The sequence below is a fragment of the Rhinolophus hipposideros genome (assembly GCF_964194185.1).
Source record: "Rhinolophus hipposideros genome assembly, chromosome: 9".
Taxonomy (NCBI): Eukaryota; Metazoa; Chordata; class Mammalia; order Chiroptera; family Rhinolophidae; genus Rhinolophus; species Rhinolophus hipposideros.
The window spans coordinates 51260995-51330307 of record NC_138055.1 but is presented as its reverse complement, the minus strand read 5'-3'; the positions used below and the strand labels follow the sequence as shown (position 1 = coordinate 51330307).

The 69313-nt window shown below is 48.7% G+C and overlaps 5 protein-coding genes across 9 annotated transcripts in view; 2 read left to right on the top strand and 3 right to left on the bottom strand.

Moving 5' to 3' along the window:
* Nucleotides 1–722, top strand: part of LOC308501686 (uncharacterized protein) — a 37091-nt gene extending 36369 nt beyond the window's left edge. Inside the window, exon 5 of the transcript XR_013993944.1 lies at nt 1–722. This exon is cut by the window's left edge and continues 917 nt beyond it. The gene's annotated coding sequence lies outside the window, so the exon portion shown is untranslated.
* Nucleotides 723–19516: 18794 nt separating this feature from the next.
* On the top strand, nt 19517–37687 carry RACGAP1 (Rac GTPase activating protein 1; the record flags this gene model as incomplete). Its single annotated transcript, XM_081060286.1, has 16 exons — nt 19517–19601; nt 24750–24952; nt 25969–26105; nt 27066–27135; nt 28792–28845; nt 29526–29606; nt 30014–30131; nt 30480–30610; nt 31267–31431; nt 32634–32729; nt 32817–33015; nt 34472–34577; nt 34753–34885; nt 34995–35130; nt 35807–35915; nt 36230–37687. The coding sequence occupies 16 exons, from the start codon at nt 19517–19519 to the stop codon at nt 36303–36305; spliced, it is 1899 nt and encodes a 632-aa protein (XP_080916412.1). The 3' UTR covers nt 36306–37687.
* Nucleotides 37688–45497: 7810 nt separating this feature from the next.
* AQP6 (aquaporin 6) lies at nt 45498–51017 on the bottom strand. Of its 5 annotated transcripts, none has more exons than XM_081058885.1 (5): nt 48858–49437; nt 47992–48058; nt 47651–47731; nt 46781–46923; nt 45712–46280 (listed from the first exon to the last, which is right to left on the bottom strand). In XM_081058885.1, exons 1-4 carry the CDS (start codon nt 49416–49418, stop codon nt 46823–46825), a joined length of 810 nt encoding a protein of 269 aa, XP_080915011.1. In that variant the 5' UTR covers nt 49419–49437; the 3' UTR covers nt 45712–46280; nt 46781–46822. The 5 variants fall into 5 exon arrangements, with proteins under 5 accessions (XP_080915007.1, XP_080915011.1, XP_080915010.1 ...); XM_081058883.1 differs by having other exon boundaries at nt 45713–46280; nt 46781–46954; nt 47992–48150; nt 48858–49461; XM_081058882.1 differs by having other exon boundaries at nt 45713–46280; nt 46781–47032; nt 47992–48150; nt 48858–49441.
* A 4490-nt stretch (nt 51018–55507) lies between these two features.
* AQP5 (aquaporin 5) lies at nt 55508–60726 on the bottom strand. The gene is made up of 4 exons (XM_081060719.1): nt 59795–60726; nt 58594–58758; nt 58146–58229; nt 55508–57335 (listed from the first exon to the last, which is right to left on the bottom strand). Exons 1-4 carry the CDS (start codon nt 60155–60157, stop codon nt 57150–57152), a joined length of 798 nt encoding a protein of 265 aa, XP_080916845.1. The 5' UTR covers nt 60158–60726; the 3' UTR covers nt 55508–57149.
* Nucleotides 60727–67058: 6332 nt separating this feature from the next.
* AQP2 (aquaporin 2) overlaps nt 67059–69313 on the bottom strand; it is a 5769-nt gene continuing 3514 nt past the window's right edge. The window contains exons 2-4 of the mRNA XM_081060718.1: nt 69197–69313; nt 68734–68814; nt 67059–67891 (exon numbers count right to left, since the gene is read on the bottom strand). The exon at nt 69197–69313 is cut by the window's right edge and continues 48 nt beyond it. Coding sequence (XP_080916844.1) covers nt 67682–67891; nt 68734–68814; nt 69197–69313 — 408 coding nt within the window. The 3' untranslated portion in view covers nt 67059–67681. The remainder of the gene's footprint in view (nt 67892–68733; nt 68815–69196) is intronic.

The following is a 69313-nucleotide window of genomic DNA, read 5'->3' as shown; positions in this document are numbered from 1 at the left end:
ACATTAGAGACAGAAATGGCAGATGGCAACGTGCTGCCTGCATGACTGATGAGGGGCAGGAGGGGACGCTGGCGATTCTAAGGTCATGCATTTGGGGGTGGGGAGCCTGGGCAGATTCAGGCAAGGAAGATTGGAGTGGCCCTGGGTTCCTACAAGGCATAGAACGAAGGCTCCCCACCGTGACCAGGTTTGACACTCCTTTGCAAATATCAACTATTGTTTCTCAGCCATGTGGCCCTCAGCCTTCTAGCGTAGCTATCACCCTCCACTCTACCTCCACTCTTCTCCTGGAATCAGAATCAGAGAAGTTTAGAGCTTGCAGAGTCTTTAGACATCATCTAATCCACCCTCCACCTTCAACTACCACCACTGAACAGATGAGGCCATCGAGCAGAAATGGCATGATGAGTGACAAAGCTGGGATTAGAATCCTGGTCTCCTGACTCCCAATCTAGTATATTTTACCCCTGTCACTCAACCTGGTGATCCTACTGCAAGAGGACTTGGCCCCGTGACACCCAATATCACCTGGCTGCCTAAAGAGACCTTTCCAGAAAAGTAGGTTGTGTTTTGGCTTGTAAAACCTAAAAGTCCTTACATTAGGGTAGAATTAGGAGTCTCGGCGATAGTCGTGGAAGGTATGAGGCCTCAGAAAAGATGAATCCCTCACTACGCTGTACACCTGAAACTAACAAAATAATATTGAATGTCAACTGTAATTGAAAAAAAATAATGTAAAAAAGGAAAAGATGATTCCCTCCCGTGCTTATCAAAGAACGGGATGATGTTGGGGGTATTTTAAGGACTAGCAGCTGGTAGTCAGAAGTGGGGAGAGAGGAGACGCAGGAGATGGAGGCAGGGGGATTCCAGACGATAGGCTCCCCTGGCCTCAATGAAGGTCTGGCTTAAAGCTTATGTGAAGGGCTGGGAGAGGGAGGAAAGATGAAGTGGTGGGCTGTGTCCTCTGGGGGTGTGGAGCTGGACACCCAGGATGCGAGGACTCAGTGTGGGATAGGATGGATGGTTTTGTCCACCTTAAAAGAACCACAGCCCAGCCCCCAAACTGGCAGCACCTCTGTCTCCCCTGGGCCCCTGACCACTCTCTTCTCCCTCCTCCCTTTGATTGCTGTTGGTAATTGCTCTCCATTTGGCAATTACTTAGTTCATTAATTGCCTACAGGAGAGTATCAGCCTAGGGTGGGGGTGACTGGCAAAGCACGTAACGGGGAGGGAGGACTCTAGGGAATGTGGACCTGGACCTGGCATGGGACTGGAGTGTGGTGCAGGAGGGTGAGCCTGACAGCTGGCTCTGCTCAGCTCTACTCTGCAGGAACCACTTCTCAACTCGAATGTAGACACCAGTACTTTCACTCTCAGATACCCTACCATCCCTGATCCAGTCACACTCCCCGACTGTCCTCCTCTGCCATCATCAGTACTACCACTCTCCAACTTTCCTCCTTCAACATCATCATCACCACTGTCACCCTGGTGGTAGGTGGCCTCTAAGGTGACTCCCAGTGATTCCTGCCCCCCAGAATTCATATCCTTGTGTAACCCTATCCCCTCAAGTGGGGGCTGTATTTAATGACTCACCTCTAGTGAATAGAATTCCAAAGAGGTGATGGGAAGTTATTTCAAGATTAGGCTATAAAAAGACTGTGGCTTTCATCTTGGGTACTCTGTCATTTGCACTGAGGAAAGCCAGTTGTCAGCTACCCTATGGAGAAGCCCACATGGCAAGGAACTGAGAGAGGCCTCAGGCCAACACCCAGTGAGGACCAAGAGCCCAGGAGGAACTGAGTCCTGCCAACAACCATGAGCCTGGAAGCAGATCCTCCTCCTGCGGAAACTACCGGTGCGATTGCAGCCCCCGCTGACTCCTTCGTTGCCGTCTTGTGAGAGACTTAGAGCCAGAGGCACCCAGCTAAGCCTTGCCCAGATCCCTGGCCCACAGAAACAATGAGATTTTAAAAAAGTGTGTTGTTTTGCACCATTAAGTTTTGGGGGTAATTCGTTATGCAGCAATAGATAATTAGTGCAGCCACCGCCATCATCATGACCATCATTACCACCGTTACCACCAGCACCATCATGCTCTCAAACCCTCCACCATAGCTGCCATCACAGCCATCACCACTGTCACCACCATCCCCATCTCTACTTTAAACTCAAATATGATTCTTTCATGAGCACCAGCATCACAATCATCCTCTCCAGCTGCAAAAGCCTTTCTAACACCCAATCTGTACTGGGCTCTATGCGAGATTACAAAGTCTGTGCCCTCAGAGAATCAGGTGGGGACTCTTTTGGGGAATCAGGACACGTTTGTGAAAAGTGAATAGCAAGTCCAGGATGTCTGTGCTTCCTGCCACTTTGGGTTGTAGGGAAGGCTTCGTGGAAAAGGGGTCTAATCTAGGCCTCAAAGGCTCAGTGAGATTTGAATAGGCAGAGGGGAAGGGGCAGACATACGTCAGCTTCATGTGTCAGGTAGAAAATGAAGTGAGGAGACCTGGCCAGAGGGGAGGTCCATTCAGGGGAGCAGAGGGAAATGAGGCTGGAACCAGAAAAGAAGCCCATGGAGGTCTAATGCATTTGTTCAGGGCTCTCCACTTTCCAAGCATTGTCTGTGCTAAGTTGGTTAAGTAGGGCCATCCTCTTAAGGACATGCCCAGTTTCCTAGCTTAGCCAGAGGGAGCCAGGTCTGGGACTGAAGCCTTGAGCCTTCTGTTCCAGGGAGAGACAGTGTGGAGTGTCGGGATCCAGGCAGCCCGAGTCACAACTCCTTCCAGCTGATAACAATAGGCAAGTTATTCAAACACCCTGTCAGTTGTACCTACCTCTCAGGCTGCTGTATTGTCCAGACATCATATGAGAAACATTGTATGTGTTTCCAGCCACATGGCAGCTTGGAAACCAATGTTCATTCTATCCCCAGCCTCCCTGCACCCTCTCCTGCCCAGCGCCTTGTCCATGCACTTTGAGGCTGGGCACAAGTCCATCCAGGCAGACAGACCTGCCACATTGCACAACTTCTGAAGGCACCATTGACATATGGACACGAGGGGAGGAGGAGTTAGGAAAGAGATACTATTGACCAGCTGCTTCTCACTCCGGAACGTCTTTCAGGATGGGTCCAGGAGAGTTGACTCCTCCATTCAGGCCTGTGTGACCAAGAAATGACCACATCTGCCTTTTCCAGAGACTAAGTCTTCTACCTCCTGGAGAGGGCAGGACCCAGAGCCAGGGTCCCAGAGCTGGAAGGAGCCCTCTGGAACTTCTGGATGGAACTCAGCCCGTCCTTCATCCAGGGCACATGCCACGAGTCCCATGTAACAAGACAATGCCATCCTCACAACTGTGTACAGCTTTCATATCCACAGCTTCATTGGTACTAACCACCACCCTAGGACAGAGGCCTCAGTATTGTTTCACCCCTACTTTATAGATGAATAAGTGGGAACTTGGAGAGATTATGTGATGTTGCCCCAGACCACTGAGGCGGTGAGTGGCTGAGCTGACCCCAGGTCCCAGGATGCTGAATGCCGTGCTGTCCTCCAAGCCTACACTGTCCCAAGGCTCCAAGAGGCTCAGTGACATGCATGAAGTCCCTCGGCTTAGATGCAAGGGGAGGGGGGTTAGAACCCAGACCTCTTCCGCAGCCCCTAGAGCAGTGTTCTTTCTGCTCCATCACCCTGCACTGGGTAGAAAAACTGCTGCGGGGAAACAAGTTTGGCAATGGAAAGGGAGAAATGATGGCAGGAGAGGGAGGAGGGAGCTGGAGCCCTGCGGGTGACTGCAGAGGATGGGGTCGATATGGAGATGGGAGGGCTGGGACACCAGGGTCCCCAGCTGGCTGGGGCTGGGACCAGCCCTCCCCCTTCCATCAGGCCTGGGGCTGCAGGCTGCCAGTGCTCCTCCATCAAGAACCTCCCCCCAAGAGCCCGAAATCAAATATTCCTTCTCCCCTGCTCAGGCAGGCTTATTGCCTCTGACAGCAAATGTATTGCTCTAATCTTTTCTCATTTTGCCGAGATGGGCTCCATTCTGACCTCCCTGCCAGCCTTGAAGCCTTCGCAGAAGTGGGAGGGACACACCAAGGTGGGAGGGAAATGCAGGGGCTGGGCTATAAATGGGGCAGCGGCATGATCCTGGGTTTGACATGGCCTGTCTCTAGAAGGCGGAAAGAGACTGGAGAATCTGGAGATCTCTGGGGGAACCCATGATTGAGGGTTCCTTGGTGAGAGCAGATAGGAAAGGCTTGGTGGGCAATGAAGGAGCAGGCTCCAAGGCCCCAGGGAAACAGACTTCTACAGAGCAGACAAACCTGGTGTGCATGTGCGTGTGTGTCTGTGTGTGTCTGTGTGTGTGTGTGTGTTGGAGCCAAAATTCTAAGCTTGGGAGATGGGCCTCCTGAGATGGGGGAAAGCAGGGTGTGCTCTCCCTCTCCAGAGGATCTGGCCTGCCACGCCTATCCTTCTGTACCCTCTGCTGCCCAGAAGCCTTGCCAGAAGGCCCCTGCTCCTCTGGCTGCCTCTCCTGGTCTTCCCTGCTTAGGTTTGGCAAACCTCAGAAAGGCATCATGGAAGGGCCAGAGGTTGGATGGGTGGGAGGAACAGGGTTTCGGAGATGCTCAGCCTGGGGGTCAGGCCTGGCACCCAGAGCCCAGGCAGAGGGGGGCAGGGCTGGGTAGAGCAGAGTGATTGTGGGAAGGAATTCGCTGCTCAGAACCAGCTGGGGTCCATGAGAAGGGGACAGAAGACAATGGAGTTTGGCCAGGGAGGAAAAGTGGGTGACATGTCTAGGCAGGCGGGGGAGGGAGCTAGTGCTCTGGCCTGAGTGTGTGTGTGTGTGTGTGTGTGTGTGTGTGTGTGGTGTGTGTGTTTGTGTGTGTCCCAAGGTAGAGGTGGGGGAGAGTCCTTGTGCCCCATCATGGTGAGCGTCTGTCTGTCTGTCTGGGTTCACCTTCAGTTTGGGCTGGTAAGTTTTCAGTATCCTGACAGTTTATGAGTGTGAGAGGCTGTCAGCCTCTGGGGTATGTATGTGGGGCCTGCTTCTCTCTTTGAGGTCCTCTGGCCCTCGCCAGGGAGAAACTCATGATTGGAGAGGCTGAGCTGGGTCCGAGCTCTGCTCAGGGTTCAGCAGGGTTAGGGTAGAGTGGGTGAGGGGGTCAGAGATTAGAGGGAGGGTGGTTTCTCCTGAACTCCCCTCTGGCCGGGAGCTGCTGCCTCCTCTTGTAGGGCAAGGCAGGCCCACATCTCAGCAAAGATCTCATAATGATTCTCCTTTTAGAGTGAACCCCCTGCCTGGACTGCCTTTCCTGTTCCCCTCTGATTGTTGCCAACTCCACCTGCAGAAAGGCTTCCCTGCTTCCACAGGTCTCCATCTGTTCCCTGCATTCCTGAGGTTCGTGCCAAGGCCACTCACTGGGGAAGACCATCGTGCCTTGTGCTTTGTTCGGTAACTTTTCTTTCCTCAGTCCCTTCCCCTTGTCTGAGGATAGCTGAGGTGAACTGCGAGAAACTTTCTATGTGGCAAGGCAGGAACTGGAGCTCAAGGCCCTACCTGATGGGAGTTACCACTCACCACCACGTGTTTATAGGTGCACAATGCTGAGTGACCCAGGACAGCTCCCTGTCCCTTACTTTCCCCAGCTCTGGAGATACGTCTCCCTTGCAGAACCTCTCTGTAGTAGGCCTCAGTTATGGCCAACAGACCCAGGAATGGGAACCTTGGCCCACCTCCGCCCAGGGTGCAGCAGCCTTCTTGCTCAAGGCTGCAGCGCCCCTCTAGTGGCCTAACGTCCTGTCGCTGGTGTAGCTGTGTAGGATGGGAGCCGTAAGGACCCTCAGGGGATATTCAGACCAGAGATTTCCAATCTTTTTCACTCCAAAAAACTTCCACGACACTGACATGGTAGTTGTTGTGTTTTTGATAGCTGTTGATTGAGAAAATACATAATGACTGTGTTCTGGATTACATCATTAAAATTCATTTGTATTTTATTCATCCCCCCAGCAATCACAGTTACACATAGTCAATCAGTTACACAGATGGGTTACTCAGTCTTTTTTGAAGCCAGGGGCTGAGTCTCCTGTGATCACTCCAAGGCTGCTACCGTTTGGGAACCATAGATTGAAACCACTCCTCATGTCACAGATGAGGAGACAGACCTAGAGAGGAAGAGACTGGCTTAAATTCACACAGCTAGTGAGGGAGTTGCACCAGAATTTGAATTCGGGATGGATATTTGCCGCAAGGACTGCCAATCAATCCTACGGGGGGCTAAATAAGGAGGAAGTTGCAGGCAGGGTAGGACAGGACCGCCCCTGAGAGGTGCAGGGAGCCCCCATCCTGTCTTCTTACCATCCTCATTCAGGTAAAACATGCCTAGAAGAGCTGCAAAGGGGACCTAAAGGAGGAGGTGGCCAAATAACAAACAGAGGGATGAGTGGAGAGGAGAAGCCAGCTGCTTTGAGCCCTTTACCCTCAATACCCAGACTGCACAGACTCTAGGCAAGTCATTTAACTTCTCCAAGACTCAGTTTTCTCCTCTGTAAAATGGGAGGGAATAACAGTTGAACATTTCCCTCCCTGTGTGAATAATGCCTTTCTTACCCCACAGGACTATTAGAGAATCTAATGAAATGTGTGTGGAAGTTCTGGGTATATTGCAAAGTGATTAGAGAAGGGAATTTTGCTTCCATAATCTCCTTTTTAACCCTCGAATCAACCCTGTGAAGTAGGTTGCATTATTCTCATTTAACACTGGAGGTAACAGAAGTTTAACAGAGAGGGAGAGAGCCCAGATTTGACTTCAGATTTGACTCCTATGAGAACTGGCTCTTGGCTTGACTTTTAGGATTTACAGTGAGTAGAAGTGATACTTGTTACAATTTACGTAAATCTCTGGTCTCTTTAGAACCAGCTACTTTCCTCTCCCTCCTCTCAGCCTGTCTCCCCACAATTCCAGCCACCTTGAGCCCAGAGTAGCTCAGTGTCCTCTGAGCAAAGGGCAGACAAGCAATGGCTCTTGCTTGGGGCATAGGTTAGCTGAGACGGGCACAGTGAGAGGGGAATACAGGACTGCAGGCGAGAGAGAGGACAGGAGAAGGCCCATGGGTCCCAAACCTGTTTGTACCTCAGAATCGCCTGGAAGTTTTTAGAAAGTCTCTGAGTCTCACTCTTCATGAATCTAGGTCTTGGATCCACATTTTAGATGCACATGACCAGCCGGGCTTGGAAAGGGGATGGCAAGAAGTATGTTACCTTCTCGGATGTAGTTTTTCAACAGCTATTATAGAGCAGTGGTTCTTGAAGTGTGGTGCCCAGATCGGTGGCATGAGCGTCCCCTGGAAATGTGTTAGAAATGCAAATTCTCAGGCCCCACTGAGACCTACTGAATCAGAAACTCTAATGGTGGGGGCAAGCAATTTGTGTTTTAACAAAGAGCCCTAGAGGAGATTCTTGAGCAAGCTACCATGTGAGAACTGCTGGTACAGCACACGGAACGGCTGAAGGCCAGGCATGTTGACAGAGATGGGACAAGGTGGGGTGAATGAGCTGTGGCCTCTGTTTTCAAAGAGGCTGGAATCTGGTGGAGATGAGTTCAGTACCTCAGTAACTACACCACCTCCCCCGAGGAAAGGCTCCTTGGAGCCTGGGCACCTGTGCTTCTGAAGGGGACTTGGTTCTGTTAGAGTCTGATTTACTTCAACACTTTATTCATTGTGAGAGTAAGATTCCTAGGCATGAAGTGGGGAAACCACAGATTTGGGAAGTTTTTTGTGTTTTTGGTTTTTTGAAGAGAGGGAGAGGGGTCATCAGAAGAAAGGGAGGAAAGGAACAGAGAGGAAGGCAGGGAGGTACAAAATAAGAGTTCCTCCTTATGGAGTGCTTACAGTGCCAGATATTGTGCTAAGATTTTGTAAACACTATCTCGTTTTATCTTCCTATAAGCCCTTTACACTATAATTATCATCTCCATTCAACAGATAGGGAAATAGAGGCACAGAAGTGAAGGAGCCCGTCACATAGGTCATAAGTGACCTTGAACCAGGACCAGTATTAACTCCACAGAGCCCACGCATTTAACCACTATGCTTTGCTGCTTCTCTTAGAGAAATTGGAAGAAGTACACGTCTGTCATTTGCTCGAAAACCTTCAATGGCTCACTAGTGCCTCAAGAATTAAATTCAAGAACCCTGACACGGGTAATCTCAAAATCCCGCCCAGTTTTACCCATCCCCCTTAATCAAGATCCTAGCCAGGCCACTCTGGATGACTTCTCCATTTTATTTCCTGACTACTTCACTTCCCACTCCCCTCCCCATTGGATCCAACACATCCTGAAGAAGAGACTCAGCTTAAATGCCTCTTCTTCCAGGGAGACTTTCCTGATTCCCAAACAGAAGTGGGATCGCTGTCCTCGAACCTCCAAGCGCCATCCCCACCTCCGCACTCTAAGCTGTTTGTGCCTCCACCCCTCGTACGTACTCAGCGCTCGGCGTGGAACGCAGAAGTGCTCAAAACATCTTCCTTTAATTGACAGAGGAAACAATAATTCTCCAATGGAGGTAGGCAGTGAGATCTCTGGAAATGGAGATACATGAGAAGGAGCTGGGAGGCAGAAACCTAGGGAGGGGAGAAAATGAAGACAAACCCTGGGCGGTGACGAGACAGACAGCAGCCAGGGACCGCGTGTCCCCCCCTCCCCGCCAGGCCTCCCCTAACGCTCAGGGACCGACGGTGAATCTGTCTCGACTTGTGGGGAGAAGGCCGGTCCCGGGAGAGGTGGGGCGCGGGGGCGGCGCGCTCCGGCGGTCACCCGCGTCCCTCGCATTAGCATAAATCCCCTTAGCGGCGCCCGGCGCCCGCAGCCACGCCGACGCCCGCTGGAAGCCGGGTGGGGACGGCCCTCCCCGCGCTGGCTGCGAGGGCGGCGCGTAAAGGGCCTGCCGCACCCCCCGACGGCGCGTTCCAGTGGAGAAAAACCCTTTTACAGCCAGTACTTCGTTGGCACCTCAGAACCACCCGGCGGGAGGGGCCCTACAGACGCGGGAGATTAAATATCCAGGCCAAGAGCGCGCATCTAATAAGTGGCAGAGCCGGGAATGGAATCCGTGCTTTCTGGCTCCAGATCTCCTGCCTTTCCCGTTACAGGTGCAGCCCTAGGATGCCTCCCTACCCAGAGAACTGTAGTTTGGGAAGAAAGGATGTTAGGACCCCTTCCCCCACCCCCACAATCTCGCCTTTCTTGTATTTGTTTCTCACCAGGCTAGTGCAGCAGCGAAGAGGGTTGAGTGGAATAGGAGGGTTGTGGTGACGGGAAGCGTGGGGGAACGGTGTTTCTAACCCCCATCAATTCGGGCCGCAGGGATTGAGTGGTGGGGTGGAACGCTACTACCATCTCGTTGAACTCACTTCTGCTCCCTCAAATGACTATTTTTTGGAGCTGCAAAAGAGCAAGAGAACATAGCAGTAAATGAGAGGAAGTGCTCTCGTTCTCTGGAAGTTTATAGTCCTGTAGGGACAATGAGGACTGTTTTTTTACTGAGCACTTACTGTGTGCCAGAAACTGTACTGAGTACTTTACATGGATATTTCATTTCTTCCTCTCAACAATTCTGTGAAGTAGGTCTTATTATGCTTTCCTCTTACAGACGAGCGAGCAAAGGCACAGATGACTTGTGAAAGGCCATATAACGTAACTGGAAGAACCAAGAAGACTAAACAAATGAGGTAACATGTGTGATAAGGGAGGAACAGCAGCATGCTAGGGGAGCTTACAGCAAAGGCGTAGCTCCAGGCCTCAGCGAACTCCCTGGCCAAGGCAGAAAACATTTACTGCCTAGAAGGCAGAGTAGAACGTGTTGGGAAGAGGAACTGCACATGCTAGAGGGTCAGGAAGTGCAGCTCAAGGGCCAAGCAAGGGCCTGGTTAGGGAAGCCTTGTTAAGGATTTTGGTCTTTATTGAGGAGGAAGTTGGAGTCAATGGTTTTAAACAAGAGAGAGGCAGGATTAGAATTGCATTTTAAAAAGATCACTCAAGGCATAAATGCAAGTGAGGGGTAAACAGTTTCACTGGTGGCTTGGACTACTGAATTAGATTTGGGTGGTGCCGCTAGGAAGGAGAAAAGCAGGAACATCCAAGAAATACTTAGAAGCTGAGCTCAGTAATTGGATAAGGGGTGAAAGGGAGAGGGAGAAAGCTGAGTCATTTTACACCCCCTTCTCTCCCTCACCCCCAGGTTCAATCATTTAATAGGTCCATTTAATTTCATGAATATCTTCTCCGTCTGTCCCCTCCTTTTCATCCCCGACTGCCACTGGCCTAATTCAGCTTGAATCCTCTCTCCCTAATTATAAAGCAAGAGTCTTTTTACCGTTATGTTTTTTGCTCTCCAGATTGTCCTCCCTGCCCTCTGAGCATATGAGTATGATCTAAGTAAAATGCAGACCTAGCCAAACTCAGTCTAAGCCCCATTGTCTTGTCATTGTGTCTATTACAGAATATAAAGTCCAATCCTTTCCTAGTCCGATCCCAACATACTTTGCTAGCTTCTCCTTCCCCTCCTCAGACCAAAGCTGCCCAAGGGGCATCACATCCGCAGGAGCCCCCAATGTCACCTGCATGTTGAGGTAAATGTTCCTTCACAGCCCTAAACCTTCATAAATGTAAATGATTTGCTTGTGTATTTATTAAATATACATGTGACTCATTCCTGAGAGGTCACTTGATCCTTTCATTGCCAGGAATTTGCCACCTCTTTCTATCTGGTAAATTCCTAGTCACACATCAAGTTCCAGCTCAGATATCAAGTCTCTGTAGGCTTTTCTAACACTCTGACTCCTCAGATAGGATCAAATGCTTCCTCATCTGTGCTTCTAAAGCACTTTACACAATTCAGTCTTAGTACTTATTCCATTGTATTGCTATAAGCATCTAAGGAGGCACAGGCTAATGCAATCAACGAGCGCTTCTGACCACCTGGAAGCATTGCTGGGAGGTTTAAATGGGATAATATATGTACAGTTAATAGTTCCTTTTTTCATCTTTTCCCTAATAATAGTAATAAAATCTCTATTACAATTTACAAAGCATAAATTGGATTGTGTTCCATATAATCTCTTGTTTTATCTGGGAACAAACCTATGAGATAGGAATGGTACTATTCTTTCTGTTTTATAGTTGCAGAAAGTGAAGTACAGAAGGGGAAAAAAGTAATAATGCAGATGGTTTAGTGGTATGCTTACCACACAAAAGTGCTCCATTGGTATTTGTTTAAATAGAATCAAGTTTTCTGGTTATAAAACCTGTGATCCTTCTATTAAACTACACTGCTTCTTCTAAGCTGTAGACAGTATTTTTTCAAGTGGCGGGTAGCCAATCATTATTGAGTAATAAATTGAATGAAATAGGAACAACCAACATGGGAGGGAAAAAGAGAAAAGTTCAGAGTACCTTAGTAAGGATAAGCAGAGTTCTGTGATACGTGATTGTAATGTAAAATGTATTTCTCACCGTGGGTCTGGGTGAAAGGAAAGTATGAAAGCCAAAGCCCTGAGCTAGCACAACACCAAGTTCTAAACGAACGTTTATTAAATGAAATTATAGCACATATTTTGTATTGTTTTTATTTACCCTAGCTGTCTCCTCCATTGGTGGCTACCGGAGAGTAGAGACCATCTTTATTTTCCCGATTCTTAGTAGAGTGCACTTAATAAGTGAGTGTCAAATTAAAACCTGGATGAATTCATCAATGAAGGCATTATATAGTTCAGTAAGTATGGCTGCAAATGACTGCTGTTCTATCTCTTTCCAGATTTCTTCCTATTCAATAGTGAGACCTGGCACTAAATTGATAGTTTCTAAAAGCCCTATCTCCTTGCCTGGGGCAAACAGTGAGGCCAAGAATTTGTACTCAAGAAGCATCACTTGTCCTTAGTTAACATGGTATCCTGAATGGCTTCAAAAAAGGGCTCAGAGGATGGGGCAAGGGGTGGGGCAGGAAAGAGATCTATTGACCTTAGTCAAAATGGCTGCCGTTGGCCTCGCTCTATGGGAATGCGCATGCTTAGTATTATCCCCGCCCCTCCCCCGTGGCCCTGGTGCGCGTGCGTCGCAGTGTAGCGGGACAGCGCGGGAGGAATAAATTTCTCCGTGATTGGTTGGTGAAGGATTTCAAACTCGAGCTGGCGGCGCGGTGCTCCTCTGCCGTTGGGTGCAGCCCGGAGGCCAGCGGAGGGCTTCCCAGGTGGAGCCAGGAGGACTCGGCTGAGTGGGCTGCTGGAAGAGGTTCGTCTGGCGCGGAGTTTGGTAGGAGGGAGAGTGTCGGAATTGGTGAGCCGTGGCCACGGCGGGGCTCGGGGAGAAGGCAGCACCTACTGCCCCTCCACTGGAGCTCCCTCCGGGCCGGGAGCTGGAGCGGCCTGAATAGCTGGTGGCTGGGAGGGTGGGGGACATGTTTCTTGGCGCCGTGTTTTCTGCAAAGCCCGGGCGTCTTTTTGAGGTAGTGGCTTGAACAGGGCAGGCTCCACCCCAAAGAAGTGACTCTCAGCTGGATACAGAGTTTGGAAGTTTTGGGGGTAAAACTCCCATCCTTTTCGGAGGAACAGGGCTTTTTCGAAGGGGAAAGCCCTGGTATTTGAGAGGCCGCTGAGGCTGGAAGTGGAGTCCTTTTCCCTTGTGGGCTCTGTGTTCTGTGCTGGCCTGGCCATGACGTGTGGTACTTCCCAGCCCGGTTCTTAGCCTTAGCAACAACAAGGCCTTACTTTTACACTTGCACATACATTTCTCTTCACAGGATCATTCGTGGGCGTGGGGTGTGTATAGATAGGAACGTGGGGTGGGTGGGAAGATAAGCCTTTTTTTTTTTTTTTTTTTAAAGAAATGTCATCATTTCTTTTGATGTGTGGGTTGAGCTTTCTGAGTTACTGAAAGTATTGAGAGAAGGCGCCTTTCCTATAGCTTAATCATTCAACAAGTATTTAAGTCCAAGACAATCTTATTTGGCTTTAAAGGAACTTGCAGTTTATGTGGGGGTGATGATAGAACTTAAAAAGATAACTGATTGGTGAACCTAGTAGGCCTTTACACTGTTGAGACCACTGTACATTAGTACAGCCCTTTTAGAAAATATTTTGGCAATATTTATCAAGAGTCATAAGTGGTTTTTACCCTCTGATACCGTAATCCCAGCCTTGGGAATCTATTCCAAGAAACATAGCCACCTGAAGAAAAACATCGCCCACATTGATGTTCATTCATTCAATGAATATTTATTAATCCTTTGCCAAGTGTTGGGCACTGTTCTGGGTGCCAGGGGCTCAGCAATGAACAAAACAGACAAAAAGCTCTGCGTTCTTAGAACTTACACTATTGGGGAGACAGACAATAAACAAAATAAGTTAATATATAAGTATGTTAGATGGAGATAAGTGCTTTGGAGCACAATAAAGCAGAGGAGTGTTGAGGGGAAAGGCTGCAGTTTAAAATAGGGTGGCTAGGAAAGACCTTACTGAGAAAAATGATGTTTGAATAAATACTTGAAGCAGATGAGGGAGTGACCATAAAAGAGGTTCCAGGCAGATGTAACTAAAAAACTGGAAATTACCTAAATGTCCAAAGAAGAGAACAGTTAAATCATTGTTCATCAACTTTGGAACTTAATGGAAACATGACAGAAAAAAAAGCAAAACAGAATTATATATAGTCTATGAAATAAATGAGTGCATAATGGGCAAAGATAGATAAGGAGGTGTGCATATAGTTGTTTCAGGTGGTGAGGTTTTCCTATGAAAAGTGTCACTATTAAAACATTACTTTTTTTGAACATTGAAAATTAACAGGATGAGGCAGTGTTTTATATTTGCCAAATAAATAGGTAGGTAATAAAGGAGAGATCATTTTGGACTGAAATGGTTAGGATATGCTTCAGTGAATTGGTAAGACTTTATACTAGATGTTGAAAAATGGAACACTTCAGAATGGGAATTCACAGAAAGTCAAAAAAAAAAAGGAGAACTTAGTATACTGAACTGGTAATAATTTTCTGAAAAATAATCATTCAACTCATCCTTTATTTTAGTCTTCATGTTGGACTGAGGATGGTCTATTTACTCTTTCTGCAATTGGATTGCTCATAAGAACATTTGGTTTCAAGATATTCCTTCTGCCTGCCAGTTGTATCGAGGCTTTTGATATAGTGAAACAGCAGCTGGACATTTGGGATGAAGAATTGTTCTGAAATGCTTTCATAAAAGAATCCTATAGTATTAGGACTGTCTTAGGGAATGGTTTTCCTTAGCAGCAGAGAACCTGTATTGTTGATTTCTTGGGGGATCTCCGCATTTAGTGTTTGTGAAAATGTTTTTCATTAAAACTCTTCCTGAAAAAAATCAAGCAACTTTCCATTGCTTTGTCTTACAATATTTAACACCCTTGACACATCTAAAAAATATGATGTATACATCTCTTAATAACGTTGTTTGTGGTGGGAGGAAGAAGATAGAGACTTCCCCCAGGATACTCTGCAGTGAAGATCTGTAGTAGTCTGTTATTCTGAAGGACGATGTCTGTCTCTTGGCTGGGTGATTGAAATTAAATTGGGGACTCAAAGCAATCACATCGAGCTGAGACTCTTTCCTGGTGATGCACAATTGCTCCCTTAGGGATACTCACAGATTGGGAATCTGTAACATAGTGACTTCTCCACCTCTGGGGCTTCTCATCAATAACAGCTGAGATTTTGTAGCACCTTTTTGTTTCAAGTGCTCCACAAACTGATTTCTTTGCTCCACACAGGGATCATTTCAGCTTTCCCGAAAGGCAGCTGCCTCTGTAGTGAAAAGTGACAGCTGTTTTACAGCTCCAAAGCAATGTACTACAATATGACTTTGTTTTTGTTTCCTTTCACATTAGTGTGTCTCCTAGCTATGGAGCTAAATAATAAAGGGGGAGAAATAAAGAAGTATTCATGAGGTGAAAATGTGACCCAGCAGAAAAATTAAGACCATTTTCAGTTGACATTGAATAGCGTAACTTTTAACATTTCGAGTTACAATTTGGCTGAGATATCACGGTTAGTACTGATGCAGAGAGCTATTTTTGTCATCTATAAATAATTCCTGAGCGTCAATTCTATAGAACATTCATAAAAATGCATGATGGTCCCCCAGCGTATAAAGAGAAGAGGATTACTGGTGCCTTTTTCGGATTACCTTAGGTCAACCTATGTTAGAAAGAAAAGTAACTCTTCTCGGATGCTACAAGTCTCGTGTAGAACAACTTGTCAAAGAACCTAGACCTGGTCAAATTTTGCTGTCTCCCCCGTTCTTTTTGGTCTGGGTTCCAGCTATGATTTGGTAATCCTTATTCTAGGCTGTAACTAACTATCAGAGCAAAGCAAAAACAAAAATTTCCTACCTACTATAATAATACCCTATATTTTATAGTGAGGTTCAATTTATACATTATAAAACTTTTAAACTACATTAATTGGTAATATCCTGTGAGGTAAATAGGACCAGTACTACTGTTCCCATTTATAGATGAGTCTCAGAAATTAAGTGACTTACCAGAGGTTGTATTACTGGTAAATAGAAGAACTAAATCTGTATCCCAGCGCTTCTTTTAGACCCCACCTGCCCCCCTTTTTTTAACTGTTCTTTTTGTTTGTATCTGTATCACACATGAATGTTCAGGTAGGATGGAAATTCTTTTGACAATAGAATCATGGGTGTGTGTGTGTGTTCTCTGGCTTTTATAAACTATTTTTAAATACTTAGTGTGTGTATGTGTAATACATCAGTGCCAAATAAATGTAAGGTGTTTCCTCTCACATTTACATGGTCAAGTTGGTGCAAGGAGTGTGTGTCTGAGTGCCAGCTGAGCAAAGCAGTGGGGAGAAGGTGAGTTGAAGGGAGAGGATGTCCTGCGAGTGATGAGGGTTTGGTAAGAGCACGTGAGAGAAGAGTCCACGAGGTCTGGTGATTACACCCGTGGGAAAGGGACTGACTTAAGGTGATTCTGAGATTTGGAACTGAGTGACTGGGAGAGTGATAAAAATAAGGAAATCAAAATTGGGAGTCCGGAGGGTAAGGTCAGTGGGTAGGAGAGTTGACGCTGGACAGTATGTATTGCTTCGTGACGGGATACATTGTATAGGCTGTTATTTTGAGAAACGCGTTGGGTGATTGATTCTATCACTGTGTGAACATCATAGAGTGAGTGCGCTTACACACGCCGAGGTATCGTCTACTCACACGGCCTATTGCTCCTGGGCTACAAGCCTGCACAGTACGTTACTGTACTGAATACTGTAGGCAACTGTAACACAATGGTTAGTATTTGTATGTCTAAACATAGTAAAGATACAGTCAAAACGCCATGTAAAAGATTAAAAATGGCACACCTGTATAGGGCACTTACCATAAATGGAGCTTGCAGGACTGGAAGTTCCTCTGGGTGAGTCAGAGAGCGAGTGGGGAGTGAGTGCAGGCCTAGGACGTGCCTGTCCACTGCTGCAGGCTTTATGACGCTGCACACTTAGGCTGCGCTACGTTTATACATTTCCTTCTTCAATAATAACTTAACCTTAGCCGACTGTAACTTTTACCTTACGTATATGACGGCAAAAGATAGAACAATGTCTTAAAATCAAGCTTAAAATCTCGGGGATGCAAATTGAGAGCTCCAGGATTGGCATTAGCGAGGCTAGGGCTGGAGAGATAAATGGGTGATTGTCCGTAGAGATGTGATGATTAAAGTGGGATCGTTTGACCTGTTCTTCAGGAGGTTGGAGAGTTGAACTTTAGGAATGTCTGGTGTTGAGAGAGAAGAACAGAAAAATCCATAATCAAATTATTTGTGAAGCTCTACATCTGGAGACTCGGACAGTCTGGACAGTTAGGGTTACCCCTGCTGTTCACAGTACAGCGCTGGGAGCTGAGTGAAACAACGGTCTCCTAGCTACTAGGTAGGCGTCAGGTCAGGGGAACAGTGCAGATCCAGGCAGTTCTGTGAGAGAACAGTTACTATGAGGAGATGTTCCCAGGTAGGTTCTCAGTGTGTCTTTAGAGTTTTCAGAATCAGGTTGTGTTTTCCAGAGAGGACCACCCCCAACCCTGAGGAGGGAGTAGTATGCGCAAAGCAAAACATCAGGAAAGAATAATGGACTAGAGGAACTTGAGAAAATAGGAGGATTTCTTTTAAAGGGGCAAAGGATCAGGTTGTTATATTGTCATTGAAAACAAAAACTTTCTGATTTTTTTTTTAAACAGCTAGTTTTTAGTTGGACTGTGAAATTTTCCTTTTCCACATTCTTGGAGAGAGAAGTTTTCCTATGTACTGAGCTCATTGCCAAGTTTTCCTATGTACTGAGCTCATCTCAGAATATACAGATGAATGCTGAGATGATAGAAATCAATACCCCATATTAAAAGTGTCTTCCATTTTTCCTGGGAGCCCAAGGAAATCATCATTTGAAGAAGCTATGAATGTGCTGCTCCTGCGTCTGCCCTATAGCATTTGAGTATATTTGCCTGTTTTGTCATGTTGTTAAATCCACGGGCATCTCCATGACTTCCAGATCTCTTGCTGCTAGTTGTTTTGTTTTTTTAAAGATTTTATTGGGGAAGGGGAACAGGAGTTTACTGGGGAACAGTGTGTATTTCCAGGACTTTATTGGAGAACAGTGTGTTTTTCCCGGACCCATCAGCTCCAAGTCAAGTTGTTGTCCTTTCAATCTTAGTTCGTGAGGGCACAGCTCAGCTCCAAGTCCAGCTGCCATTTTCAATCTAGTTGCGCGGGGGGGGGGGGGGGGGGGGGGAGGTGTGTGTAGGGGGGCAGCCCACCATCCATGGAGGGAGTCGAACCGGCAACCTTATTGTTGAGAGCACGCGCCCTAACCAACTGAGCCATCCGGCCGCCCCGGGAGCTCAGCGGCAGCTCAGCTCAAGGTGCCTATTCAATCTTAGTTGCAGGGGGCGCAGCCCACCATCCCTTGCTGTGCTGAGAGCAAGCGCTCTAACCAACTGAGCTATCCAGCCGCCCCTCTTGCTGCCAGTTTTAATCTATTATTTTAGTTTTCTTCTTAGTTTAGAGGAAGATCTTTGTAATACATTTGTTGGTCTGGTTGCTTAGCAGCTTGTTGTGATTATGTAGCTTGGAACAGACACATTGCCATTTGAAAATCTTGGTTTCCGGCCCTGATTCAGGTATATATTGCATCCAACGTTGGAATTGAAAGCTTTTTTGCTGTTAGAACAATCATCATACAAGTACAGATGAATAATTCTGTAGCATTTAATAGAAAATATCTTTATGTTTATATATTCCTTTGTCCTTTGCAGTTTTTTTTCCTTGCTTGCCCTCACAGCATATGGTACAATCTTACAAACATTGTAAAATCACTAAACCTTCATAAAAGAGTTCTTCAAATCTTATTTAGAGATGAAATAAGAACCTGGACTAGAATGTTGAAGGGGTGATTAGGCGAAACCTGAGAAGAATCCTTGAATGGTATTTCTGAGGACATTCAGTTTTTAAATGAAATTTGATTTTTTATTTCATTTCCTTGATAGTTTTTATAACATCTAGTTGATGTCTTTCTTTCTTGACTGTTAAATGAAGGTCTTATTTTCTCAAGGTGTTCCCATTTAAAGTCCATTCGGAACTGCTAGTAAGGATACCATTTTTTAATGTAATATCAGCAGGTCTTTGGAGGGGGAAATATGAAGCCTGAAATTCACTATACTGAACACAATAGCAAATGATTTTTCCTTTGCCCTTCTAACTGTGAAGGTGGCGTATTGTCTCCTTGATGCCAGAATGTGGCACAACATAAGCCTTTGCCTATACTTAGTGTAAATTTATTAGACATAGTCCCTGCACACAGTCCAGCAAAGAGCCGTGCACTACAGAAATAATTCTTGTGCTGCTGAGCTGGCGGTTTCCCCACTTAATCACTTGTGTGACGTCATCTGTGGTGTTGGTAGGAAATGTGCTGACCATGTCCTGCGTTTTAAAAGACAGATACAACAGGGGTACTAGCTAAAAATGAAATTTAAAAAATAAACCTTTTAGGTTATGTTGAAGGTCTTCAAAGTCCAGAAGGATTCAAGTGGCAGAAGTGTTATTAATCAATAAGCTTGCCTAAGAACCACATTTTGTAGTTGGTCACTCAGTAATCCACTGACCTGCTTATCCCTAATTGCTTTCCTCTCAGCTCCATGGTGATTGTAGAAAGGAAGAAAAGAAGTAGGCAGCAAAGGGGTTATATTCAGAGGTCGGAAATGCTTTTCTAATTTTCAAATGAGTGTTAAACATTCCAACGTTGTTTTTACAATAAGGGTTACACAAAACATCAATTGTTGGCTTGATATCCTTATAATGGCAGCTACACTCGGAAGGTCCAGATGTTAGTCACTGGTGACTGCACTGCATTGCTGCTGAATCCTTTGTCTGGGGAAGAAGGCTGGATCCCTAATGTATATTTGATTTCTTGGCAGAAAGATGGATACTGCGATGCTGAATTTGCGGAATCTGTTTGAGCAGCTTGTACGCCGGGTGGAGATTCTCAGTGAAGGAAATGAACTCCGTAAGTCATTCTGAGCTGGCCTGTGTGAAGAGAGGAAACAGATTTCAGACTGGAGTTCTCTACACAGCTGAAGTGTGTTCCAACCTTAAAACTGTTTTTCATGTGGGTTACTTACAAAGAAAGTGATGGTCACTGATCCCTAGTGAAAGCTTAATGGACACTCACTCTACGTGGTCACTTTCTTCTATAGTTCTTATCCAGACTTTTTTCATTATTCCAAGTTTCTTTTTTCACTAAATAGTTGGCATTAGTTGCCAATTTTTGTACCATGAACTGGGCAAAATCTACTGGATTTCCAGGGATGTTGCTTTTTTCTTTAGTAATTGTCTACATTTTTTATCCTGGGCCTTTTCTGTGTTCTATAGAACATTTTCAATTGAAGAGGAAAAAAATGTTCTAACTTCTTTCGAAGGAGAAACTATTCATCTGCTTTTACCTACTTCATATATTTGATGTTTAGTAATAAAGGGTTGAGATTGGGTGGAGAGCTGGGGAGAAATGGAGATGGTGAGAAAACAGGCATCTGGAAAGCAGATTAGTGAAAAACGAAGGTGGGGCGGGTAGCACTGACTTAAGCAATCTACGGGAGTGATTATTATTATTATTTTAAAACTTTATTTAAGTGTGTTTTCCCGGGACCCATCAGCTCCAAGTCAAGTAGTTGTTTCAATCTAGTTGTGGAGGGCGCAGCTCACAGTGGCCCATGTGGGGATCGAACCGGCAACCTTGTTGTTAAGAGCACCACACTCTAAACAACGGAGCTAACCGGCTGCCCCAACGGGAATTCTTCCTTACCAGCTTCTCTGTGTGCTGCCATCCTCTCCTATTTAAGATTTTCATTAACACCTAATTTAGTAAGTGTTGTTCTTAAGTCGGCCTCATGGATGTGAGAATAATGCAAGAACTATGTCTTAAACAACAAATTCCCATAGTGCTTCGTATGGCATCTTGCTTATGCCATTCAATATTTCCTTTAATTTGATTGATGTTTTTAATAGCTCTTATCCACTTACAGGCCTTTCAAAACAGTATTCTATTTTCTCTCTCTAATAGCTGTTGCACGACCCTATCATCTGGTACCAGCTCAGTAACCATGATGGCATACTAATTAGGCTTCTCTTTGAGGTCACATCATCTCAGAAGATGAATTACTTTGCAGTCTAGTGGGGGAAGAGTATTGAATAAGAGATCTGAAATTTCAGGTTCATTCAGCAAATATGTAGTGAGAACCTATCACAGCCTCTAGCACAGGTGGAGTGGAGGGCAAAGAGTGACTAAATGGCATCATGAGAAAAGTAGGGTTTGAATTGAGTCTTAGATATAGGGTGGGATCCCAACAGACAGAGATGAAGAGGACATTTAGGGTCTGGGGAAGAGCCTGAGTGGAGGCAAAAGGGTGTAGGGCTTGAGGAGAATAAGAGGAAGGGGGAGGGACATAATCAGAGTTGTGCTTTTGGAAGGTTACCCTGGCAGAGGTGGAGATTGCAATAGAGGTGGAGGCTGGGAGACTGAGTAGGACATGGTTGCCATTGCTCAGGAAAGAGGCAATAGGAGTCCTAAGTGGGATGGTGGTTGTGAAAATGGAAGTAAGGGGAAATGGGTGGAAGAGATTGTGAGAATAAGATCTAGGAGGAGGCAGCTGATAGGAGTCGGGGCAGAGGGTGGAATCTGAGGTCTGGAGCCTCAATAACTAGTGCTGGCTTTCAACAGTTATTTCTGTTTGTTTCTCTAGCTGTAACATAGAAATTTAAATGCCTGTTTTCTTTGTGGGAGTGCTGTGAGGATTTGGAGATAAAATGAGATACTAGTTATGAAAATACTTTGGAAGTAATTATGCCAAAAAATATACAAGATATTTATTTTTATAGATACCCTTATTATATAAGCAAATTTATATCTTCCCATTGGTTTCTGTTATAAAGTAGAGGCACATTTTGCCTCCATCTCCAAATCTCCAACTTGGAAAGTTGGCTTTTGAGGAACTAAAGTGGCTCAGTGTTTTCTAGACTGCAGAATCCCCTTTCTGCAGCCACCCCAGTCTCTGACCTCCTCTTTAACCTTGGAATTCTTCCCATGCCCAGGTATCCCGACTCCTTACCCTTGGGTTTCATCATAATTTCATTCTTTCTCCTTCTGGTAATTTTTTTTTTTTAAGCTAAGTCCAAGGTTACTGAAAGATCAGAGTGAAGGTTAATATTCAAATAAAATAGCTTTAGTAGCATAGGTATTTTATCTTTGTTTTCCCCAATCTACATGATTTTTATCTTCTATTTTTATTTTATCATGAGCTGCCTGAACTTTCTCGATGTTGTTGGTGTGTAAACTAGGAATAAATATAAGTTAATATTTATCAGGTGCCTTTTGTATGCCAATACCAGGCTAGCTTGTGCTATGCTATATACAGTAGACAATACTAAAATGTATGTGGTGTGGTGCGAATCTTCAAGAATATGGTACTTAAGTTTCAGAGACAGGATTCTTTCTCATGAAATAGAAGATAATACAAGCAAGTATCAAAATACTATGCTTTGGGGAAGTATAGAAAAATTTAATGTGAGCAAATAGATTGGGAAAGGATTCATAGAGCAGGTGAGACTAGAAAGATGGGTACATACAGAAGACTAGGTAGGGCATTGCGTCCGGAGTACATAGCTGCATCCCAAGCAGGCAGAAATGAGCATGAATCTGTTCTGGGGACGGACAAACTGGGTTCGCTTTGCCTAGGAAGAGGCTACTGTGTAGTGGTGGGAGGGAAGTCTGATTAGATTGGTAAGATGGGCTTGGATGCCTGGAGTTTAAATTTGATCTCAACAATTCTTCATTCATTTGGTGAAATTGAAGTGCCTACTGTGTGCTAGGCAGAGTGCAAGACCCTGGAGATAAAAGCAAGAGACACAGGGTCCTTGCCCTTCAGAAGCTTAGAGAGCAGTGGGGAAGACAACGGGCAGAGCCTGTGCAAAGGCCTCAGGAGGAGTGAGCTGAGCAAGCAGGATTTCTGGAACTGCGTTCATCTGCTGAATTATAAACCAAGTCCTGATTTATTATTATTATTTTTTGTAATGAATCAAGGATTACCCTCAGTTTGTTTCAAGGAAATTTCCTGTCTCCTTTTTGTTAGGTGCATTTTATAATTTAATATATACGCAACTTTTTAAAGGAGGTAATTGGAATTTCATAAATCTTTTGAGTGTGTACTTACTTCGTGACAGGGTCTAGTACCAGGTTGAATTGTGATTCACAAACTGGCAAAAAAAAGGGCCACATTTGTTAATCTGTAACATCAGAATTTTTCCTGGTCTGTGGTATAAAGTGCCTTTTTGATCCATCATAGCAAACTTAGTTCATAACAGAATTGTACATAAAAAGTAATAACCTAGTCACGTATGCAGGTGGGTTCTGGTTTTGGTCTAACAAACTAAGCTGAACTAGTAATTTAATCATTTGTATTATTAAAATAGGAACTCCTTCCTTGAAGTGAACTGATACTTTACTTGGGTTGGGTTCCATCGTCCAATTCACTTAGACCTGAAATGTATGCCAATTAACAAAGAACAGGGATTAAACCCGAATTTAATAAGATTTACCAAGAAGGACTAGTCTAAAAAATAAACAAACCAGCAAAATTAGGTTAAATGGAAATCTTTTCATTCTCAAGTTGTTTTTCAATTCTGTAAAATATTTTAGTGTAGCACTATATTTTAAAACATTTAATGGACCACAATGTGGAGCTAGAAAGTTTTTAGACTGTATAGTTGAAAAGTGTGTTTCTTGTTCTTTATTTTTGAAATTGAAGTATTACATACATCAGGAAAATGCACAAATCATAAGTGCACTACTTCATGAATTGCCAGAGTGAACATGGCTAAGAAAACAGCTTTGGTTTTTAATTTTTTTCTTTGTGAATCTATAATGTTGAAATAGTTAAATCTGCAAAAGGATGTATTGTTTGTTTTCTTTTTCTTTAAGGAGGAGAAACAACTTAGTAATACATTCCAAACTGTTGACTAAACAAGCATATCATTTAAAATTATTTGAATGATAATATATTTTATTTTTTGGATCCTTGATATTTGTATTATCTAAGATAACTAGGTCATAATATCCTGTTTCACTAAAATCTTCTGTTTGCTAAAAACTGGAGTTGCTAAAATTGCTATAAAAGCACAGTGTATTTTTTCTATACTGTTCAATTAAATTCAAATAGGAAAAGTGCCCTTACTACATCAGGATCTGCTAGTCTTATGTGCATTTGGCCTCGTTTCAGCTGTAAACTGGGTTAGTTTGACCAACAGATGTACACCTTGGAAACTTCCTTCATGATACTATTGGAAAGTGATGCTTAGAGATGGATTAGGGTTAACTAGAAAATAGTAAGGCATTGTAGAAGAAAAGTCTGCCAATAGCCGGTGATAATGCTGAGTGCCACCAGGGTTTTCATGCTTTGAGGTGCTGCCTTGGTGCTGTTCTCTTTGCACACGTTGGAAGAGTCCACATTCCGCTGCCAGGGACTCACCCCGAGCTGGTATGAGCTTCTCCCTGTGTCTTCCCCACTGGAATGTTTACATAGCCTTCAGGGCAGTGTTAAACAGCAAAAGCAAATTGGCTCTTTACTTTCAAATCAATATTTGTATAATTATATAGCTGGATGGGATTGTAGGCCTAGACATCTGTAATATTAATCTATATCTACTGGAGCATATTACAGCAGTTACATTTGAATTTGCTGTTTAATGTCTCTTTGGCGCAGCAATGCGTGACTCTAAAGGAGGCTGTTTTTGTTTTATAGCTGTAACTGTCCTGGTGCGTGACAGCTGCCCCAAAGGTATCCCCCTTTGATTGCCTTCTGTTCAGGAGCTTTCAGTGTTGGTGTTACATCTGGGGCCAGGTGACTAATGAGTTACTTATTCCATAGCAGATGCCACTGGCTAAGCCAAAGTAAGTGGCCTACTGAAACAGAAATTGCTCCCCACCAAACCCTCATCTAGAGTGATGAACAGATATCCAGGATCTGCTCTTGGTGATTTTTAGCTGGATTTGCCCATACGTTAGCTGGCCCCTTAGTTGTGTATCTGGAGTAAAACTAACCAGAGGACCCATTTATACTCTGGTTGGTGCTTGAAATATTAAAGTTTCCCCCCCTTTCTTTAGAATTCATCCAGTTGGCAAAGGACTTTGAGGATTTCCGTAAAAAGTGGCAGAGAACAGACCACGAGCTGGGGAAATACAAGGATCTTCTGATGAAAGCAGAGACTGAGCGCAGCGCTCTGGACGTGAAGCTGAAGCATGCCCGCAATCAGGTGGATGTGGAGATTAAACGGCGGCAGCGCGCCGAGGCCGACTGCGAGAAGCTGGTGGGTCTTGCTTTCTGGGCTAGGACTGGCGAGGGTGGGGGGAAGCAGCTCCTGATAAGGGTTCCACTTGCCAGATACACCCAGTTTCTAATTCCACATTAAAGAACTAAAATCAACCTGTCCTTTGACAACTTGTCCATCATTGGAGCCGAAATTACAGCGTGGGAATTCTGTTCTTCATAGGTTGAAATTTAAATTTACTTCTGCTTTAGACTTGAAACTATTACTTAATAGACAAATTTCGAATGAGAATTCAAAGGACTGAAATTAGAGGGGAGGGAGGGGAATCCTAGCATTCTTGATCTGCCACAAGAGAACTGGCTGTCTCGCGTGCTACCCAGAATATCCTCATCCTTACGTGGATAGCTAGTACTTTGTCATTGATACAGGTACGACAGCTCTAAGTCTTTCCTGCACCAGTGCTCTTAATTCAGGGTAAAGCCTAGATGTATTCAACAAGTTGAGCAGCGTGGCTAACATAGAACACTTTGATTTTGATGTACGGGGTGGGTCGTGGTACAAAGGAGAGCCTAACCCATCGTGGTCCAGTGTTAGATGCCTCAGTCAAGTTCATGTTGCCTGGTTCCAGTGCGTCACAGCTCTGTATTCATTTTAATACATTTTCCTCCACCATTTAGGAAGGTGGGTGGCTGCTTTGATCTGTAGAAGCAGCCAATAATTGTCCTGATAAAATGACACTGAAGTGTGTTTGCTATGCACAATCTATTTTGGGACTCTCATTTTGCAATACCGTGTCCTCTTGGATTAGCAATTTGATCCAAAAGTCTTGTAGCAGAAGCCCCACTATTGTAGATGGAGTTCATGTTACTAGTCAGAAATCAGAGACACAGTCTGGGCTTGATGTGAATTAATATGCTATTGGTGTAGCAGCTTTCCTGAAGGCTCATTTGCATAATGCCGTATTTTAATGTCTTCTGGCCTGCCCATTCCATACATGTGAGGTGAAGCTTTCTCCCCTGGTTAGTTAGGATGTTTTCCTCTGCTTTGGTTTGTAGGAAAGACAGATTCAGCTGATTCGCGAGATGCTCATGTGTGACACATCTGGCAGCATTCAACTAAGCGAGGAGCAAAAATCAGCTCTGGCTTTTCTCAACCGAGGCCAGCCATCCAGCGGCAATGCTGGGAACAAAAGGTGGGGGAACTGCATCTGTTGTTATCTGATCACAAGTAACACAGCTGTCAGAAGTTCTTGTTATCTGGACTCTTAAATATACTGCTTCTGGAATGTGTGCTGAATAAAGCCGAAAAAGGCTTTGGAGGAACGGTGGGTGGGAAATAAAGGCACAGGGGCCTCCCTATTTTATTTTGTCTTTTTAATCTTTCCTTAGGATGTTGTTTCAGCATGGGTAAAATTTTGATGTTGATGCTAAACTGCACATCAATAACTAATCCTACAGATTGCTCAGAAACCTAACGGTAAAAGTGGCAGCTCAGCAATACTTTCAGTGTTTTCTCTCCAGAGAGCTTTTGTAGCTCTTCTGGTTGAGAGAGGCCTTCTGTGAGCCAAGACCAGGCAATAATTTTGGTTCCACTGCATCCCTCTTCAAAATAGTCTCAACCAACCTTTGAATTTAACACCCCCAATACAATACATAGGGAAAGGTCAGCACTCTTAGAGCTATTTATTTTGTTGCCTGGTTGTTTTATGGGGACTCTGTATAACTAAGAAGATGTACGGGCTTAATTTCTTATAAAGCTAATGCTGGGTAATACTCTCTCTTGTAGAAAGCAACCACAATTGGGATCAAATTAAACTTCACTCTTCTGCCTTGTGAATTTTTAGTAGCCTGTAGTACAAACTCAGCAGGGAATAGCACCCATACCCCTTGACTGTAATTTTCTGCTGCAGTTATAAGACCTTTGCTGATAAAACAACTGTGCTGTGTGTGTACTCATACACGTACACACACTCCGCTATGAAACTAAAAAACAACCCACCACAGCTAGGATTGGAGCTTGTAGTTCTCTCCATAGGGAAGGCATTGCTGTGAAATTGGCTGACGTTGCCTGAGCAGTGGGACTTGTTCTGGATGCTGGTGGATTTCACCCTCCACGTCTCTGTGTCTAACACTGTGTTGTTTCACTCATCTAGACTGTCAACCATTGATGAATCTGGTTCCATTTTATCAGATATCAGCTTTGACAAGACTGATGAATCGCTGGTAATGAACGTTTGATCTCTGAGAATTATCTATATTCCCGCTCTCTCAGGAAACTCTCTCCAGTCCTCTTTTCTGGAATTCCTTTATTACTGTGTTATTAGTTGATGTATTATAGGTACTGAGCTAGCATTTTAAAATATAAATCCACACAAGCTATAGGAGACTGGCATAGATATATTTTTAGTTTCTGGAAGTGAGACTATAGAATTCAGGATTTGGCATGAGGTTACATTTATGTAATGGATCTGTGAGCTGCATGTACTAATTGATTATATCTTAACTTATTAAAGCCCCAGCTAGCAACAAAAAAATTAGCAAGACTCTATCCAGGCAGGGCTTGTTTGCTGCTTCTCGGTAGAATAGACTTGTGCCTTATTTCTGAATTATTTTGGTTCATGAGGAAAACTTAGTTATGCTTCACAATTAGAAGGAAAACCAGTGCTCTGGAGCTTCAGCCAGAAAACTGATGAAAGTTTCCAGGCCCTTTATAATGTTTTGATCAATAATGGTTAAGGTGTCTAAACTCTGTTACCCTACTTTTGTGGGACGGCACCCTTCTCTCAACTTCTGGTAGTGTTTCTGCGTGAAAGATCATCTCCTGATATTTCAGTTTTTAATGTTCAGGAGACTGATAGTTTATTGGTTTATGCATCTTTCCTGTTTTACTGGCTGAAAGCTAGTAAACAAAACAATAAATCAGGAGGTTATTGTTGGTGGTTGGTTTTCTGATGATAGCAGAACAAGTCAAAACTACTTGCTACATGGGCTAGGAGTTTTCTCTGTTCAAATTCGTGTTTGACTAGGGAAATAATTGACATTTTATAGATAAAAATGATAGGAATGATACAGAAAAGTCTGGGCTGTATAATGAAACTAGAATTTATTATTAGCTGATTTGGGAGCTAGACCTATGACATGATATCTGTTGTAACTGAAGCTGAGTCAAACAGCCAGTAGCTAAATGACTTGACCATGAGTTGGAGAGGTTAAATTTATTCATCTAAGCTACTATTGGCTATATACAACTGTTTCCAGATTTTGTTTTCAGGGATTATCAAGAGTAAGGAAGTCACAGGAAGCTACTAAAAATGAATGCAGATGGTTAAAATAAGTGAAGTGAAACTAAACCACAGTAAATGACAAATAATTCTTCAGTGGTGAATATGTCTTTTAGGGCCCAAGGAAGAGGGATGATTGAGAGACGTAAAACCTGAACTAGAACTTTTTAAGTGCCTGTGTTGTACAGAACATCTGATTAGACAGTAGCAATCCCTTAAGAGCAAGAATCACAAATAAGATGATCAGTGTAGAGCCCAACATTCTGTAAGTTCTAAAACTAATTACAAACATAATCAGAAACAAAGGACCAGGCTCTGGAGATAATCACGACAGAAGTTGATTCTTTAACCTTTTCTTGCCTCTGTGGTATTGATTCCTGATTCTATTATAATAGCTTCAATTTTGGAAAGAAAGCATGTTCTTTATTCTTTAGCTCTGTAGCTGCAACACATGCGGCCCTCCCTTCCCCCTCTCCCTGAATTGTAAGTTAGGTAGTCTGACTCAAGAAGCCTTTAAAGTTCTCTGTAAATTTATTTGCACAGGGTTTAGGGGAGGCCTAAGCAAAGAAAGAAATTAATACAGTGTAATTATCAACAGGATTGGGATTCTTCTTTGGTAAAGACTTTCAAACTGAAGAAGAGAGAAAAGAGGGTATGTATGGTTTTGTTTAGTTTTTTTAAATTTTTTTTTTTAACAAAGTTACAGTAAAAGAATTTTCTCTGGAAATTCTGCCATGACACTGTATTCCTGACATGTTGCCTTAGCCATTGTGAAACACATGTTACAAATGAATCATGCTGGGGGCAGTATTAGCGTTCCTCAAGGTAAAAACTCAGGACAGAATCCTGTCCCATTTCACTGTCTGGGCCACTCTCACTTCATTCATTGAATGGAAAAAGATATACTTAAGTTTGTTTGGAGTTGTCGCCTGAAATTTTACTCAGGACTTTTGTGCTCTAATAAAAGCTTCAGATGAAATGTGTGTATAATGGGATATACAGAGACCTATCTGCGTGTTTGTTTAGGTACTTAATATGTTTCCAAAGACTTCATGTTCTTAGATAGGATTACAGCTCTACTTTTCCTGGTGCTGTCATCTAAATTTTTCTAAAGCTTGCATGTTTCTTCTAGGGCACCGAAGGCATTTTTGTGTTGGTACCACTTAAGCTTCATGTGGAAATAGGCAGTGAGAGAGAGCACATTGTTTGTTCCTTACCTGTGGCCCTGGAACCTAGGGCTTATATCCACGCTGTCTAATGGAATAATTTTACCTTCCGTGCTTCAGATCTTCTACTTGGCACTAAACTTGTTGTTGTTCGTCCCCTCTCTAGCGTTCCAGTAGCCGACAGTTCATTGATGGTCCCCCTGGACCTATAAAGAAGACTCGTTCCATAGGCTCCACAGTCGACCAGGTAAGAATAGTAAGGCCAAGGAAATTATGGTCTTGAACACATCAAAGATTCATGTCTCCGAGCATTAAAAATTCTGAGTCACCATTGCAGTGTTGTTTTGAGAGACATTTGATGAGTTTTTTTGTGTGTAATAGGATCCTTATCATCCATAAGAATGGAATTGTTCTGATTAAATAAGCAACTGTCAGCTTTATGTTTGATTCTTAGTTGCTTGTATGTATACTCCTGTGACCTGTATTTTGTATTTCTGTTCTGATGTATGAGATTTCAACTTATTAGTGTTTTGAGCTGGGGCCGTAAGTCCTGAGCAAGACTCAGGAATTTTTCAAGCACTCCAAAACACCCTATAGTGGAGGGGAAATTAGGTTCAAATGTTCGTCCTTCCTTCATTACTACTTTTGTTTCAGGGGAATGACTCCATAGTTGCAAAAACTACCGTGACTGTTCCCAATGATGGCGGGCCCATCGAAGCTGTATCCACTATTGAGACTGTGCCACATTGGACAAGAAGCCGAAGGAAAACAGGTCCGTTGGGTTTGTGGCTGAATTGCCTGTGGAAAACAACTGGTGAAATTGGGGGAGAATTGGTTTCTTAGAGCCCTCGTGAGGCGGGGATGGGCTGTGTTGGGTCGTCTCTCACTGCTGCTTACTGAGGGCCATGGCACAGATTGTGTCCAGCTCTCCCCTGGGCCTGCTAGCCCGGCTTGCGCCAGTGGTGTACCACTTGTCATTCCTGAAGTGGTTTTCTTGTATAGCTGTAACCACATCCCTTCTGGTCATGGCCACACATGACTGATTATCTACCAGTCATATTAAAACTAGGGTTAAAATTCAGAAGGAACAATATACTGAAGACTTCCGCTTATTTTCTAGGTACGTTACAGCCTTGGAACAGTGACTCCACTTTGAGCAACAGGCCGCCGGAGCCGAGAACTGAGACAGACAGTTCCGGCACTCCACAGAGCAACGCAGGGATGCGTCTGCATGACTTTGTCTCCAAGACGGTAAGTCTGTGATCGCCCCTTCTTCTCATGGACACCTTTAATTTTTAAATTGTGAAAATAATATATACGAGGAATAAATTTAAATACTTTAGTGTTATTTAAGTTAAATGTTGAATTTCCTTCCTCCTTCCCACCTCACCCCTTGGGTCACTACTGGTTACAGAAACTGTGTAGCTTTCCATTCTGTGAGGAATAATATTAAATGAAAAGAAAGCAGCTTTTCAGAAGCAGTTTGTGCTTTTCCGTGGCACATATTTATGTGTTATATTTAAATAATAGCATGTTTTTACTTTGTCCCTTTTGATTTCCTCATAAACACCCAAGCAGATGGGCAGCTCAGAGGAGTTAACTGACTTGCTTGAGCCACATGACAGTGAGTGGCAGCGAACATGGAGTTTCTGACTCCTTGTCAGCAAGTGCTCCCTTCTATCTGGATGGCCATGCAAGTTACTTAGCCTCTTTTTGCTTCTGTTCCCTGATCTTAAAGAAACCAAAACCTATTTCATGGGATTATTGTGAGAATTACAGAAGCAAATATGTATAAAAGGATAGGAAGTTGTTCAGCACATGCTAGGTGCTTAATAAATGCAGGTTGGTGGTGCTGACCATTTTCTCTTTCATAGCAATCTGTCCCTTCTGCCCTGTCTTGTCCTCAGGTTATTAAACCCGAATCTTGTGTTCCATGTGGAAAGCGGATAAAATTTGGCAAGATGTCTCTGAAATGTCGCGACTGTCGCGTGGTCTCCCATCCGGAATGTCGGGACCGCTGCCCCCTTCCTTGCATTCCTACCCTAATAGGAACACCTGTTAAGATCGGAGAGGTATGACCTACGGGAGTCATCGTGGTGTTAGGGCTTCTGTAGCTTTTCCAAAGCTGAGTGTCAGTTGTGGTTCTAAAATTAATGATGCCAAGTATTTTTCCTTCCATCAGTAATGAATTGAAATTATAAAAAGTTAACTTGCAGCAGAGTCCTGTTTGGGTTTGTCTGTTTCATAACCTTTCTAAACCAAAGCCCTTCCCTTACCTGCCCTCCCTCCCCCTTTCTCTCCCTCTGCCTTCTTCCCTTTTCATCCTCCCTCCTTTTCCTTCCCTCACTCCCCTTCCTTTTCTCCTCTTCTTTCCTCTACACTCCCCTCCCCCTCCTATCCTATTTGGTATTTTGTAAAATTTGAAACATACAAAAGTAGAGAGATTGGTATAACTAACCCCTGGTTCCTATCATTCAATTCCCACAATTACTAATTCATGTCCAATCTTGATTTATCAGTACTCCCATCTCATCCCAGCCCTGTCCAGTGAATTATTTTGAAGCAAATCCAAGCCATCATATAACTTCATCTGTGAATATCTTTCTCTTACTTTAGAGATATTTCATATTAGGCTTAAGATTAGGTTGCTTATTTCTAAAAATCGATTCAATCCATTAAGAAATTATTTATTGCACAAGCAACATTAGCAAGAATCAAAACAAAATGACTAAGCTGCTACCCAGCCCCCAGCAAACCAAATGTTATTTTCCCCCTAATCTTAAGAGTTCTTATCTGTGCAGAATAGTTTTTACAAATTTTCTGTACTCTGCTATATTATAGTACAATGGAGTTCTTTCCTATAGGTAGGTTTGTGTCACAATCAAGTGAGTTGTGTTAATTTTTCTTATTCAGAGTAATTTAAAAGGTTTTCTTTTTTTAGGGGAACAAATCAGTTTATATTAAAGGCCTTACATGTAATCTCATTATTGCTTTCTGATGCCCTTGAGTAGAAGCGAAGCAGGGACAGAATTGTAGCTAGTGGTTTTATTACTTGTTCATGAAGCATTTGGTGTCTATGACCATAAATCAGTCCTGGTGTGGAAGTAGGAAAAATAATTGAGAGTCTCTGTTCTAATATATGCTTTGGGACTAGGAATTTAAAAGTAGGCATGATGTGCCAGCCTGAGTATCAGTCTGGAGGTGGTTCTTCCCAGGAGTCTAGGTCTGCTGGTCTAAATGGTGTAAATAATCGTTTAAAACTTCCCCTTTTCAGGGAATGCTGGCGGATTTTGTGTCCCAGACTTCTCCAATGATCCCCTCCATTATTGTCCACTGTGTAAATGAGATTGAGCAGAGAGGGCTGACCGAGGTAAGAGTGAATCCTAGAAGAGGGCAAATTTGTTACCTGTGTTAGTAAGTAGGAGCTTCTTAACTGAAGGTGTCATCTTGATAATAGACAGGCCTGTATCGGATCTCAGGCTGTGACCGGACAGTAAAAGAACTGAAAGAGAAATTTCTCAAAGTGAAAACTGTCCCCCTCCTCAGCAAAGTGGACGACATCCATGCTATCTGTAGCCTTCTGAAAGACTTCCTGCGAAACCTCAAAGAACCCCTTCTGACCTTTCGGCTAAACAAGACCTTTATGGAAGCAGCAGGTAAGGGCAGATCTTAATACTTGAGTGTGAGTCGCTCAGGGATGGATTTTGGACTCTTCTGTTTACGCCTGGTAAAGTGCCTGAAACATAGTAGTTGCTGAGATACTTTGGTGGATGAATAACTACATCCATGTTCCCCAGGCCTGTCTTCTTTGTCTAGACCAGGGGTGTCCAAACTTTTTTCAACGTTTTTCACCAAGGGCCATATGCGGTAAAATACTCAAACAGCCGGGCCACTCACTCGAGGTGAAGTACGTATTGCCTCACCTGGTTTATTTAAGTAAACTAAATACATTTTTGGAATTTGCTGCGGGCCAATTACCAATGGATCATGGGCCGCAGTTGGCCCGCGGGCCGCAGTTTGGATACCCCTGGCCTAGACTGTCTAGGGCACTGACAGGTTTTTTTTATTGTTGTTTGGTCAAGTATTAGGTTGTCCTTTTGAACTTGGAACCATCTTTCATTCCTTTCCCTCACATTCCACATTTAATCCATTGGCAAATCTTGTCAGCAAAGGTCTTGTAAAATATATCTTAAATTTGAAATGTATCACTCCTTCTACTACTACCACTCATAACATCCCTTACCCTTGAGTGATTTAAGAACCTCGTGATTTTCCTTTTTCTACCCTTGCTCTCTACAGCATGATCCTCACGCAGTAGCTACAGTCGTCCTTTAAATATTTAAATTAAATGATGTCCCTTCTGTTGTCAGTATCCTCCAGTGGCTTCCCTTCACCCTTGGAATAAAATCCACAGTCCTCAGCATGGCCCAAAAGGTCCTACATGGTTTGGCTCTTGGTTATGTTTCCAACGTCATTTCCTTTTATCCCCCTCCCTCCTTTTCTTCCTTTCCAGTTACAGTGGAATTCTTAGAACATACCAAGCTTACTCCCTCCTCGAGGCCCTCACATTAGTTGTCTCAGCCTGGAATGATGATATTTGCATGATTTGCTCTTTTATTTCTTTCAGGTTTCTTTTTGAATATCTTGTCCTCAGAAACATCTTTCCTGACCACCTTGTCTAAAATAACAGCTTCCATTACATTCTAGCTTCTTGCTTGCCTTCTTTCATTGCACATATTACTATCTGATATTTGCTTTTTGACCCACCCTTCCAGTAATACCTGGCACATAGTAGGCCCTTAAACATGTTTTATGGACTCATACCTTCTTGATAGTTGTAGTCGCAGCCATTGTGTGTCTCCCTTCCTAGCTTGTGGGTTGCTAGCTGCTTTCCCTAACTGCAAGAGCTGGCTTTTTCTAAGTTCTGATTTTTAATATTGACCTGTTGGCCAGTATCCTGCTTGTTAATGAAACTAGAGTCGGAAGCAGTCACGAACCGAAGCAGAAGTTTCAGAAGCTTACTGTAGATGAGGCTTTGTAGTCGATAACTTGGAAGCCTGCTGTCAAGGGAAAGAAGCCCTAGGCCTCTGGGTGCTGTCCTTTCATTTACAGAAATCACAGATGAGGACAACAGCATAGCTGCCATGTACCAGGCCGTTGGTGAGCTGCCCCAGGCCAACAGAGACACATTAGCTTTCCTCATGATTCACTTACAGAGGTGAGCACAGCGGAAACTGGTTTCTGGGAGTTAGGGAATTTTCCAATGGGAAGATCATGTGGGTTGGGTGTTAGGGAAGGAACATGAGGGGTGAATTGTTTACTTGGAGAACTTACATTTTGGTCTGTGTTTAAGTGGAGGAACAGGTCTTCTAATTGAATGCTCTTTTGCTTAGAGTGGCTCAGAGCCCAAACACTAAAATGGACGTTGCCAATCTGGCTAAAGTCTTTGGCCCGACAGTAGTTGCCCATGCCGTGCCTAATCCAGATCCAGTGACAATGTTACAGGACATCAAGCGTCAACCCAAGGTAGGCAAGCACATGTGTGGACGCACTTGTGTAACGTGATAACCTGGAAGACGGGTAGGAGGGAAGCCCTGAGCTTTGGCAGTTTGCTAACATATTAGGTGGCCTGTAGGTGGTGGAACGCCTGCTTTCATTGCCCCTGGAGTACTGGAGTCAGTTCATGATGGTGGAACAAGAAAACATCGACCCCGTGCATGTCATTGAAAACTCAAATGCCTTTTCAACTCCACAGACACCGGATATTAAAGGTAAGGCCTGAGTGGTGCTTTTTAAAGAACCCGCCTCCCCCTCCAGGTTTGGTCACGTGTCCTCTCCCTGCCTTTGCTAGAGTTGTTTGAAATTCATATTCTTCAATAAAAACTAAATTCATTTTGAGAATTCTAACATTAAAGGAAAATTTGTACAGTTCTACCATCCTGACTTTCCCCCCTCTTTTGTTATGGTCTTCCTTCTTTACACACATGGATATCTTTTAAATTATAGATATAATAATTCAGATGTAATTTATTCTTATTGTTTTCCTTGATATGTTTTATCAATTTGATTTCTTAAAAGCTTTTGCGAGTTTGTGTTGCCACCAAAAATGTATGAGGCTGGTTTCATTCCAACCTCATTGGCACCGGAGACCTGTTCTTTCATTATTAAGTTCTTTTTAAGGGAGCGTATTATTTTTTCCGAGTATAGGTAAAAATCAAATGGTCAGATGTTAGATGTTAGATAATCAGGAAGTGAATATCAGCTATTAATTGAGCAGTTGCCAGCATAATTCAAAAGATATACTGGTGTGTTACACCGTGGTGATAAAAATGATCTCTGCTAGGTCTCTAACCTTAGCTCTCAAGTGCTTCACAGGGATTTCAGCTTAAAACAAGAGTGTTTTCTTTTTTCCTCCGCCTTTAAAATATGTCTTAACTTGGACTGAAGTGAGTTTACTGGGACCCGTGACCACGCCTGAACACCAGCTTCTCAAGACTCCTTCGTCCAGCTCCTTGTCCCAGAGGGTACGCTCCACCCTCACCAGGAACACGCCCAGGTATGTGGGATTGGCCTGCTTGGGAAATATAAAATAACTGCTGCCTTAGATTGCTTTCCCATCATACTGAAGCTTATTGAAAGAAAGATTGAATCAGATCTTCACTACATAGCAACCAAACTCTAAAAGGAAACCTGGAGCCATAAAGATCCCCCTTTTTAAAGGGTCCCCTCTCTCATCTCAGGTGACAGAGTAGCTTCCCAAGCAGTCGTTGACGGTTTTCTAGTTTTAGTTCATTATATCAAGTCACGTTATACTTGTTTATGTACCATTTTCTATAGAACACTTTTCCAGTTCATTCTCTTTTTCTTTAGGTTTGGGAGCAAAAGCAAGTCTGCCACCAACCTAGGACGACAAGGCAACTTTTTTGCTTCTCCACTGCTCAAGTGAAGCCACGTCTCCTGTCAACTTCCCAGCGTTTCCTGACTGCAAGGAAGGGTGCACCTGTACTCTGCTCTTGCAGCCTGCTGTACTCAGTACTACTTTTAGCATTCTCCAGGCTTTTAATCAAGTTTAATTGTGCATGGGGGTTTTATTAAGACTATATATATCTCCCTCTCCTTCTCCTCAAGTAACATAAGATCAACACCTTGTGCTGTCATCGTTGGGAGCTTTTAGATGGGAGATCTTCACGGGGGTAGAGGGGTAGTATGGAATTCATTATGATTCTTTTGGAGGCTGAAGGAGGCCTCTTTGGCTTAAAGCTAAATGCTGCTCACGGAATGGCCTTTCTCTGATACTTAGAACTAATTTTCATGAGACAATGACAAGCCCTACCTCTTTAGTAAGACTGATTTGTCTCAGGGTGGGGGGGTGGGAGGGCCGGGTAAAGAAAGGTTTGGATACAGGATTTCGGATGGCTCCTTCTGAGAATTTGGCTCCCATTGTGAACTGAGCTATAACATGGAGCCTTCATAACAGTGGGATTAGGGTGAGGACAGAAGTAGTGATGGGAGTGTGCTTAGCTTGAATTTGGATTAAGTTTAATAGTGTTACGTGGCACAACTTTGTGAAAATGACGCTACAACTTGTATTTATCTCTAATTGGCCTCTGGCTGGACTTCGAGTTTGGTTAGGGTCAAAGCCAGTTTGTTCTTAAGTTGAGTTCATTCTGATGCCACGCACGCACACGCACACACGCACGCACACGCCCTCCCCGATCCTTCAGAGCCCTAAAGGTCACCATGCTGTCTTTTGGCATCCCAACTAACAATTGAGAGGAGGCTAGAAGAGGAGGGAGATTGTCGATATTTTGTGTGGCAGGAAGAGCCACAGTCATTTTGTCTTTGCACTTTGGATGCTAAAATCTTTCCGTGTAACATAGCTACATCCAGATAAATATGAGCTTTTTCTTCTATTAAAATTATTTCCAGTGTCTATAAAAATGCTTTCTTCTATAGAATGTTTCTGACCTATATTGACCCTTGTCTGTAAAACACATATTTGAATAATATTTGGAAAAAAGTAAGTAGTTTTTTCAAAATGAATGTGAGGTTGGTTTTCTTGCCCTGGAAGGTAACCTTCCATGCCTTTTTTCAAAAGAAAATATTTTCCCTCAATGTGTTTTGAGACTATTGTTCGTCTCTATTCCCTCACCCCACCCAAAGTTTACCACCTCCAGGAATTTGTTGTTTCTCAGTCTCTTTCATTGTCCAAATTGAAGTCCTAGATTTGTCCCTATGACTGTTATCCTCTCATTTGAAGAAACTGCTTTAAACAAAAAAAACCCAAACTTTTGAACAAGTCTTTAGGGACCAGAATGGTGCAGATTTAAATAAAAAAAAAAAAAAAAAAAGACTGGCTGGCTGGCTGCCTGGAAGGAACATCCTTCACTGCTGGAAGTGACTCTGGAGTGAGCTGGGATGATTAAGTGAGGGCACCTGCACTTGGAACTCTGAAGCTGGTGAACAGAATGTATCTGAGATTGAACGTAAACAGTTGCAGGCTTAATATGTAACTGCGGAGAGAGGAAGCAACCTACTGGCTTTTATCCCAGGAGGGGGCAGCTCTCACAGCAGGGCCCATCTGCCTCAGCAAATTGACAGAGGACGGGTCCCATCTCCCCCTCCCTCCTTTACACACACACATACATGTGCCTGTTAGGTTTTGTTATTTTAAACTTTGTCCTAGATGCCATCTTTTATGTCTTGCAAGCCTAGTGTTGGCCTGGCTCCATATTTGCTGTTCTGTAGTATGTCCCCAAGGTGCATTTTAAGTCACTAATGTAGAAGAAGTAAATGGATTGTATAATGTTAGTGAAGGCAAGACTTCCCTATGCAGGAACTGATGGCCCATTAACGAAAAAGGAAATGGTCCTATGTGTCAAATGTTGGCAGCCAGTTGCTTAGTTTTGGGCTAGGCCAAGAGACCTTAGCCGTGAAAATAATTCTGATATTAGCAAAGGGAAATATGTACCCACCTTCAACTTCTTTAACAGCCCTTCAGTGGAACAGCATGACTTTCGAGGCCTTTCTTAATTACATTATACCTCCTTGTATGAGATCTATGGAAAGGGTCCAGTGCTTTGGGGTGGCTGTCACCCCAGTCTTCTGCTTCTGACCCTTTCTGATGCTGCCTCTTACTCTTTCTTTAATGCAGTTTAACTTTACTGTCCCACTTGCTAATAACCAGAATCTTTAAATCAATCTATGCAAGACTCCTAAGTTTGATGTTTATTTGACTGGGCAAGCATTACATGGCTTGATTCAGCAGCAACCGTTTCCATTTATTACTGGGCGTTTAATGATTTCTCCTTCCTTGGGAGGGTGAATTCATTGCTTGCAGAAATAGAAGGCAAAAAGGCATCTGACTTTTGATCAGAAGACTATAGGGTGCTCAATTGATTGACCGTGGCAAAAAGTCCTTTTTTGGCTATGACTTGAACCTGTGGCATTGAAAGGGCCTTGAATTCTTATATTCAAGCTTCAAGTATTGGGTAGCACAGTGACAAGTAAGGCTGAGTGTTGCAAGGAGCAAAGATACCAGGCTTGCTTTTTTTTGTTCCAGCAAGGTCTCCCTACCCACCTAAAGCTTCAGATAGACAGACACACACACACATTTGCATATACACATGGTATATAATTTCCTATTGGAAAAGCATTTGGGAGACCCACTGCTGTGCCTGGTACACTGAGCGCTTTGCTTAATCATGCATCACCTTTTCGTCGGCTCTCAACATGAGCAGGGAACGTCGTTGTGTCGTCCAGATCTGATAAGCAAGAACGGCACAGAGCTCAGTGTTCAGGTCAGCCCAGCTCACACAGTAGGTTCTGGATCAATGTGCTTTGATAGTCTTGGTCATGGCTCAAGCTGCAGCCACTGGTGCAAAAAGCTTTTTAAGTACTCAGGGTCAGGGCATGTTAGTCATTATGCTTTTAGTATAAACAGGGTTTGGAGGATGGCCACTTAACCTAAGAATTTAACAAATTTTTATTAAATCTGCTCCCTGTAGCTGCTATATTTTGTAAATAAGTGAAGGCCCCAGGCCATGAGTTCCTTAACTTGTGTAATTTATTAGACTCTGGTTCTCAGAGTCTATTTGTTGATGGTTTCTGTTCACGAAGTCAGGCAGAAGACAGCTTGACATCACCAGGAATAACCTCGGCGTGTGTGGGAGCCTTCTCTGCAGTCTTGTGGGATGGGAAAGGAGGCCACTTTTCAGGGACTCAGAGTTGGAAGCAGGAATTTTTCCTTTTGTACCTCTCTCCCTCTATAGCTTCATAGTTGCATTGTTTTTATATAGCGTTACTCTCATATCTCACACAGTTGGACACCATCTGTGTGCTAGGCTCAGAGACATGTCCATGGTTATGTAGACTGATAATAAAGTACTAGCCAGTTCATATCTTCTCTGGTCATCAGTGCAGATGGGCTTAGGAACCAATTCCCTACAGAGCCTCTGGGAAAAGTAACATGGTGATTTACAATATACAGAGTGCTTTCATTTATCATCTTGACCTCACCACACTCATGTTCAGTGGGTAGGTTAGGTGATGTCATCCCAACTGACAAATTCAGAAAGGTGATTTGGCTCAAATTCCCACACACTAATTATAGTTTAGCTGGGATTAGAACCTGGGGAATGTAGTCCCACTCTAGAGGTCAGCCGTGGTGCCGGCTATTTCAGATTTCAGCATCGTGGGCTTGTGAGTATATTATTACGTACGTCAATGGTTCCACTCAGGGCTGTATGTGGTTGTGCCTATGCACTCAACAGATGACCCAGAAAGAGCCGGGAGGCCCACACTGCTGGGGAAGGTGATTAGGAGAATGTCTTCGTGGCTGGGGTTATTGTCTGGTAGAATGCAGACCTGTGCTTGGTGATCCAGGGCTGTTTTCTCTGCCGGAAGAGAAGGAAGAGCTGGTGTGGGTGCTTGAGGTGGCTCTGGGTGGGAGTCTGTTCTCGGGCCGCCCATGTGCATCTCGTGTGCTCTGAAGCTCAGAGCCAAGCACAGGCGAGTCTCTGAACCACAGCCATCAGCCTGCTTCTAGAAACGTGTCAGCGGATTAGCTTATTGGCTTTCCCCCTGAGTGGCATTAGCTCTCACCCCGTCTCATGTTCACCATCTGGCTTTCAGTAAGAAGTCTTCAAGTGATCTCTCTTCAGCAGGCTGCTCTGTGCCAGGGCTTTCTGAGGGCTTTTCAGCTTTCTCCCTCATCAACCCTGGGGCCCAGTGCTCTCCAAAAGAGGTAGTCAGCCTGTTGTGTCCACACGTATGCATACCTGGAATCAGAAGCATATTTAAGACCTCAGAGAAATAAAATCAGCTCAAAGGAGAATGAGTCGCGTGGTTAATGGCCTAAAGTCTTTTTGTTGTCAAAACTAACAAGTGGATCTGTCGTGTTCCCTGGGTGAATTTTTGCAATGGAGTCGCTCCTGTCACAGAGAAAGCTCTTTCTGCCTGTGAGATGGTACAGTTTGTCCAGATTTTAGTAGAGCGAGGGAGACAAAGGAGCTGGAATTTTTCTTCCTCATTGGGAAGCAAAGCCTGGGGGTGGAGGTGCTTAGATGAACCACCTCCCCTCCTCCCGGGGAGCTGGCTGCTCTCTCCTCCTAGGGTAATGCACACTGACGGGGGCTGAATGCCTCTTTGCTTCTGGACAGAGCCAGCCCCTCGGCAGAGCAGCCGCACTGTGGAGGTGCAGCTGCTGGCATTAACGGGCTAAGCCCTTTCCAGCTGCTTTCTTTAACGGGAATTGCCTGCAGTCGGCAGCTTAACGGAGCTGTCTTAGCCCGATTAGGAGGAAATGACTAATCTGGGCATCTCCTCATGGCACTGGCCTGAAGGTTCGGACAGATAACCCCGGAGGGTGGGAAGTGGTTGGATAAACGGTGTTGGAGTGCTAGGTGATTATCTCCTTAAAAATGGTGCTCCCGGCTTGGCATGGCTCGTGCTTTGTTTGGCCTCCCTGAAAAGGGTTCTCTTTAGTGGCTTCCCTGGCACTGACGTTCATCGTGAGGGGTGGCCTGGGTAGTCAACGCTGGACTAGAAATAGATGTGCAGAGGAGCTGAGAGCCCACAAGGGCGATGGTTCCCATCCCCAAAGAGGGAGGAGGTAACTTGAGACCCTCCAGTGTAGTCCCCCTTTGGCCTACCATTCCCCCTTTCTTTAAAATCTTTAAAAGAGCCAAGATTTGAAGGAGAGATGATCATAAGATACACTTAAAACATTTCAATATCTCTGAGAATTGGGATATCATAATTAATGGCATTGTACAAATAGAATGCAATGAGTTTGCTTTCTTAGGAGCTCATAAAATAGTGGTGCATCTTATCATCAATGTTACTTGGGTTGGTAATATTCGCCGTTTGTGCGAGATAGGCTGTTGGCTAAACCAGTTGTGGAGGCTGGGGAACCAGCTACTTAGCCTTGGAAAGGTTACAGCAGGGAGTTCCCCCAGGTCCGAGGGAAGCTGCGGGATAGCAAAAGCAAGCAAGGCTCATCTGGCACGAAGAAGCAGACAAGCAATGTGTAGGATAGCCTCAAAATCTGTCCCAGTCAATGACCTTCAGAGTCATTACATGTGACCCCTGAGTCGGGGAAGGGCGAAAAGTCATTGTGAATCAGTGAGGCCAAGACCAAAATAATAGGATGTCTTGGTGGAGTGAAATCACAGACTAGGACAAAAACATTCAGGGAGCCTTAACACAAAAAGGATGAGAGGTGTGAGATACTCTGTTTGGGCAGGGAGTTGGGAGTGTTTATTGCAATCCGTTGTCCAATATGCTCACCAAATCCAGAATACCAGAGGTCTCCCCTCCATTTAAACTGGAAGGCCATGGTTTGGGGACCAACAAGAAAAGGACAGATAATCAAGTTAAGGAAACTTGCTCTGAGATAAGAAGTAGACTAAAAATATAATTTTGTTTAAGAAAGTCTTCCTGTTCCGTAGACAGAGATGGTCAAGTACCTATGAAGTAACCTGTTCAGTGCCAGGATAGAGGAGGGTGCAAGGGTGGGGGGGAGCTCAGAGGAGGGAGGGAGCTGGAGACTTAAGAGAGCCTAGGAGGTGATGACATTCAAACTGGATAGGAGGATAAACAAGGCAGCCAGAGAGGGCCCAGAGCATATTCCAGGCTACGGAGGTCCCTCCAGCCTGGTTTCCATAACCGGACACCCCCACCTGCTGCCCTGGCTGGGCCTTGTTTTACCTGTCTTGGTTGTGGGGTGGATTTGTGGGTCCCTGCTTCTGTCTCTGGCCTCCCCCACCCCCAGCTCTGGCAGTAACTGTCCCTTCATCTGACTTCATCAGAGCTCTGAAGCAGTTTTTCATTTCCCCCTTTTCTGCCCATTAACTGCAGCTCATTAATTAGTGCCGTTGAACTCCCCACCCTCATAAACCCCCTTCGCGAACCATGCCTCCCCTCTGCAGCTTTTGCTAAATATGTGACTGCTCCTCAGTGTAACTGCCCCTCCCTGAGAAGTGATTACAGACCTCGGCAGTGCGGACCCCCTGCCCCAGCTGCCCAGAGTGGCCAGCTTGGCTGGATGCTTCATTTTGATTAGCCCTTGATCCCCCCCCCCCAGTCCCCGGCCCCCCACCCACTGCTGGGCCTGGCAGTGGCTGCAGGTTGACATCTCTCCATAGCGAGCATTCTTCTCACTGCTCCAGACCGTGGAGAACAGCTCTGGGGGCCCAGAGCAACTGAGGTGATCCCCTCTCCTGACCCAGCAGAGTCTCCCATTAAAACCCCAATCAGCTGGTTCCAGATCACTTTTCCTCATGTATAGATCAGAGATCACAGATTTTGATCTGTACTGCTGCTTAAACCCTCACACTGATGGCTGCTCCCCTTTTGTTTACTTAGCTTCCATATGAAATTCCAGATGCTCAAAGCCGTCCTTTTCACCCCTTTATAGCTACCCAGCCTCCTGAATCTCCCCCAAACCAGCTGCCAGCCACGATCACGCCAGCAGCGCTCCACTTCTCTGTTCTGAGACGGCCCTTATTTCTTTCTTGGATTTGATTCTTGACTCCTCTTTCCTCTGGGACTTTCCTTCCCCAACACACTCACGCTCACATACTCCCTCTCCTTTGCTCAAGCTCAGCCTGGGGTATGGGGAGGAAGTGATCCCTTCTTTAGCTGGGCTGCATTAGAAACCGCAGGGGAAGCAGCTACACTCATTGGCAGAGGGAGTTGCAATCTGCCGCGATGATGGTGAAAACCTCTACCCCTGATTGCAGTCTGACCATGTGTCAGGCGTGGTGCTGAGCACAAAAGTCCCACATCGTTCTTCCAGCCCCTTTGGGAATAGACCCCATTTTCCAGATGAAAGTGAGGCTCAGGATCCTTAAGTAACTTGCTCAAGTTCACACAGCTACAAGTGCTGGAGCCTATATTTAAACTCTTTGAATGTTTTCAACCCCCAGTCTACCTTTATGTAGTCTTTTTCCTTTTAACCTTGGTGCATAGAATCCTTGAGGTCAAAGAGATTTTCCTTGGGAATAAGTCCCTGAATCACCATCTTGCTCCTCCTTTCCCCTCTAAGGGGCCCACATGTGTCCCAGAGCCTGGCCCCTTCATGGGCTCTCCCCCTTCCACAGTGTGGTGCCAGATTAGATGTGTCCCCTTTACACCCCGAGGTAGCTGTGCAGGTGGAAAGCTTAGAGGGACTTCCTGCCAGCCAATGGGGAAGTGACAGCCTAGGCCCCGGCTGGCATCCTCTGCTCCTGCTAAGACAATCATCAACATAAAAGGCTAATTGTATTAATCACCAAGGCACCCGTCCTGAGTTCCCCTCCCTTTGGGGAGAATTATGAATTGCAATTGCAGATGGCTCTGCTGATTGAAGGCAGTGCTCAGCAGGGAGAGGGCCAGATCAGATTACACACCATTAATTAAAAACTTCCCCTGACAAACGGGAGGAAGGGAGTGCACACCAAGGGTCTGCCTGGTTGGGTCTCTGTCTTCCCTGTGCTCCTGGCCCCCCACCCAGGCCCACCGGCTGTGACTATGAAACCCCCTGTCCCTGGCTGGAACTGCTGAGATTTGGCTCCTGGAAGGCCTGCCCTTCCCTCACCCAGATGGCCAGCTGTCCTATGAAAGGGCTGCAGAGGAGAAGCTCACCTTTGGTTACTCATTCCTGTTGAACCTCGGTTGAGCTTCAGACTCTAACCTAATTCCTCACTTCTCATGAAGCTTGTCTCCTCATTCTACTCTATTCCAACAGCACAGCTTCAAAGAACTAATTGTGAAAGGGGCCCCCAGGTTTCTCTTCAGGCCATCAGCCTTACCCTTTTGGCCTGAAGTTCCCGGGACGGAGGTGACACAGGCAGCTCTGAAATAGGGGTGGGGACTCACGTGTGGCTGCGCACCCTCTTCCCAGCTACCTCTACCTGCAAGCACAGGCTCCTCAGCGGTTCATTTTTGGCTCATGTGGGGCTGTAACTCCTGAATTCTCCTCTTGATCAATTACTACCTCCCCTCCCTCCTAGCCGCCCAGCCTCAGTCATCCATTCATCAGACTTTTATTGAGCACCCAGGGTGTGCTTCTTGGGATGCAGAGATAATTTGTCTAGGAGTTTAAGGACCTCCTGCAGGAGCTCCACCCCCTGCCCTCTTCAACCTTCTAGTTCCCGCGTCCTTTTCTCTGGCTGCAGTTTGTATGAGCACCGCTGGAGCATTATTTTGGAAAATTCTAAGCTGGGAGCTGGGGAGACCTTAGGGGGCTGTGGTACTGAGCTGGGTGACCTTTAACAAGTCAATCACAACCTACACACACACACACACACACACACACACACACACACACACGCACACACAAGCCCAGCTGTCCCTGCTCATAAAAGGGCACAAGAAGCCCTGGGCTCTAAGAGACTATGAAGATGGATGAGTGTGGCCCAGCTTGGGGAGATGTGAATAGTCCTCTGCACTGATAATACTACAGAACGCTGAGCACGGCTGCTGTGGCTTGGAGCACCTGGGACTCAGTTGCTGCACTGGTCACAGGCCAGGCCTGCCCTCAGAAGACGGGAGCCCCTCCCCCATCCAACCCCTTTGGAGACATCATGGGAAAGAACCTATCTTTTTTATGGATTTGGTTGCTGCATCTCAGGGTACCATGGTGATGGGCGCCATAGAGATGAGAAGAACTGGCTTTTATTGGCTTGTCTCTTCATTCCAGGGTCCCTCCCCCAACCGCCGCCATCTACACACACAAAGTTCTCAGGGCCCTCCCGTCTGTGGAGCAGATCAAATAAGAAAAACCTCTCTTCCCCGCCTTCTCAATCATCTCCCTCTCTCCCTTCTTCCCCTCCCATTACCAACAGCAATTGTATTCAAACCCAGTAATTACAGTAATAGCAACAATAACCATCTTTTATTGGCTTTGTTTTTCTAGCATTTTAATTTCCCCAAACACTTTCCAACCCCTTGTTTGTTGTCACAGCAGTCCCTGGGGGAGACTTGTGCCCATTTAACAGCTGGGGAAGCCAAGATCCAGATAGGACCCCAAGTCATGAGCAGAGTCGATTTACAGCAGCTTGTAAATATTAGCCAACCAACTGAGACGCCGGTAGTCCTTCAGGGGCATTGAACTGAAAACTGTAGATTCCTGAGTCATTCTCGAGTTCCTAGCATCCTTGGGGCTTATTCAACAGCTTTTGAGGGATCCTGGTAGAGCTGAGAATGAGGCTGGACATGGCTTCTGGCCCAGGTCATGGATGGAGGGCTGGGCTGGGGCCGCCCTCGCTCAGGATTGCTTCTGTGAATGGGGCTGAGGTGGGAGGCAGCCAAACAGCCAGGAAAAGCTTGTCCTGGAAAAGGCCTGTTTGGCCCAAACCTCCCTTCCTATAGCCTGCCCATCTGCTAGCCTGAGAATAGCTTCCTCTGTGTCAGCTCTTCCCAAGGGTGGAGTCCTTTCCTGGGCATTTGGAGAAATGAGGAACGAAGGTTTCCTGGGAAGGTAATCTCTGTCTTCAGGAAGCCCACAGTCTGAGGGGAAACCATAGTCCCCAAACCACACCCAAGAGCAGAGACATGCGTCTGAGGAGCTCTGGGGCTTCTGTGAAGTCTGGCCCCTCCTCCCCAAGGGTGGGATGAAAAGTTGGGGTTCTCTGAGGTCCCTTTAGCCCTCAGTCTCTAAGCAGAATGGCCATCTGCTTAGACATGGGGATCTGGAGGCCAGACAGATGAGAGAAGGGGAGGGCAGTAGTGAATTCCCCTGCCTCCCTCTGCTCTGTCCCGTTAAGAGGTAGAGGAGGAGGAAACAACATATTTGCTCCCCAGATTCTATCTAGTAATGTAAGGGATTGGCACCCCCTACCCACCCTTAGGACAAGAGGCCAAGCATCCCTACCCACCCTCGAAAACCCCTTTTCTCCCCAGAAAATGAAGTCCGGACACACAAAGTATGCTGCTCACCTGCCCGGCTAGTCTCAGAAGCCTGAGGGCAGGAGCCAAATTCTATATCACCTGACACACACTCTTCGGTATGGAGTCTTCTGAACTGGACTGGGATTCCTTCTGGGGCTCCAGCACTACCAATTTCTTTGTCTCCTCAGTGCCTGTAAGGATGGCCAGTCGCTGGGCCAGGGTCTTGGTGTCAGGGAACAGGATAAAGTTGTAGATCAGCGAAGCCAGGACAGCCCCTGTCAGGGGCCCCACCCAGAAGATCTGAGGAGGCAGAGAAGTAAGCACCTGGCTGTTCAGCTGTCAGATCAAAGCATAGCTTTGAGGCCCCTACCTGCTTCCCTAGTGTTGACTTGGTCTCCCAGGAAACCTCAAGCTGTCTATAAGGTGGCAAATTTGAGAAGGCGTCCCCCCACCAGGCCCCTCACTGCTCCTTTCTCCCTCTTGCCTCGCCTCCCGTTCCAACCAGGAGCCTTGGCTAGGGCTGTTCTTGTCTTTGCTGGTGTGTGTGTCTATTTCTGTTTATCTTTTTTCTGTATCCAAGTTAGGAAATTGGTCCAGCTGGAGAAAGTGAATAAGGAAACAGCCAGGACTTGAGGTCTGGGCCAAGGCTGCAGCTCCTGCCCTGGCCCATTTCTTGCCAGTCCCCTGGGTACCCTGGGCTATTGAAGCTGAAAGAAGGAAAGCATGAAGCCAGGATACATGCCCTGGTCTTCTGAGCTTCGGGAAACCTCCATCGGGGGTCAAGTTGGTCTGGGGCAGGGCGACTTATCTCTCCAAGTCTCTGTGCCCCCTACCCTGCTGGAGAAAGCCGAAGTCCCTATTGCCTTTACTTGGGCCCTCTCCGCGCCCCTCCCCATGGCTGCCAGCAAAGGGTCTCACCCAGTGGAGCGTGAACTTCCCAACGATGAGGGCAGGTCCGAAGGAGCGGGCTGGGTTCATAGAACAGCCAGTGAAGTAGATCTGGGGAGCAATTGTGGGTTCAGGGTGTAAGGAGGTGTAAGGCAAGACTGGGAGGGCACAGTCCCTTCTGCCCTGGCTCAGAGCCCCAGCTCCAGCCTTGGCTTCTGCAGCCCCATATCCTGGGCCTGGAGTGTGGGGCACAGCCTTGGCCCCAAGGCGTGAGGGACTCAGGGAGGGACACTTCCTGGCCTTTAGGACCCCATAGTCCCCCCAGGAGGAGCAGTGTGTGCGTCTGCATGGCAGCCCCCTGTGACCCTTACCCCGATGAGGTGGCCTAATGCCACAGAGATCCCAATCATGGTGGCCGGGGAGCCCGATGCCTGACGGCTGTCGGTGGAAGCAAAGACACAGAGCACAAGCTGCAGGGTGAGAACCAGCTCCACTGTCACCGCCTGGCCAGTCGACACGTTGCTCCAGACCTGGGTGAGGGGGTTACGCTGCAGCCTGAATGGGCTCTGCCAGGAGATGGTGACACCCCCCCACCTCATTCCCTCATTAGAAAGGTGTGACACCTCACCAGTGCCAGTTCAGGACTTAAGGAGGACTGTGTGGTGGGGTTCAGGTGAGCCCCAGACACTTGCTCCTAAAGAAGTGAATGTCACCCTTCTCAACCCAAAGGTTGGTTGGGACCAGTGATTTGGGGGGATGGCAGGAGCTCAGGACTGGTGGGACAGGGGAGGCTCCGAGAAGCTGGGGTGCATGTTTGACTGGGAGGAGACCTGGGTAGGAATGGAAGGAGGAGATGATTAGGGGAGGGGAGGCGGGTAAAGCAGGCCTCAGCGTGCTGAGAAGGGAGGAACATGGGCAAACAGAAGAGCAAGAGACATGTGGGGGATTTAGGGAACAAGAAGTGCACGCAGGGCCCCTGCCACCACTCACAGCCCCGGCCTTCCCTGGCTGCCCGCCCCCCTTAGATGCCCGGTCCTTCTCCGACTCCAGCCCCTTACCGGGGCTTCTCGCTGCGCCACCAGTTCCTTGAGCCACAGTCACACTGCTCTGCCTGCACCAAGGCAGCTTGATCCCCCTGGGTGCCATGGTTACCTCCCCGCCCCCTCCCCCCGGCCGGGCCCCCACCCTTACCACCTGTTTAGACACCGCCCTGCCAGGTGCCCCTCCCTGTACCTACCATGTTGATCCCGAGGGTCTCTCGGATGTCCCCTGGTGTGACCCCATAAAGCACGGCAGCCCCCACAGTGGCCCCTGTCAGCTGGGCAGCCACATAGGCCACAGCACGGGGCAGCGAGATCTGCGAGCCCACGAGGAAGGCGAGCGTCACGGCGGGGTTGATGTGCGCCCCGCTGGTCTTCCAGGTGATCTGCACGGCCATGGCTGTGGCCAGGTTGAAGGTGATGGTGATCTGCAGGACGGTGGGAAGTGCCAAGGGCCAGTGCAGCGTCGAGCCCACGCCAAAGAACACGTACAGCCCCGTGGCCAGGAACTCCACAAACAGCGCCTTGCTGGTGGCCGTCCAGAGCCGGCGCCCCGTCATCTTGGCCAAGCCATGCCCTTCCGGCTCCGTCGCGTCTACGTCCCGGGGCCTTGGCTGCCACCTCTTCTGCTCCCAGGGCCTCTCTCTGCTTCCCTTGCCTCTGGTCTCCTGGGTCTCCTCTAATCTCTTGCTTCGGGCCTGCTCTGGCTGTCCCACTGCGTGGCGGCCTTCGCTCGCTCCCATCTGCAGCTCCTCCATGGCACGGCTGTCCTCGGACTGTGCTGGTCGGACTGGCAAGGGTTGGTCTGATGGGGTTATGTGCGTCTGGGTGGGTGGGAGGCGTGGGAGTGGCATGGGGGGTGGTACTCACATGCCTGCCTTACCCTGAGCTCACCTGACAGCTGGGGGAGGGGAGGCGGTCTCAGGGCGCTGAGCTGGAACCTCCCAGGAGGTTTCCAAGCTGGGCAGGCCTAATGGTGCAGCAGGCCGAGGCCTAACCTGAGGGTCGTAGGTGCAGGAGCAGTGGCGGGCGTGGGATTTCAAAGCGTCCACGCCCCTGATGTCAGCTTAGGTAGAACAAAATCACTCAGATCCCCACGTCCAAGGCCTGCTTCAGAGTGTCCTGTTTCTCCTGGCCCCCTCTGCCTGCAGGCTCTGCCTCCAGAGGGACTCACACTATTCTGTGCCCATAAACCCAGATGTGAAATGGAGCTCTCCCCTTCGTTCCCACCTAAAACCCCACTCAGAAAGCAGATGTGAATAGAGTTACCTTTACTAAGGATGTGGGCCTATGGGGGTACAGAGGGGGCAAATGGAGGACGGGTTTATTCCACAGCAAATCAGAAGACACACGTGACCGTGGGCACCTCTGCTGCCTGCCATGGGAATTTCCACTGGTCTCTCACCTGCTTCTCCTTTCCCTCACCCTTCTCCTCCCTTCTCAGCCCCACCCCCCTCCATTCTCTGCTCTCCTCTCAGGGGTCAAAACAATTCCTTTTAGTCTCAGGCAGGGCAGCTTAGCCATTTTTGTAGCTATGCTGGCCCTAAGGTCGCCCACTCCCTAGGCTCTGCCTTTTTACCGCCATTTGGGTGTTTAACCAAATGAAGCTGTTCCCTCCCTAAGAAGAATCTGCCCATCTGTTAAAATAATTGTCTTCACCTCTTAACCACATCTGGGTGCCCTGACCTCGCCCCTGGCCATATCTACCCGCCCAGGGGATGTCCCCTGGTTGTCCTCAGACTCCTCAAATGCAACCTTTCTCAAAATAACATCCTGCTCCCTCCTCATCCTCTCAAACACACTCCTGTTTCCTCCAGTGCAGTTGGAGGTACCTGGGAAGCACCCTGGACTCTTCTCTCCCTCCTGTCCCCATCTAGTAAAGGCATCAAGGCCTGCTGATTTCTTGACTCTGCCCTCTTCTCGCCACCCCTGCTGCCCTGCAGCCTTTAACCATTCTCTCTGTCTGCTCCCTTGCTCTGCTCCAATCAATTATCCACGCTGCAGCCAGAGTGATTTTTCTAAAATGCAAATGTGATCCTGCTGCTTCTCTGCTGAAATCCCTTCAAAGCCTCCTGTGCCCTCTGGGATGCTGCTTTTCCTGCCTCACCTCTCCCCACTCCTCGTCTTGCTCTTTACCCTCTGGCCTCACCAAGTGACCAGTCGTTCTGGAACACTCTATGCTGGTTTCTCCTTGCAGGATGCTCTGTCTTCTCTTTGGCGTGCCCTTCCCACTTCCTTTGCTTGAGTAACTCCTAACCCACCCCTAAGGCTCAACTTTGATGTCATCTCCTCTTTTCCTGGATGAGGACCCCTCTGTGTGCTCCCATCACACCGGGGCATTTTTATGCACTACGCTCACCATAGGGTGTTGCCATGGTGTTAATGTGTCTCTCCAGTGAGATGGTGAGCCCCTGAGCCAAGTTTTGCTCATCCCTATGTGTAGTGTCTTGCACAGGGATTGGCCATAGTAGGTGCTCAGGAAATATTTGTTGAATGAATCAATGAGCGAATAGAAGCTTCCTGACCTCCTGGAGGCAGGTGACTTTCATATCTGCTCCCTTTCAGCTGCTATCCTGACGGCCGTATACCCGCCCTCACCTGGGACTGGGCCCTCTGAAATCTTTAAGTGAAACATGCCAGCTTTGATCACAGGCTCTATCCACTCACCTTCCCCATCTCCTTTCTGTTCTCCTAGCCCCCTCTCCAGCCGGGTCCCCTGGTATCTCACCCCAATGCCCCGCTCTCCTGACTCCCGGTTCTCTCCATCCCTCTCCCCTCCACATCTCTCCACTCTCATTCTCCTCACACCCCTCTGCCCGGGCGGCCATTGGCGCTGCTGAACCCTGCTGAAGACACTCACCCAGCCATGCAGACTGTTGCCATGACAAGTCCATGGTCTCTGGCTTCAGCAGGGGTCGCAGCTCTGCTCAGCAATCCTCATACCATCCCCAGCTCCAGGCGTCTCTATCCTCATTCTTCTAAGACCTACTTCAAACTTTCCCCACTCTCTTTAAGTACCCCACACACTCTGGCTTTCTTCTAGCAGTTCAGCTTGCCTCCTGTCCCACCCAGAAAGCCAAGCTAGCAAGCAAGATTTCTTCACATCCTTCCTCCTGAGCCGCAAACCCCCTGGTGGGCCCCATGCCCTCACCAGCTTCCCTGTGACCTGAAGAAGAGGGAGTCCTTCTCCTGTGTTGAGTCAGGGGACCCTCCCTGTGCCCTTGGCTCTCTGTGTGATGGGGGCCAACTCTTGGCCATTGCCAGCCTCATCGGTGGTTTGCACTTCTCTCTCTCCTGCCTTCTTCTTTATAACATGTCCACTAATTTCAGAATAGTGGAGAGACCATGGCTTTGGAATGCCTTTCCTCTTTGTCTTTTGTGGGGACAGAGTCCCAGAGAGCAATTTCCAGGCTCTTGGCCTCACGTGGAAAGGTGCTGGCTCGGGTAGTAGATGGCTATCACCTGTGACTGGTTGGCCAGCAGCTATTACAGGTTAGCCATTAGCCACTGATATAACTGCCGTGGCTGAGCTAGGGGGTGGGTGGGTTGGCAGACAAGCAGATGGCGGATTGCGTATCGTGTGGCTCCTACTTCCTGTGTCTCCAACCCAGCCGCCAGCTAGACTATAGTGGTATGACTCCCCTATCTATGGCTCCGTGGGTGTTCCTTTTAGGCTTCAGCTTGTCCTGTGTTCTTATGTGTGGAGCAGGACAGAGACCCCGCATGACGCCCTGCATGACATCTTTCTTTCAAGACTTTGCTCGAGTCTAATTCCTCCATGAAGTCCACTCTGATTTTCCTCTCCAGCACAATCAGGTCAAGCTTCAAAGAGAAGTTTGGCTTGAGCAAAGCCAGTAGCTATTTCCGGCTTTGGCCTCCCCCGTGCCTCTACTGCTCCATTGCAGACTCCTGTGCTGGCCTGGCTTAAAGGAGTCTTTCAATAAATACTCAAGCAATGAAGGAATGAATGGGCAGTGTGGGTGACATTCCTCCCTGCCATAGGGGGGGTTCCATGCCTAGGAGTCGTCCCAGGGAACATCCAGGACATCTCTCTTCTCCCCTCCCCTCAGACAGGGCCACAGAGGGCTTGGGGACAGACACTTACCCGTCCCTACTATATCTTGCCTAGAGGCTAGGTTTCCGCGCCTGTATACCAGGCACCAAACAGCAGCAATGCTGTGGTGACAGAGCCAGGAGGGCAGTTTCTAGGCTCTCGGCCTCACGTGGAAAGGTGCTGGCCCAGGTAGTAAATGGCCATCAACTGTGATTGGATGGTCATTAGCTGTGGCTAGTTGGCTGTCAGCTGTAACCAGTGAGTCAATGGCCACTAATATAACTGCCGTGGCTACAGTAGCAGAAAATGGGGGCTAGCAAGAAGATGGTGGCTGAGCTAGCAAGAGCGGATTGCAGAGAGGTGGATGCAGCCAGTGAGAATATCCCCATCTATGGCTCTGTGGGTGTTCCTTTGGGGCCTCACCATATCCTGCGTTCTTATGTGGGGAGCAGGAGCTGAGACCCCGCAGGCCGTCCCGCACGACAAATGCCTATCTGTTGAGCGCCTTTGATCAGACAATGCAAGTAAGAGCATTGGAACATTGCTGTGTATACTGTACCCCTGACTTCCGTGACCTCCATTTCCCCACTTACAAAATGGAGATAAAAATTCCGACCCCCTTGTGTGTCATTATTAGTCAATGTGCTAATACCTAGGAGAGTGTCTCTGAGTCAGAAAATCTTGGTTATTAGGATTGACACTCCCCTCCCCTCTCCAGTGAGACAGCTATGAGGACCAGGCTGGGGTGGGAAGGGTCCTTGTGCTGTGGCAGCTCCAGGACAAGCAGCAGCTGTGGCCTGTGCTCTGGGCCCCAGAGGCTGAGAGCATTAAGTGCAGCCCTTGTTTCTAGCTGGCCTAGAACAGAGTCTCCTGGGGCCCTGTCTGGCCTGGAACAGGCCAGTCCTTCACCCCCAGAGGCCAGCCAGGCGTTGGCCAGGGCTTGTTCCAGCTCCAGCAGCACCTTGCCGGGCCCAACCAGTCCTGGGCTCCAGTGCCCTGCTTTGAGGCACTCATGCTCAGAGGCCTTTACCAAAGCCTGGCTGCCTACAGCTGCCTGTCAGGTGGCTGTGTGCTCTTAACCTCCCAGAGGCCTGTCTCTGGGCTGCTTGCACTGCTGGGTGGGCACCTCCATGGCAAGGTATGCGTGCGTGCGTGCGTGTGCATGCACATGCATGTACACAAGGAGCAATGTGAGCTCTAACAGGTCTCAGGGTTTGGGGGAGGTAGGGGGAGCAAGAGGGAGAGGAAGGAGGAAGATACAGGGAGAGAAGAGGAGGGACAATAAAAACATGTCAGAAAGGGAACAATTCAAGGTAGCTTCCCTCACATCTCACCACTCCGCACAAAAGGTGGCAGGAAAGGAGGTCTGATCTTATCTACACATAACGGGGAGGAAGCTAAGGCCCAGAGACGGGCTGGGAGAGCTGACCCTCCAGCAACCCCTCCTCCTGTCCATCCCTTTAGACAGCCAACCTGTCCATGTTCTGCCTTCACACCCAATTCTCTTCCATCTCCCCATCACGTCACCGTGTCTACCTTCCTACCTGGTGAAAACTGGTAGCCCCTGGGCAGAGGAGGAGAGAAAAGGGGGAATCAAGCCTCCTAGAGGAGAATCAAGGCTCTTCCTGGGTTCCGTCTTCAGATGGAGCAGAGGGTCAAAGGAGTGACTGAGTGTGTATGTGCTTGGGTGTGACACGCGTGTGCCTCTCCTAGAACGCAGGGCGCCAGGCTCCGAGTTGTGGTCCCCAGCAGCCCTGTGAGAGAATGGGGGAGGGGGACGTGGCTCTCACACTCACAGCGTGAGCAGCCCATGCCTAGGAGACACAACCCCTCGGTACAACTGAAGGTCGCTGTGGATGTGCGGGGTTAGGGTGTGCGAGTTCCTGTGTGCGCAGGTCTTTGTGAGCCGGGACCTAGCAGCGCGAGGAGGACCAGCCACCACGGAGCACAGCGCCCTCTGCTGGTCACAGCCTGACTGTCGCAACTTGTCCGCCCAAAGCCCTACGCGGACCTTCGCCCTCTGGCGGGGCCTGGAACTCCCTCGGACTGGGTGCTCCACCCAGCCCTGAGGGTCTGTCCCCTACAGGTCCACCTGTCAGAGAAAGGGACACAGTTTGCTGGGCTAGGGAGGAAAGACCAGACTCCCGGTCGTGGCTGTGCCTGTGCCTCAGTTTTGTGGAGACTGAGTGGGAAAGGGATTCCCCTCTCATCCGCACACCCTCTCGGATGGTGGGCTGGGGGCGGACTGCGGATAGCTGCTTCCCGGCGGCGCCAGAGGACCCGGTCCTGAGAGGCTCCCGGTGTCCTCCACCCCGCATGCCCTAACTGGCTGGAGCCCAGACCCCGGACTCGGACGAGGAAGCACAGCAGCCGTGCATTCGGTGGACGAGGTCCCCCCCTACTGGTCGGAGCTGGCTCTTGCGGCCCGATTTAGGTGGGGGCCGGAGGCGGCGGGTGGGGCACTGCTCCTTTCCTGAGGTTCTCATACGCACACTGCCATTTGGTGAGAACTGCACACCGATGAGGCAGGAAGGGGAGGGCAGGGCGGCGGCGGCTCCTTCTTACAGATACTAGACTCAAGTGTGGAGGAGGGCTGAGGACCCTGCAGCTCTCACCGCGAGCCGAGCCCCGGGACGGACCACAGGGTGTATAGCCTCTCCCACCCCTTCCCAGTCCAGCTCTGGCCCTGCTGGCCCCTCTCTCCTGGGGCAAAGCTGAAGACCGCGGGGAGAGGTTCTCACACCAGCCAGAAGCCAGAGCTCAGGTTCAAAGAGTCTCAGGACAGCAGAGGCTCAGCACTGGGACACGGCCCACGTCCCAGGTGTGCTCATGCGGGCTTATTTTCACACTAGTTTATTGAGCGCTCACTCTGAGGTGCCTGGCCCTGTTTGCACAGGGGTTTTACGTCCATCCATTGTCTTATTTTATCCTCATAACCACCCAGGAAGTGGGTACAAATCTCCCCATATTCAGAGGAGGGAATTAAAACTCAGAGAACTTATGTTACCCAAAATTGTGCAGCAAGATTTGCACTCCAAGCTGGACTCCTTAACTATGACGCGGGGCTGTGTCTTGAGCTGTTCATCCAAATTCCACCAGCTTCCCCACAGAGAGCAGACAGGTCCTAGGAATCTCATCTGGTTCCCCAGAACAACACTGTGAGGGAAGCGGTTCTAATCCTCATTTTATGCTTAAGAGATGGAGGCTCAGCGAGTTAAGGAGGTTTCATAAGTAGTGTCAGTGGTAAGGGACAAGAGCCGGTGAGGGCAGAAGTGCAGGCCCAGAGGGGAGGATGGGGGGGGGGCATTGGCCTGCAGAGGCAGGGGAGAGGAGGCTGGAAAATAGCTGCGCAGGTGGTGTGCGTGTGCGTGTGTGTGAGTGTGTGTGTAGGCACTGCTCTCTCCGCATGGGCTCCCGACATGGCACCTTTCTAGAACATTGAGGTGCAGAGAGGGGAGTCCAGGGCTGTGCCTTCTCCCTGATGACAGACCTGGCTGGTCACCCCCTTGGAATCTCAAGGGGCTACCGGCTGGTTCACTTGTCCTCCACCCTACCTGGCACACCCTCCTCGAGTGTCAGGGACTTGACATAGCTGAGGTGGGAGGGGTGTGCAGGCAGGAGTCTGTGAGGAAGACGCCTTCTTCTCTGCTCCCACTTCCCCTTCCTGACTGTTAGCTCTATTTCTATATTTGGTGGGTCTCTCTCTCTCTCTCTCTCTCCAGCCCCACTCTTGCCCTCCTCACTCCTATATCTGACTCTCTAGGCCTCCCCTGGCTTCAGCTTCCCTGTGTTTCCACAGAGGACTGTGGAGCCCATGGAGGCCCATAGGGAGGGTGTGGGAAAGATAAAGAGAAGAGGGGATGAGCCGGAGTGTCCCAAGGAGAGGCTTCTGGGGAGAGATGAGGCATAACATGAACATCATGGGTTTATTGGGAAGCCCCCACCCCAAACACCAGCAGCCCTACCCCATGCATCTTTAAGCAGAAATAAATAAGGCAGCATTTAGTGAATCAGTCTGTCTCCCTCCTAGAGAGCCTTGGGAAGGGTCAGCCTCTGCCCTGCTAGGAGCTGGGATCCCTTTGACTCTTGAGGAGGGTCTGGGGAGAGTGGGGGATGAAGAGCGCAGGCCACCCCTCCTGGCCTGGCCCTGGGGCAGCCTGTGAGCTTGGTGCTGCGTTCACAATCTCTGAGGCCTGACCTCATGGCAGCAGCTCGCCCTGTCCCAAAGGGACTCCTCCCCATCAGACCCCAGCCCCTGGCCACCCCCCCAAGAGTCCCATCATGGGTTCCTGCTCCCATTTGTAACTGTGCAGCCGATACCTCCTCCCCAGTCCAGAGGACCTAGCTGTGGGGGGAAGGAAGCTTTGCTGCATGTCCCCCCAACTTTTTCCGCTGTGGTTCAGGGGCTGAGGGGCTAGCCCCTGCCTGACGCTGGTCAGCGGGCAGTCAGCTCCATGGTCTTCTTTCGCTCCTCATGCTGCTCCTCCCAGTCTTCCTCAGGCTCGTATGTGCCCTTGACGACGGCCACACGCTCACTCAGGCTCAGGGAGTTGGGGAAGAGCAGGTAGAAGTAGAGGATGGCAGCCAGGGCAGCCCCCACAATGGGCCCCACCCAGAATACCTGGTGGAGACAGGGCAGCGTCAAGGGGCCAAGCCCCGGTCCTCAGAGACCAACACCTCCCCTCTCCAGAAGACAGACTCATGGACCCTCAGAGGAGACAGACATACAGCCTTCCAGACCCCAGAAGGAAAGACTTCCTCCCACCTCAGGACACATGTACTGATACTGCACTGCCCAGTGACAGGGACACGCACCACAGATACTGGCATCCTTAAAGGAGACAGACAGATCCCTAGGGGGACAGGGCCCCTCCAACCCCACCCTAAAAAGAGACAAATGAACTTTCAGAGGGAGAAGACACACAGGTCCTCAGCGAGGCAGACAGAACTCCTCTCCATTCCACATTGGGATAGAGACAGACTCTAGAGAGAGCTCATGGTGACAGATTAGCCAGAGGCACAGACACATAGGAAGGAAGACTCGCCCAACCCCTCAACAGGGACCGACAAATAAAACATCGGACAGTGGACAGACACACAGACCCCTAGAGGGACAGACAAAATCCTCAGAGGAGATCAACACTGAGGTACAGATCCCCTCCCTTCCCTAGAGGGACAGACACATATAGTTCCCCCCTCAACCCTCCAACCAGGGTCCCCTGTCCCCAGGGGCTCAGGCCCTGAAAATCTAGCCCTACCCTTGCTCTGGCTGCATCCCGTTCCCTACTGTGTCTCCTCTCCAGCTGCCGCTCCCAGGGCTCACCCCCGAGCTCTGGGCCCATAGCATCTTGAACGTTCAGTGAGCTCTCGGCTGCCACAGCCAGGTGTCCAGGCCCTCATTGCCAGGGATCCAGGGGAGTCCCAGACTCACCCAGTGCTCAGAGCTGAACTGCTTCGTGACCACTGCGGGGCCGAAAGAGCGGGCTGGATTCATGGAGCAGCCGGTGAAGTAGATCTGGACAGAGAACGATGTGGTGAGGAGGGCAGCACGCTTGTTCACTTCCGCAGTGCCCCCAACTCTCCCAGGGTCACCCAGCAGTTCAGGGGCTCAGCCAAGTCTCCAACTCACGTCTCCTGATTCCTAGGCTGGTGACCTCTCCCTATCCTAAGCTCAGGCTTGGTTTCCTGCCCTCACACCAATTCCCACTTACTTCCATCTTTCCTCAGCCTAGAGAAGGTTTTGGGTGTCCAAGTCTGGGTCAGTATAACAGCACCACTCCAGGCCCAAACTGCAGGGCTCACTGGTCTGGAGGGTTACTGATCTGGGGCCCCATTATTCACCCTGAAGAGCTCCCCAGCCATATGGCAGCTCCACTCACCCCCACGAGATGTCCTAGTGTGACCGAGAGACCAATGGACAGAGCTGGGGAGCCCACAGGGCTAGTGCGACGGGAGTCGGTGGAGGAAAAGATGCAGAGTGCCAGCTGGAAGGTCAGAATCAGCTCGGCCACCAAAGCGTGGCCCGGCGTCGTGTCGTTGCTGAGCTGCAATGGGAGTGTGGGTTAGAACCCCTGCTTTCTTCTGGCTCTATGGCCAGGGGCTTGGGGAGAAGGGCTTTGGGTCTCCAAAGACACCTAGAGCCCAGTGCATGTCAAATCAGGGAGGTCATTTGCCACAGAGACTACATATTTCACAGTATGTGAAAAGCTTGGAGTGCAGGCGTGTGGCCAAAGGGCAGTGTGTGTGGAGCTTTTCCTGGATACAGTCCTGTCAACCATTCTGCTCAGTCCCACCCTCCACAAGTTGGCATTTGCCCTCCCTCCTGTAGGCAGCTCCCCAGTTCGCCTCCTGTACCCCCAGCTCACCTCCCGTGGTGCCTGACCAGCTGCCAGTGCCAACCTCAAACCCGTCTCTCCAGTGTGGCTGACTCACGGTTTGACAATGGCCGAGAAAATCCTCCTCTGTGTTTGATTAATGAACCCAGTTTGCATGGGACATGGGGGCTGAATGTGGGGCTCTGGGAGGGGAGACAGCAGGGGCCAGGGGCAAGAACCAATGTCCAACAGAACTGAATTAGGCGGTTCGCATGCATGGTTTCTAAATGGGATCCCTTGACAACTGCTGTGGTAGATTATGACCATCTCCATGTAATGGCTAAAAAAATGAGACCTAGAGGGGCCAGGGTCAGTGGAATCCAGAATTACAATCCATCTTTCTCTGATGGTTCCATGAAACCACTCCACTGAGGAGCAGACATGAGCCACGAGGGGTCCAAGAGGAAGGCAGAATTCAGGGGTGAGACAGGAGAAAAGGCAGAAGTTTTGGGCAAGAAAGAAGGGGCAGTAGGTACCAGGAGAGAGGCCAGGAAGGAGCAGCAGGAGGGGAGCTGGCAGGGCAGGTGGGTATGACCCAGGGAGGTTGAGCAGGGGCACACACCAGCCTGGGGATTCATCTTCCCGGCCTCGGAGGCTGTCACCTTCCTTGCAAGGGTGTGTACTGGTTCACTTAGTAGCACCCATTCTTGAGATGGGGTCTGGGGGCCTGGTCCCAAGCTCCCCCCAGGATCCCTTGGGTACTTACCTCGTTGACAGCCAGCTTGCCCCGGGCATTGACTGGTGCCACCCCGTAGAGGATGCCCGCTCCAGCAATGGCACCCACCAGCTGAGCCACCACGTAGAAGACAGCCCGGAGCAGGGAGATCTGGTTGCCCACTAAGAGGGCCAGTGTGATGGCGGGGTTGATGTGGCCACCGCTCACCGGCCCCAGGGCCTGGGCCAGGGTGCCAATGGCCAGGCCAAAGGCCAGAGAGATCTGCAGGATGGTGGGCAGCGCCGACGGCCACGGGAGGGCAGAGCCAAGGCCGAAGAAGACAAAGATGAGGGTGGCCAGGAACTCAGTGAAAACGGCCTTGACGAAGGCCACCGAGCACACTTCCTTCTTCATGGTCGGTGCAGGTGCTGAGCGGCAGCGGCGGCGTTGGGGACAGGGGTCAGCTCCAGGCTCGGCGCGCCGTCCTGGGCCCACTGTGCGACTAGCGGCCTGGCGCCCGCCCTGCACGGTGCGCTATATAGAGGGCGGGCGCGGGGGAGCGGGGCCAGCGCGGGGGTGGGGCGGGGGGGGCAGTGGGCGGCTCCCACGCCCGGGCCCGCGCTGTGCGCAGGGAGGGAACTTTGCCGCGGTCCTGGGCTCGCCACTGCGCGGGCCCGGCGCATCTCCCCGGGGGGCAGCGTGTGGCCCCCCCGGGCAAAACGACCCGCGCGGCGGTATATACCCCGGGCGGCCGGGCACCCGCGCACCGTGCGCTCCAGGCGGGTCCCACGCTCAGGTGCGCGCCGTTGGTCCGCGACTCCCGGGGAGACTTCTCTCGGCCGGGCTCACCTGTCCTATGGACCTCCAGACGGCTGCCTCCGCCCGGCTATCTCCGGCCGCGGTCTCCCCTCTTTCTCCTCTTGGGCCCTGGCTCCGGCTCCTCCTTTTCCCTGCGACCCGGCCATCCTTACCCAGCCTCAGCTGGAGTGATGCGGTTCCCCGCGGCCAGCGCCACCCAGCTCCCTGCCGCGCGGTGGCGGGGGCGGGAGGTCCGGGGGTCGCTGACCTCTCAGGGCCCCGGCCAGGCGACCCCCCTAAGTTGGAACGGGGGCGTTTTGGGAGAAGAGGGACTGCGCCTGCCTGCGCCGCGCTTGGCAATCCGTGACCCCCGGCTGCTGGGCAGTCCTGGTTGGAGGCGGGGGGTCCCGGGGGCGCCGCTGCTCCGCAGCCATTCCCACCCCTCCGGGAGCACAGCGAGTCCCCGAGGGAGGTGGGGGCCGGGAGTTCAGTTTGTCCGTGGGACAGGAGGAGGCATAGCCTCGGTCGGTTTTGGTTTAGGTCAGGGAAGAGGCCCTGGGACTCGGGGGTCGGAGTGGGGGGCGGCGAGGGTGCACGCACCACTGACCTCCCACGGGAGGTCTTGGCCGCTCCCGCCTTGCTGTCCGAAGCCCCCCCATTCTAGATGTCAGGTTTCCCTTCTCCTCCACCTCCAGCTCCTCTCTCCTCAGTCTCTTTAGTCTCCTCTTCCTTCCATCCCTCACTCTGTCTTTCTTTCTCTCCCTCATGCAATCTCTCTGCCTCTCTTCCCTCTTTCTCCAGTTTGTTTCTCCCAACCTTTGACGGTCTCTCTTTTTCATACTTTTTGTCTTTCTCTTCAGTCTCCCTGCTCTTCTCCTTCTGTCAGTCTCTTCCTTCCTTTCTCAATCTCTCTCTCTCCTTTCCATTTCTGTTTTTCGCCTTCCTGTTACAGTCTTAGCTTTAGTCTCTCTGTCTGCCTCTCTGTTCATCTCCCAGTTTCTATCTCCTAGTCATCTTTCCTCTCTTAATTTCTGTGACTTGCTTTGGTTCTGTCTCTACCTCACTTTCCACGTCTGTTTTTCTTACATGTGGTCTTTTTCAGGGACCCCCAAAGTCAAGTCCTTCCACCTCTGGACTGGGTGACACTTTCTTCCGTTTTGCGCTCCCCCCTCCCCCACGTCCTTGCCATTTTCTCTCTGAAATCCCAGCTGCTCTCCACCATTCCTCCCACCCCTTCCTCTTCCTATCTCTAGGTTAGGCATGTGGGGAATGAAGCTGGAGAGCCCTCCAGGGCTTGGAGGAGGGGCAGGGAACCCCCCCCCCACAGGATCACAGAGAGGAGCTGCACTAAAGAGCCTCCCACCAGCAGTGCCATGTGTGTCCTTGGGAAGCACTTAGCACAGTGCCTGGCTCGGAGTAAGGCTCACTAGAGTTTTTTCTTGTTGTGACTGTAATTTACAAAGCCCCCGAGGGCTCTGTGTGCAGCAGAGGGAGAGAACAGGTGCTCCTCTGTCAGTCTGTCAGGCAGGGGCTCAGGGAGGGGCCCGGAGGAAGGCCAAGGACCCAGACGAGTGGACTCTGGGCCCTGTGGCAGCTAAGAAGCCAAAGAAAACAGGGACCAAAGAAACGCTGCTATTGTTCCTCCTCTGTGCAGTGTTTCCTGCTGGTGCAGCTCCTCCCCCACAGCTCTCCTCTTAAGGTAGGAGGTCTGTCTCTCCTTTCTGCCATGGGTCCTTGGGCCCTGCTCCTAGCAAAGCATGGCAACTATATACAGGATTTTCTTCTGGACTTGGGTCTCAGGGCTTGTCATGGGCTTGGCCCAGACTGGAGCAATGACCCTGACGACTCCACAGGCCGTTGGGGGCCAGGACCCTTGGCCGTTGAACTTGCTTGCCTCCAGTGTGCGCTCTTTCACTTTCTTTCTCATCTTCTCTCTCCAGGTACTGTCTTTGTGAGTCTACAGGTCTCAAACTCCGTTGTCTTGGAGTGGGAAGGATTTGGCAGTGTTCACAGGAGGTTGGGCCGCCAGGGGAAGCTCCTACTTGAGGATCTGAGCCCAATCTTTTACAACTTACCAAGGTCTTTGGCCTTGACTATGTGATTTAATTCTGAGCTACCTGTGAGGAAACCCAGACTCAGAGGTTGTTGCCTCACCCAGCCAGGGTCACGGGTCACACAGTGACCTGAGATGGGAACCGCAGGGTCACAGGGAATGGGTCTGGTGAGGCTGAAGAAGGAGACCCTATCTGTCAAGATTGCTCAGATTTATTGAGCACTTACTATGTGCACTGTTCTAGGCACACTGGGTATATATAGCCATGAGCTAGCACATGTCTCTGTTTTATGGAATTAATATTCTAGTGAAAAGAGACAGACAATAAACAATGGACATATGTAAATTATATAATACCCTAGAATCTGGTAAGTGCTATAGAAAAATAGGATATGTGCTGGGGTAGGAGTGGAGGTTCTTTGAAATTTTAAATGGGGTAGCAGTGTAGGTCTTATTGAGAAGGTGACATTTGAGCAAAGCCTTGAAAGAGGAGAGAACCACGCATATATCTGGGGGCAGGACATTCTAGGCAGAGGGAGCTGCCAGTGTTGCTGGAGCAGAGGGAGCAAGGGAGAGCATAAGGAGATGAGGACAGAGGTGGTGGAGGTGGGCGACGTGTGCATCACCGAAAGGACTGCAGGCTTTACTTGAGAAAGCCCCTGAGCCAAGGACTGGCTGACAATGTTTTTAATGCAACCCCTCTGCTGCTGTGTTGAGGAGATCAGAGGGGCAAGAATGGAAGCAGGAGACCAGTAGTCAGCTGTCCAGGGAGAGATGATGGTGGTCTAGACCTGGGGGCGGGGGAGTCACTGAAGAAGAGGGTGATGGGATTCTGAATCTTTTGTGAAGGTGGAACTGACAGGATTCCCTGATAGAGCTCATGTGGTGTGTGAGCGTGAGGATTCAAGGAGACTGAGCTTTTTAGGCCGAGCAGCTGGAAAGATGGAGTTGCTATCAGTTGAGACGAAAGGACTGTGGGAAGAGCAGTTTTGGGGAGAAGAGCAGGTGGTCAGTTTTGGGCATGTTGAGTGTTAGGTGTTGCCTAAGACCCTGGAAGTCCCTACCTTGACTTCCCAACGTGGTGCTGCAGCAGCACGAGGGTACCAAAAGGGGCTGTTCTTTGCTCTGTCTGTAGGCTACACAGCCTGCCCATGTCTTGGTGCCCTTTCCACGATGCCACCTGGGTGACAAAGCCTGGGTTGCCCATCTGGCCAGGTTGGCAGTGGGAATTTGCTACCAGTTAGTTGAGCATTGAAATCTCCTCTGCGCCATTCCTAACAGCAGCTCTGAGGAGCTCAGGACGTGCCAGAGATTCCAGTCTGTCTTCTGGCATCTTGGACCATGTTGACCATTTCTAAGTTGTGGCGGAAACAGTACTTATTGGCAAATGAGCATTTATTGAGCTTACTATATGCAGGGCACTGTGGTAGACAAGACAGCTGAAGGAAGACAGACAGAACTGGAAGGAGCCCTGTCCCCAGTGGGCGTAGTCTAGCTGGGAGGCATTGCATATAGACAGAATCATAGCTTAAAGATACAAAACAACATGAAAGCAACATTTGCAGGTGCAAGTCCTTTGGCACAAAGCGGGAACGTGGGAGTGGATGCTGCTGGGACCCAGTGGTCAGCGACCTCCTCCCCTCAGCTCAGAGCCTCCTCGGTCCCGAGCTAGGCGACCTGGAGGCCAATCTGCCTGCCTCTGTATTGCCTGGCCTCTGTAGTTTGCGGTGTGTCTGATCTCCTCCTCCTCCAGACTGGGTGCTGTTCAAGGGCAGAAACCAGCCCCTCATTCTTTGTCATTTTCTCCCTGTCCTACCACAGCCCTCCCCCGGGCCCTGTGCCCACAAGTCAGTGGGCTGGACAGGCTCAGCTGTGGGCTCTGGTGTCGGCCAGCGGCTTCCAAGAGGGGCCTAGGACTCGCTTCAGACCAGGATGGTCTCCTCTGACTTCTGAGTGGAAAGATTAAGGGGTTTTGAATAAAAAGGCCTGAATTCTAGTCTTGGTTCCACTACATAGAGCTGTGTGACTTTAGACCAGTCTCTGAGTTTCAGTTCATTAATCTAAAAAAAGGGGAAGAACAGTAGTCACGTGCCACGTAACGAGGGGGATGCGTTCTAAGAAATGCATTGTTGGGTGATTCCGTCATTGCGTGAACATCAGATTGCACCTTCAGAAACACCGCTGTGTAGCCCACTACTGTCATTGGGTGCACTATACTTTTATACCATGGGCAGTAGGTTTTACACCAGCATAACCACAAACGTCACGTGTTGTGCTATGATGTTACTATGTTACGGCTACGATGTCATTAGAAGGAATTTTCAGCTCCATTATAATCTTATGGGATCACTGTCGTCTCTGCGGTCAGCCATTGACCTAAATGTCATTACATGGCACAGGACTGTATTTGCTCTGCCTATCTCACAAGGTTGGGATAAAGGAGAGCTTTAGAAATAATAAAACCCAGCATAGCTGGGGGCCATTGTCCTTCCCTAACCTGCCTGAAGTTTTAGGATTAAAGGAGCGAATGCATGTAAAGTGCGCAGCCCAGCGGCTGGGACACAAGAGGTGCTCAATAGGTATCAGTTCCCCTCCACCTCCATCACTCTGAATCCTGCTTTGACCTCTGACCTTAGCGACCCAATCTGAGCTGGAACTGGTGGGGATCTCATATTTAGTTTTGGGGAGATGAAATCCAGGAAGTGAAACAGACATAGAGAGAAATTCTTGGCAACTTTAGAGGGATCTGCTGGGGTGAAATGGGGTGGGGATGAGGCGCCAGAGACACATCCGGGCTTGGCTCACAGCTCAGGGCCTTGCTGTCTTTGAACTTCCAGAGCAAGGACACTCAGCTACTAGGAGTACAGCCCTGGAGCCACTTTGGTCTCTGACTTGACCCCTACCCCAGTAGTGAGGCCAGGTGGCCGACACCAGCTCTCTGGGGTTTGGAGAGAATCATCTCCATAGCACCTATGGCCCAGGGCAACCTTTTTCTGATCCCAAAGGGCGCTTTGGTCAAGGAAGACAACAAAGACATAGATGCAAGGTGGGCGTAATTACAGAGATGTTCCTTATACTCAGTCCATCCCTGAAGGGAGTGGAGGGCAAGAAGAAGCTGGAGACGCCAGTGTGCCCTGAGTGTTTGGTGCAGTGGGACAGACACAGATAAAAGTCTTGAAAACATAGAGGCAACAGAGAGCATGGAGAAAGGAGCTCAAGGTGTGATTCTTAGGTTAGCTATGCAGTAGGCCGGAGAGGAAGGAGAGAATGGATGGTCTGGGCAGCGGGAGGAAGGAAAAAGAGAGAACAGCCAGGGTGCACTCAGGTCCAGAGAGGAGAAGAGGCTGGATCAGGGTGGGACCAACCCCAAGCCCATCTCCTCTGCCTACACCTTAGGGTTCCCAGGGCTCTCCTTTGCTTTGACCACCAACTAAAGGAGGTAAAAGAGGGCAAGGGTCAGGCGCCTTCTGAGTTCTCACCCCAGGAGGCAGAAATAATGGACTCATTTCAATAACGCATGATAATGATCTGAGGAATTACAGTTCACAGAGCACCTTTACATGCATCATCTCACTTAATCCGTTAATCTCCTTCGAGAACCCTTTGAGAACTAATTCACTGGCCTGGAAATTTAGAAACCCAGGCTCTACACACAGACCTCTGCCTGGACAAGTCATTTCCCTTCTCTGGTCCTGGGAGTGCTAGGCTGCTCTCTCCACAATAATTGTCCTGTTGATGGGGGCCGGAAGGGAGGCAGCACTGGGACTAAGGAGGAGAGAGGGAGGGAGGGTGGGGAGAGAAGGAGAGATTCCTGGGGAGGAAGAGCTGCTGCCTGGGGAGGAGGGCCTGTGATGGGATGGGTGATGGAAGGGTGTTGCCTGGTACTTGTGGATGCGTGTCTGAGTGCCTTGCCCAGCCAGCCATAGGTGTGTGTGGGGTGAGAGGGCTCACTTTCAAAACTGAGTGTCTCCTTTCAAGAAGTGTCTAATTGCAAATCCCCCCCCCCACCACCACCACCAAGACAAAGCCAGGGGCCCCAAAAGGGCTTTTGTTTTCTCTGTCACAGTGGGAGGCTAATCTCTAGGTTTGGAGTGCCCCCACCCCCAGATGGGGGTTCCAAGGCACATGTCAGTATGCACTCACACATGCCTGCTTCCTCTTTTGGAGATATTCTCCCTCAGGGCAGAAAGGAGGTCCTTGGTCACCCAACCTTCCTTTTTTCCAGAGGCCACTTCTCGGGGAGCCATTCTCTGGTTGATACCTCTCTGCCTCCAGCAATAGGTCCTGACAAGTCCTGGGGCCCAGTGCTGCAGCTTGAGGAAATGTTCCAGGAGGGGCAGGGTAAGGGAAATTAAGGCCCTCCCTCAGCCCTCTCAAGGTGGCCTCCAGACCCTCCATTCGCTTCTCCTGGGGAGCAGGCTTTTAGAGCGCCTGGACATGACCGCTGGCAAGGACTCGTCCACTGCAGAGGAAGTGGATTTATTGCAGTGGGGGAGGAGAGGGTCAACGATGGCAGCGGGAGGTCACCAGCCAGTGCACACTTGTACCACCCACCAGAGGCACACCTGCTCCGCTTTAGGAGCACGCACAATCCTGCATCTGGGGACAGAGAGGCACTCAGGGATGAACACACTTGCACACGAGCAAAACCCCCTTTCCAGAACCCCTAAGGCCGGGTCTGTATACTTTGACCCTCCCACCCCACCCAGAGTGGGGGGTGGGCGCAGGCTCTCCAGAACCTTCCTCTGACTGCTCACCAGCCCTCCTTCCCCAGCTTGGTCCCCAAGTCCCCAGATTGCTGCAAGGGGCCAAAGGGTCGACGATTCGCCCGCCAGCAGCCTCTGCACAGGAGCCATGCTCACCGCTAGCCCCGCAGCCCCGGTAGGGCTGTGCCCTCCCGGGAGCAGCTACTCTGCACTGGGGGCCAACTTCGGACCCGGGGAGACGAGAGGCGGGCGGGCCCTCCTGCCCCAGGCCAGGGCCGGCGGGAGTGGCGGGTGCCCCGGAGCCCGGGTGCGACCTGGGCCCGCAGGCGGCCGCTTGGAGCTCCCCCTGGGGCCGGGCCGTCGGGGCCGCGCCCGGGCCGCTCAGGCCTTGCTGCCCCGCGGGAGGCTCTGCGGCGAGTGCAGCTCCACCGACTGCCGCCGCCGCACCTCGCGCTCCTCCCAGTCGGTGTCCGGCTCCAGCCCCTTCAGCACGGCCAGGCGCTCCGACAGGCTCTTGGCGGGCGGGAACAGGACGTAGTTGTAGAGGATGGAGCCCAAGATGGCGCCGACCAGGGGTCCGATCCAGAAGACCTGCGGGGAGCGGGAGGGCGGCTCGCACGGCGCGCGGGGCGGCCGGCGGGGCTGGGCCGGGGCCGGCGGGAGGACGGCGCTGCGGGGCCGGCGGGGCTGGGCCGGGGACGGCTCCTCTGCCCCCATGCTGGGAAAGGGGCCTCCCACGCGATCAAGGGTATAAAATTAGTATCATGTAATTAATAATGACGACACGGATCAGTTAGGGAAGACTTGTTAGTTGGGGGTTAAAGGTGCGAATTCCCAAGCGGACTGCCTGGGTAGACTTGGTTATTATACTTACCCTCTCTGTGCCTCAGTTTCCTTTCATTCTAATGCTTACCTCCTAGGTTGTTGTGAAAACTAAATAAATTAATACCGGAGGTGCCCCAAAAATGTGTACATGTGACTTGTATTCATCTTTTGTTATCGGCATACATTATTACAATTGTAATAGTTTTTTTCCTGTCTTAAACTGTATACTTTTTTTTTTTTTTTTTTTTTGGCACCCTCTGTATTTGCAAAGCACTTAGAATAAGGCCTGGCATATACTAAACACTAGATAATGTAAGTGTTAACTGGTATAAATATTACTGTTTATGGAGTTCTAAGGCACTGAGTGCTTTACGTCAGTAAGCTCACTTAAGCCTTCCAAAAGGCCACTGAGACCAGAATTGAGATTATCCTCACTTACAGATGTGGAAACTGAGTTTTCAGCATCAGCCCTGTTGGGTGGAACCCAAGGCTCCCCAGGGCTCCAGGAGGAAGAGCATGGAGGGTTTGCTGAGCCCCCACCCCACTCTTCCAGCCCTTGGTGAGACAGGTTTCTGGGGATGGGAAAGCAGGGAGGTGTCAGCCATTACCCAGTGATCATCAAATTTGCCGGTGACAACGGCTGGAGCCAGGGAGCGGGCAGGATTCATGGAACAGCCAGTGAAGTGGATCTACAATGGAAGGTGGGGGTCAGAGAGAGAAGGGAGGTGAGTACTGGGCAGGGAGTCCTTGCACCCCTCTCCAGTGCTTGACGTCAACCTAAAGGATGTCCATTCCACGGACAATTAAGTTCATGTTATATTTACAAGGCTCTATATTCATTTGAGGCAGGAGTGATGTGTCTCTTTGGGGTATCTGACAGTCAGACCCTCTGGGATGTGTCTGTCCCTCTTAGCAGTTCTGTGTATCTGTCCCTCTGGGGGGGTCTTTGTGTCTATCACTTCTGGGGGTTCCGTGTATCTATCTTTAAAGTGGTCTGTGTGTCTGTTTCTTTGGGGTAAAGTCTGTGTGTCTGCCCCTCCAGAGAGGCTGGAACCAGTGGCAATGACCTACCCCAAGGAGGTGGCCCAGGGCCACAGAGAAGCCAATGGAGAGGGCGGGGGTGCCCAGGTTGTCTCCACGGCGCTCATCGGTGGAGGCAAAGATGCAGAGCACCAGCTGCAAGGTCAG

Coding starts and splice junctions, on each gene's coding strand:
- AQP6 (XM_081058881.1), bottom strand. CDS start 49,514: ATGCCACTCCCACGCCTCCCACCCACCCAGACGCACATAACCCCATCA. Junction 47,732..47,991: donor CATTAGGCCACCTCATCGGG/GTAAGGGTCACA, acceptor ATTGCTCCCCAG/ATCTACTTCACTGGCTGTTC. Junction 47,033..47,650: donor GGAAGTTCACGCTCCACTGG/GTGAGACCCTTT, acceptor CTGCCTCCTCAG/ATCTTCTGGGTGGGGCCCCT.
- AQP5 (XM_081060719.1), bottom strand. CDS start 60,157: ATGAAGAAGGAAGTGTGCTCGGTGGCCTTCGTCAAGGCCGTTTTCACT. Junction 58,759..59,794: donor GCAAGCTGGCTGTCAACGAG/GTAAGTACCCAA, acceptor CTCCCATTGCAG/CTCAGCAACGACACGACGCC. Junction 57,336..58,145: donor AGTTCAGCTCTGAGCACTGG/GTGAGTCTGGGA, acceptor TGTCTCCACCAG/GTATTCTGGGTGGGGCCCAT.